The sequence below is a fragment of the Sphaerodactylus townsendi genome, linkage group LG03 (genome assembly GCF_021028975.2).
Source record: "Sphaerodactylus townsendi isolate TG3544 linkage group LG03, MPM_Stown_v2.3, whole genome shotgun sequence".
Lineage (NCBI taxonomy): Eukaryota > Metazoa > Chordata > Lepidosauria > Squamata > Sphaerodactylidae > Sphaerodactylus > Sphaerodactylus townsendi.
The window spans coordinates 76,557,899-76,619,164 of record NC_059427.1 but is presented as its reverse complement, the minus strand read 5'-3'; the positions used below and the strand labels follow the sequence as shown (position 1 = coordinate 76,619,164).

The 61,266-nt window shown below is 40.9% G+C and overlaps 2 protein-coding genes across 4 annotated transcripts; one reads left to right on the top strand and one right to left on the bottom strand.

Moving 5' to 3' along the window:
• Positions 1 to 7,345: 7,345 nt before the first annotated feature.
• Positions 7,346 to 12,677, bottom strand: MED7 (mediator complex subunit 7). 2 transcript variants are annotated; one of them, XM_048491802.1, is made up of 2 exons: positions 11,600 to 12,444; positions 7,346 to 8,759 (listed from the first exon to the last, which is right to left on the bottom strand). In XM_048491802.1, exon 2 carries the CDS (start codon positions 8,740 to 8,742, stop codon positions 8,050 to 8,052), a length of 693 nt encoding a protein of 230 aa, XP_048347759.1. In that variant the 5' UTR covers positions 8,743 to 8,759; positions 11,600 to 12,444; the 3' UTR covers positions 7,346 to 8,049. The 2 variants fall into 2 exon arrangements, with proteins under 2 accessions (XP_048347759.1, XP_048347758.1); XM_048491801.1 differs by lacking the exon at positions 11,600 to 12,444 and adding an exon at positions 12,456 to 12,677 and having other exon boundaries at positions 7,429 to 8,759.
• A 4,902-nt stretch (positions 12,678 to 17,579) lies between these two features.
• Positions 17,580 to 60,552, top strand: ITK (IL2 inducible T cell kinase). 2 transcript variants are annotated; one of them, XM_048490268.1, is made up of 18 exons: positions 17,580 to 17,717; positions 34,319 to 34,420; positions 36,618 to 36,699; positions 37,295 to 37,420; positions 40,241 to 40,304; positions 40,517 to 40,523; positions 40,907 to 41,037; positions 41,716 to 41,781; positions 43,485 to 43,539; positions 46,064 to 46,143; positions 47,056 to 47,192; positions 48,243 to 48,317; positions 49,389 to 49,560; positions 51,396 to 51,612; positions 52,249 to 52,313; positions 55,140 to 55,258; positions 56,456 to 56,613; positions 60,230 to 60,552. In XM_048490268.1, exons 1-18 carry the CDS (start codon positions 17,580 to 17,582, stop codon positions 60,299 to 60,301), a joined length of 1,866 nt encoding a protein of 621 aa, XP_048346225.1. In that variant the 3' UTR covers positions 60,302 to 60,552. The 2 variants fall into 2 exon arrangements, with proteins under 2 accessions (XP_048346225.1, XP_048346224.1); XM_048490267.1 differs by lacking the exon at positions 40,517 to 40,523 and having other exon boundaries at positions 40,241 to 40,281; positions 40,886 to 41,037.
• The last annotated feature ends 714 nt before the right edge of the window (positions 60,553 to 61,266 follow it).

The following is a 61,266-nucleotide window of genomic DNA, read 5'->3' as shown; positions in this document are numbered from 1 at the left end:
TGATATAGGACATCAAGTCAAATACAACAGAAAATAAAAAGAAAGATTCAAGCTTGCTTACTAAAAGATAGTAACAAACAGTTCTCAAATCCATGAACAACGTTCCAGAAGCAAAACTTTACAGGCAAGGCTGGGTTAGAGTATCAAAGATTCAAGCAGCAAAAGTCAAAAGTAAAAGTGACTATTAGCCTAACTGAACTAATTGATGGCCTGAAGCAGTTACTTATCTAATTTGGAACTAGCCAATACAATTACAGAAACCAAAGAAGAGGTGGGGAGAGAGAACTCTGACCCCCACCCTTGGATAACTCCTTAATTGGGACTTTGACTCAGCAATACAAGCTGGTTTTAAGATAATGAATTGAAGCCATTGCAAAAGATAAGGGGTCAGAACAATCTTGCAAGGGATGGTTCCAAACATCCCAATTAAACCACCTGTGAAATCTTAGCAAAACAGCCCCTCATGAGATACAAAAAGACAGGATGTTTCCTAAGATAGCTCTGAACAACAAAATGGAGTCTGTTCTGTTACAGGAAGTATCTTAGCAAAAGTTCTGTTTTTCTATACCCCTACATGCTACACAAAGCAATGTGAAGCTCTGTAAAAATCTGGATACATAGTTTGTCTATGCTATCTGGGATGCAGTGGTTAAGTCTGTAGGATGTATCTGGGAGACCCAGGTTCATGCCACTGAGGCTCTCTGGGTGACCATGTTCCAGTTGTGGGGACGGGCCAGAATGTATAAATTTGTATTTAATTAAGAAACATGGAAGTTGCATGAACCAAAGATCCTAAGAATCAAAATGGGTGCTTCTGTATAGTGTATAGTGACTAGAAGCCTGCATGTTTGCAGCAGGTCAAAGGAATGTTACAAGCTTGTCAGTGACTATGCAGGCAAGCAAAGATAACATCTTTGAGATCTTGTCACCAAGAGACCAACGTGACAGCAGACATATGCATTTTATAACTTTGTTGTTTTGTTAGAACTAGCTACATCAATGTCATTAATTAAATGGAAAAAGTGTTTTTCTATTTATGTTGAATGAACACAGAAATGATAATGAGTGATTCATATTTACTTGTATTTGATCATAATTCTATTGTGTTGGAATCAAAGGTATAATTGTTAGAATCAATGTTTGTAAAATCTTTTAAATGTTTTAACATTTCAAACTGGGGAATCGAAAGAAATGCTGCATAGCTTAAGGACATATCTCTCTCTGGGAGAAAACTAAAAAAACAGGTTTTTCTTTGAAACAAGAAAGACAGCAAGCTAGTTTTATTGCAGCCCTTTGCATATGGGTAGAGGGCATGCGCTAACAGCATGAGCTAAGGAATGTAACACGTAGAATAAGAGGCTGTCTTACTGTGACCAGGAGACAGATCTATCCAATGGGATTTTGAAAGGTACATGCTTGTAGCACGTGAAAGAGGTATGGATTATGTACGTAAATCTTATGATGATGAACTGTGTGACGTCTGTATTCTGTATCTATAAAAACTAAAGTTCTTCCTATGCTGGGCGTGTCTCTCTCGAGAGCCACCCGGGAGGGTTAAACAGTCTGTAACTTTCTAAATTCTGTGTCTATAAAATTGGTTCTTTTTGTATCAAGGGTGTGCCTCTTACCCTTAAGGGGACACCCTGGTCAGATACTTATGCTGTCCAGTAAACTTATCTTCTGTTTCAAAACTGTTTCTTGGGTGTTTTCTAACTTTAAGTTTTTCTTAAACTAATTCAGCTGTGTAGGACCGGAGACGCGGTCCTGGCCCCACACAGTCATAGTCTCTCAAGTCTAACACACCTCACATGGTTGTTGTAAGTGATAGGAACGTGTGTGTGTGTGTGTGTGTGTGTGTGTGTGTGTGTGTAGAAAGGCAAGCCATTTTATTGTGTGTATTGTTATTGGTATTAGAGAAACGTAAGATTTAAGCAAGACACTAGCTCTTGCAAGAAGCAGTAAATTCACTGTAAGGTGAAAGAATGCAAAAATGAAAGCCAAGAGAGATAACGGGGAGAAAAACAGACTTGGTTGATACAGCAATCAAAATCCTGGTATGGGGCAAGGGGAGGTATGACATAAAGAGCATGCCCAAATATGGGAGAAGGTAAAAGTAAGCAAGAGGGGAATGTCAGGAGCGCCCCAGCCAATGATTAAAGAAACAGGGTGTGCACACTCAAGAAGGGTATAAGTAATGTTAGCTCTGAGACTCCTCCCTGAAACTCACAGGAGATCTCCCCAAACTACAGTTTTGAACAAATAAATCTTTGAAACAGAGGAATCTTTTTAGAACTGGCTTATTTAAACCTGCTTTGGGGCAGAACTTTTGCTCTGTGCCTATCATTAGGATAAAATGCAGACGAGAACAGTGTAAACTGCTTTGGATCCCCATTGGAATGGTAAGGCATAACTGAAGTAAGTCAATCAATAAAACAAGTATGAGTGCACACACTTTTTGGTTGGCTTGGTGGTCACCAATACTTTGAATATTTAGTTAGCCTCTGCTTTCCCACTTTGCATTTGCCCTCTTATGCTGACAGTATTTTAAAAATCTGTCAGTCTTGTGGCAAGATATACTGCAAGATTGGGGTGGGGGGGTAATCATGGGAATTCTATTTCCAGCTATTGCTAGTTACTTGGTGACAGTGTTTGTCACCTGTATGCCTGATTATGGTGCATGTTTAACAAAAATATAAGATGGCTGAAATTCCAGTGCATGAGACTGAGAATTCCAAAGCCTCATCATCAGTACTAACAAACTAATAACAAACCCTGTTTGATCAACTGCACATGAAAATTACATTCAATATAGGTGTTGGTGGGAAGTTATTTAAAGGTATTGGTGGTCAGATTAAATTCCACAAACTGACTTGGAAGGGGAAAAAAGGAAGAAGTTTCTTCTTTTGCCCACTGGCAAGGTGATAAATGAATACTGGGATCTGCATGGACAAGGACTGCAACTAGGAGATCAAGTATGGGATAGAAAATGTTAACAAGCATGGATAGAAAATGTCAACAGAGATAAACTTTTCTCTCTTTCTCACAATACTAAAACCAGGGGGCATACTATGAAAATGCGGGGGGGGGGGGGGGGGGAATAAGGACTAATAAAAGGAAACACTTCTTCCCGCAACGCGTGATTGGTGTTTGGAATATGCTGCCACAGGAGGTGGTGATGGCCAGTAACCTGGATAGCTTTAAAAGGGGCTTGGACAGATTTATGGAGGAGAAATTGATCTATGGCTACCAAGGCTACCAATCTTGATCCTCCTTGATCTGAGATTGCAAATGCCTTAGCAGACCAGGTGCTCAGGAGCAGCAGCAGCAGCAGAAAGCCATTGCTTTCACATCCTGCATGTGAGCTCCCAAAGGTATCTGATGGGTCACTGTGAGTACTAGAGTGCTGGACTAGATGGACTCTGATCTGATCCAGCAGGCTCTTTCTTATGTTCTTATGATGTATTAATAGTACAAAATACTGTTGGTAATTGATGTTTCTTGTCCAAGCAAAACAAAACTTGCTTTTGTAACTTGGCAAAACAAAAAAATAAAAGTTCATCCGATTCCTCAGAGTAAATAATAGGGGGAAAACATCCAGAATTTGTTCACATGGTAGTCTTACCATACTTGGCAGCTCCACAGAGATTGCAGAAGAGCTCTGAGGCATTGCTACTAGTTTCAGGATTGATTTGCAGAGCCTGCTGCAGCCACATCCTCATAAGAGGAAATCATGCACTGCTTTCAAGAAGACAGTGACATTTATATTTTTGCTGATCCAGCCATTTTGTTTCCCAGACAAAGGTCAGAGACAGATAAATATACTACCCAGGATATGTGCAGGAGAGTGAAAGGCATGATCAGTGCCTCCCAATTTATTATGGTGTTAGCAACACACTTTCTCAAGCAATTGCTGCTTTCCATTATTTTATCTGAGAATGCCAATAAAGTACATGAATGGTTCACCCCACATGCCTTAACCCATACCCTCTTAGTGGATGGCCACCCACGAAAGACATACAAGCTTCATCAGTTTGAATGTGAGCATTTTATGTGCACAATTTCATCTGCTTGAAATCTTGATGCAGCCAGTGGTCTTGTAGTTCATGAAGAAGCACTGGTTTTGGTCCTGAAGAGTTAACTTGGTTAATTAGGCCAATCCTTAATCTACTTTTTTTTGCACAATCAGTTCCTTTTGGAATAGTCATTGGACACCTGCCGATGCTCTTGGATGAAGCATGTATGATCTGTGTATAGGATGTGTTTATCCAGGCACTGGTGCTCAATTTCATTTGCTAATTGAACGCAGGTCAGCTCTCTCTTACAAACAGCTGTACACACATACAAAAGGGGAAAAACATGAATTAACTGTAATGTAAACAAGGCTTCTAATGATGGTGGGTTGTGGGTACGGTCAGTGGATCAGTTGATGGAGGAAATACTAGAGCTTAGTGCCCAGTAAGTGGTGGTTTGGTGCTCAGTAAGTGGTGACTCATACTGAAAAATTCTTAACAGGAGGGGGAAAAGCTTCTAATCTTTCTGAAAACTATTTAGGAATATAATGTTCTCCATGTACTATTTCTACTCTATTAGCCAAGAGCAGAATGAGGGAACTGTGAGCCAGGAAGTCCCTGATCAATGAGGACCTCACACATATACCTGCTGAATGGCCTCCGGCAAACCACACTCTTTTAGCTTTTAAACCCACTTCTCCCCAATCTCCCAGCAATGTGGGAATACTGACATGCTCTATACAGTTGTTATAGGGACTTTAGCACTTTGAACATGACTTGCTAAATAGATAGTAAACTTAAGCAGCTGTTCCCCAGATTAAAGTAGTTTTTATCACAATCAGAAAGGCTTATTTTTTCCCCTTCAGCTCATCCTCCACTGGTGTATTTAGATTTAAAGAAAAATAAACAAAAAACAATGCCAGATCAAGGTTTCTTGTTATCCCAGCAAAAGAAAATACAAGACAGATTGAACAAAATAAGGCCAGATTGAACAAAAGCAAAGCTGCTGCAACTCCAATGGTTGTGGATTTCTGCGAACCACAAGAATCCACACCTTGCAAAAATTCTGATCTGTATAGATCATTTGTAGGCAGCCTGATTCACATTGCCAATCAAACCTAGCCTGATATAGCCTTTCCTGTGAGCATGTGGCTAGTCCAACACAACATGACTGGGAAGGAGTTAAGTAGGTGATTAGATACCCCAAAGGCACTGCTGATCATGGCCTGTTGATCAAAACAGATGTGCAAAGCAACAAGCTTTGTGCTATTGCAGATAGTTCTTTCGTGAACTGCGAGGATAGAACATTATGCACAGGTTTTGTAATTAAGTATGCAAACGTTGCTGTTGCATGGGAATCTTGAAAACAGTCTGTTGACATCAGTCTGTCCGTCTGTTGACATTAGAGGCAGAGTTCAGTGCATTGTCTGAGACCTGTACAGAGCTCACCTGGTTAAATGCATTGCTATCAGACCTAGGTGAGAATGTTGAGAAACCATTCACTGTCATGGAGGATTCTCAAACATGCATACATTTAGCTGAAACAGAGAACTTAAGTCTAGGACTAAATACATTGGTGTGAAATATGATAGTGTACATGAAATGGTGCAAAATGGCATTATCAAACTGTTCTATACAGAAACTGAAAACGTTGCTGATGTCCTAATGAAACCTGTTCCAAAAGAGAAGCATTACACTTTACTAAGACAGCTGAATGTAACAAATGTTCTTGAAAACATCCAACTGATTTTGGAAAGGGTGTCAGGAGCTGTCAAGTCTTGATGGGCAAAATCTATTTGACGTTTGTACAGCCTTGAAAAATACTGACTTAGCTCTATGTGCCTTGTTAAGCTGATAAGAACCAGTTACCTGATTGGTGTACATTTGTATATAATTGGACAGAGTGCAGTCTGCTGTGTGACACTCAGTTGATGGTAAAGCACTTTGTCAGAGAGAACCAAAAAAATTTAAAAAGCCCTTCTTCTGGAAGACACATCTGTTGTCATGTGCTTTCTTGGTTTGCTGACACAACCAACCACTTTGCTCCTGAGAGACATTTCTGCTGCTGGTCTGACAAAATGTAGCTGCTCTTTTTATATCTAATATAATTCTTTGGAGCCACCCTCCAGCAGTACTTAACACCTTCCATTTCTGTTTTATTTTCCTACAGAAGCTCCCAGTTATGTTGAACACCATCCTGGCTACAAGTCTCACTTCCTTTTATCTCCTCATTTGCCCAGAACTACTTTACTCTTGGTTTAAAAAACCCAAATTTAGTAAAAGTGCAGAGCTTATTGTCTAAGACTTGTCAGTATCATTAAGCATTTTATCGTAAGAGAGCTATTTTAGACATACTTTACTTTTTTATGTAACTTAATTAAGCTGTGGAACAATTCACAATTTTTCTTGATAGAGATGACACATCTGTTTGGGTAGTTACAGCTAAAGATGCAGATAAATAAGACTTACACCATATGTAGCTGTCATTTTTGGAAGGGAAGTCTTGTCTATTGAAGTTTCAAAGTACAGCCAACATATAAGAAAAGTTATCAAATTAAAGGTACTCAGGTTATGCCCAGGATAATCCTAAATCATCTAGCAGTATTTTCAAATATAATTGAACTGCATAAAATTACTTAGGCCCCTTCCGCACACGCAAAATAATGTGTTTTCAAACCACTTTCACAACTGTTTGCAAGTGGGTTTTGCTATTCCGCACAGCTTCAAAGAGCACTGAAAGCAGTTTGAAAGTGCATTATTTTGCATGTGCGGAATGAGCCTTAGATAAAAGCACAAATCCAGTCAGCTAAATTCAAATCTACTATTTGAGTATGGTTTGGTTCTTTCATGATTACACACCAATAGAAGTGTACTTCAAATCAACTTTCTTGTTCAGAGTAGCAGCCCAATTTTTGAGAGGGGGGTTGCTGAAAGGAGTTGTGAAGGTGACACAGCCCTTCACCAGTAGAGATGCCCTCCCCAAGGCACTTACCCCAGCAGAGTTGAGAGTAATCTGCCAGCAGATGGCCATCACGACCTTCTGGGATATGCCGATGCACCAGCAGGGATGTCCGTGTTCGGGAATGGAGCCTACACTAGTCAGCTTCCACCCCTGCATTGCCTCCAGGTACATGGTGGGCCAAGCCATTGAGTCCAACGGAGGCCTTTTTTTGGCAATGGGGAGGTTTTACTTCATATTTTGCCTCCCTGCACCTCCCAAGAGCTCTCTGGAGGTGGCAGTGCAGCACTGCAGCAGCACTGACCCCAGTTGCCAAGGGCTCCAGTTTGGGCTGCCCAAAGTACAGAAGATGTATTTTCACACAACAGAACCATGGTGCAGTCACATGAAAATGGTAGGGTTTATTCAGTAGGATCCAAGCAAGTTGGTGTGGAGGACACACAAAGCATTCAAGACAAATTTATATCAAAACTGAATTATTTTTAAGTTTATTCTTCTGAACAGACAGTCAATATTTGATTTTTTAAAATATAAAAAGGTTATTGTAAACACTCAAACCTTTCTAAGTACAGAAGTGCCTTTGCTGGAAACTAATGTACCCACACTTGGAGGTTAACTGAAATTACAGATGCATAACTGTAATTGTGCATAACTGTATATAAGGACATATAACTTCAGCACTACTGCAGCATATTGTTTTCCTTTGCCTACAACAAAGACAAATCAGCAGAGATTCAAATTTGTTGCTGCATTTCTCACATGCATGAATAAAACAAGTAACAATGGAAGCTCAGCAATGATTAATGATGCTTCAGTGCTAGTGACATAGACTAATTTTTCCCAATAGAGCAATAACCTATTAACACTTTTTTCTTTAAAGACAAATTTAAAAAAACAGTACACACTGAAGAGCTACAAAAATATGTCATTTGGGTTTATTGTCTCTTACAGACTATGTTCAATGATTGCTTATTGCTATAAAAAGGCAACACAGAAGAAAAAAAGCATTCAAACTCTTTAGCATCAGTTTCAGTCTTATTCACAAGATTATGGTGACAAAGGGAATATCAATGCCCCCTTTCATGTCATTTCATCAATAATTATGCACATGGAAGCATCTTTATCCAAAACCTGATCCTTCTTGATGTTAGAACTTGCCCTCGGCTGTTCTTTCTGCCCAGGACAACTGCTGTTGTCCTCTGTGTCCATGGGTTCAGTTTTTATCCTCATCCCTCCATCTGAATGCGGCAAATCATCGGGCAAAGAGGTCAGGCAGTTCTGGATCATTTCACCAACACGCTCTAAATGCTTCTGGAACCTTTCAGCAGTTTCCAGACGCTGACGTTTCTGCACTTCCATCATGACCCTCAGAGTCTCTCTGGCTTGGTGGGGCCGATATTCATTTATCAGATGGTGCACATGAACAAACAGTAGTTTGAGGTCTTCCAGCTTCTCCTCCCGTTTTATGCTTCCAGGACTCCTTATCAGTATATCCAAAAGGTCCAAGAAATTGACCAAGATTGACATGTTGAGTTTCCTCAGTTCTTTCTTATGGTCAAACTGCATGGGATGCAAACGGTCAATGCCTTGGCTTTCCAATGGTCGAATAATGAGGTCATCACACTGGAACTGGTTTCCAAACATCATATAGCTATCTTTAATAGGTGGTGGAGGCTTAGGAGCCAAACCTTTCCGAATATTTTCATCTGTGTATTCTTTAATATACTGCATTGGAGGAGGAGGGAGGGCACTCACTTGCTGAGGTTCACCCATTGCGGCAGCTTAAAGTACTAGGTGAACAAATAAACAAAATGTTAGTTTACAGCCCACATAAACTAACATTATCACTTAGTTATGCAAAACAGCCAATCTGGTTTCCAACAAAAACAGGTCCCATCAACATTCCCTGTAAGACGTGTAGTCACATAGGCGCCACGTGTAGTCACATTGGTGCCATGCAGCTTGGGCAGAGAGAGCTGTCACTGGAAGTTCAGTTCTGCGCAGTGATACGAAAGCCTTAGGAAAACTATTGGGACCCATAGTAATCTTTGCAGAAAGTACATCAGAATATATTCTGTAGTATGCCATAAAATAATTGTGCATAAAGTTCTTGCTATTACTTGTTTATACTTATTTGTACATTTGCACTATTCAGTAGATTAATTTATTTCTTAACTAGCTGCTTTCTATGTTGGCTTCAATATTCAGTTAAATGGAGATTTTTTTTCTCCAAAGCTATAATGAAAATCCGAGATATTGGGAAGAAGATATACGGTTAGGGTTAGCAGTCCGTTTTTTGTTGTGATAAGAACAAGTATTAAGTCTATGTTTATTCACATACTACTTTATTTATCATAAACCTAATAAAATTATAAGAACCTATGAAATAAAGGCTGCAGAAATTTAAAAAGACGGTCATTCAAATACAAAATCCTGAAGACTGAAAAATGAGTCTGATCCCTAAACATCTGGACTATCTCCTTGCTCCAAGCAAGGAAGGTTTGTTAAGGCCTGGATTTACATACACTTTAATTACCAATATTTGAAGTCTCATCTGAAACCCATTTTTTAGAGAAATTATGGAAAGCTATTTCTAACAATCACTATTTGTGCCACCTAGTGTTAAAAAACCAAAGCAACATCTACCTGAGCATTATTAGGTAAAGCAAAACTTTTTAAAGGCACAATTGGTTTCAAAATATGATGTACATATCTTTTAAAAGTTGACTAAGGTTCAAGAGCCGCAGCTTCTGAAATATGTTTACAGTAAAATACATAATTTTTTATTAAAAATCCTGTCTTAAGCAATACACTGTCACCTCAATGCATGTTGCTGTTCCAAACACTCTGCATCCTGTTGCAGCAAACAGGCTGATTCTCCAAGCTGTAAGCATAAGAGCCCACCTCCCTACAGGTACACAGGAGGCCCTTTAAAAGCACACCTCATACAAGTATGTTCTCTATGAACATTTAAAGAGAAAGATGTTCATAAGTTCATAAATAGGTGAGTTCTAAATAAAAACAGAACTGTTCCAGCTTAGGCAATATTCTTGACATGAGCTTTGTCTGTGCATGCAAGCATTTGGGAGGAAAGACAGGCAATGTTTCTAAGTGCTCGCAGGGACTGAGATTGGCCCTAAATGGGATGACATCATCAAATTTGCAAATTTCGGCTTACTCAATTCTGCAGACCTCTGAATAACAGTGAATCATTCATCAGTCCAGCATGTATACTGCATGTAACAGGAAGAACTGGAAGAAGGCAGTATACAAAATTAAACAACCTTGAATCGCTAAAAACTGAACACCTACAATTTTTAAGTGGCAAGAACATTGTGAACATTTCCTTTTCTGTCAACACAAAAACTTTGATTTTTTTGCTAACACTGCTTCTCTGGAAGCTATTATGTTCTGAGAGAGATACAGCAATAATTTCTGTATTCACAATAATAAGCAAACAGGTTGATTTTAGTTTTATTGCCCCAGATATCTATCTGGTGGCACTTTGAAATTCCATCCTAAGCACAGCTTTTCTTTTGGCTAGGGGAACAGTTTTCCACAAGGATGGTCAACAACCAAATTCAAACAATTATGATGTTTGAAACTTTAATTGTTCTGTATTTTCAGCTACATATTGCCATTCTACATAGTCTGAACCTGTGAAGCACCAGTTTTATTGTGAAAGTCACAAAAACCGAAGCAAAAAAACTTGGCTTCTAAGCATTTTGACAGAGCAGGATTTGGCACTACAGGTCATGGTGTACTTAAAATGTTGTCTGAACCATATACTGTAATATCTAGCCTAGCCCTCTGACAAGTTCCCTTAAACTCTGCAAAGCTGTTTTATTTCTGTGAGCTCTTCTGGATAAGTTCTGTCGGCTCTGACATTCATTTTGAATTCTGGGAAGAACTGTTCATTGCTGGGTTAGATTTATATGTATTTTTGATGCGATTTTCTGTTTTTTACTATTGTGTTTTATGGATTTTATGATGAAACTGTTTTCAGCATAGTTCAAAGTACAGTATAAAGTTTTAAAAATGCCAAAGTCCTAGGAGGAAAGTCTTACATAGGTTCCCTAGTAGTTGAATCATTCATTTCCACATTTAGGACTGAACATGGATAATGAAGGTATCTTCATATCAACAGGCAGTGTGGGTATACACAGGTTACTAAAGGAACATTATGAAGAGAAAAAGAGAAAGCCAGGAAAATACTTAGGAAGGGGGTAGAGAAAGAAGAGAACTGGAAGGAAGACAAAAAAAAGGAGTTGATTTCATACTTTACTTCCCAATAACTCATCTTCCTTTTACTTATGTGTTTGCCTAAGAAAGTCTGCCGAACTCCTGAGTTTTACAGAAGATTTTGGGGTACATGCTAACCTGCAGTCAGTTCGTACAAACCACTAGCCATGAATACCAAAATTTATAATTGTAACATGACCTATTACTACATTCTAAATACAATGGCAGGCCTGTTGCAGAAAACAGATTACCATAACTTGTTGTTTAAAACACCTTTGATTGCCTCTGGTGAACTTTTGATTAAGGGTTCCCTGGAACATGATTTGAGCTAAAAGAATGATGTTGGAAGAAAGGGATTGACAAAACAAAGGAGAAGCTTTATACTCACACTGTCTGATCTCCAAGGAAACTGTATTCCTTCCCTCCATTTTATCCTCACAATGACATTGTGAGGTAGATTAGGCTGAGACAACATGTGGGCCTAAATCAGCAAATTTTCTTGGCAGAGTGGAGATTCAAATTTGGGCCCAAGACTACATCCATTACACTACACTGGTTTTAATCTCCTTTTAAAGGCAATTAAACAAGTAAACATATTCTCTACATCTACATCTTCTCACATGTCCTAAATCTACTGAACCCTGAATCATGGCAATTGAGTTCATTTTCCTTTTAGGGCAGTAAATATAAAATGTGCAAATATAAAATACAGTAAATATAAAATGTGGCATAAAAGATTAACTAAGAGAAATACCTACTATCCACCACTCCACAATATGATATCTATTCATTTCTACAGGACTTAAAACCTATAAAATGTGAAATAAAGGTGTTGACAATTTTAAGAAACACCGGGATTCCTCACCCATTACAAATGTTAACGAGCTTAAAACAGCTACAGAATGGCTCAACTTGGGGGGCTTGGATTCAAATTTTACACAACCGACACTTGGATTCAAATTTTACACAACCGACTTATTCACCTTCCATTTATTCACCCAGCTATGTACAAAACGACTATGTACAAAACAAAATAGTGAAAATCCACTCTTTGCCCACAAAGCAGGTACGAAACCTTATGAGGCAATAAAATCTGGTTAACGTTTAAGGTGCCATAAGACTCCCTGCTTCAACAGCCTAACACAGCTACCCTTCCCGAATTAAGAGACTCAGTCCGCCTATGACTAAAACCCCACAAAAACGAGGGGACAGACTAAATAAATGAAACCAACAAACACCCTCACCTCAGCTTTCCGCAGAGCTAAGGCTGCCTCCGTTCCGTCGCACTCCGGCTCCCCAAAACAAAACCACTTCCGGCGCTTTCCACTTAGCCCCTCGCCTCGCTATTGGCTCACACTTCGGAATCATAGATAGTAAGCTGGCATCAGAGGAAGGGTATGTAGTCAAAAGGCAAAGCCAAGGCCTTTCGTCCGTTTTTGATTGGCTGCTCGTGCTGCCAATTAGAACTTCTTGTCACACCTCTACCGCCACGGTTTTTCGCATCACAGAAAAGACTGACCGAGCACGTCCGCGCATGCGCCATTGTTTGCATAATATTGATTCGTCGATCTGCGCAATTGTAGAACGCTGTGACTTTTCAGGCATCTTTCAAAGCGGGCGCAGCCTCGCGATAGCTTGTGCGCGTGTGTTAAAGTCCCGTTAAGGCAGTTTAGACCAGGGGTCGGTAACCTTTTCCCCTCAAAGAGCCATTTGGCTCACCCCCCCCCCCACACTCGCTCGCACGCCCCTCCTCTGCTCCCCCGCCCACTTGCTCGCTTGCGCCCCCCCCTCCCGCTCACCCCCGCCCCCTGCAGGGCAGGCGTAGATGGGTCCGGCGGCTCGGCCTGGCCGGCCGCCGGAAGAACAGGAGACAAAGCCCGCGGCGCGGCCTGGCCGGCTGCGGGCGAATGATGCGCCCGCCCTGCTGCTTGCAGGGCGGGTTGAAGACGGGCCCGGCGGCTTGGCCTGGCCGGCCGCCGGGCGACTGATGCGCCCACCCTGCTCTGCCCTCCCTCACATCCAACCACCACTTACCCACTTCCTCACCCCTTTTCGCCACAGCTCTCTTTTACTAAAAGCGAGCTGGAGTTTGCCTTTTTCTTCTAAGAAAATCCGCGGGGTGGGGGCGAGCCAACACTACTGGCTCTGCTTCTTTTGCACATGGCCCTTTAAGAACCCAGGAGCTGGCCTCGATCTGAACGCCTCACCACCCTGCCTCTGCTGTCTGCCTGGGATAGCCTCCTTGTCCCAATCCTGCCTTACCCAAGCCAGGACTGTGCATGTCAACCAGCCTCATGGACAGCGGGATTCACACTCTGGACAGTTCCGTTTTGGAATGGAAAGGGTTACCTTATACTAAAAAAACAAGACACCACCATATAACAATGTGAATTGAAAAGGGAAAGAGGGATTCCATTTGACCACCCCAAAAGGCTATGCTGGGGATCATTGGATCTGCATGGACATCTGTGTGGGTTGTGGACTGTGATGAGAAGGATAATTGCCACAGCAACGCGTGGCCGGGCCCTGCTAGTTTTATATAAGAGACATGGAGGGGGGACCATGCAACAAGATCAAGAGGAAGTGCAGGATAAAATGTGATTAGTAATGCTAAGCTAATTGGAAGCAGCAACAGGTAGGCCCACGTTTTGGCCTGCCTGTTTATAGATATATTATTTCCTTTATCTCCTGATGGGAGACTCAAAGCAGCTTGAAACATTTCTCATCTTTTTTATTTTCATAACAACCATGTCAAGTAGATTGACAATATCAGCTTGATTTAGTATTCCATGTAGAGCATCATGTCACTATAAAAGCTCCACTGAAAAAGCTCCATCATGTTTCAACGCATATAGCTCTTTCTCAGGGAAGTATTTGCTGCGAATGTGGCTACATGAAAAATCATATGGGTACTATTGCCGTTAATTAAAAGTCCAGGATAGCCTGATCTCCTCAGATAAGCAGGATCAGCCCTGGTTAGTATTTGAATGGGCAACCTCCAAGGAACACCAGAGTCATGACAGGAAAGCAGGCAACAGCAAACCAACTGTGAACATCTCATGCCTTGAAAACTGGGGTTGCTATAAGGCAGCTGAAACTCAAACGGAACACAAAAAATCCCCAAGAAGGTAACATTTATGTTGTCCCCACCCCCCACCCCTCCCACATAACAGAGACCAGTACAGATCTTGGTTTCAAAGGGATACTCTGTTCGCTCTATGGGGGCAATTCAGACTGCTGGAGGGATTTAAACTTTTTCTCCTTTCCACGCTGTATGAAGCCAATGCCACACCGTCCCCAGCCACCACAGCCCACCACACCACAGTCATACTGGAGGTGTGTTTGAAATGTGTTTGAAATGCTTTAATACAGTAGTTGAATTGACAGACAAGCTTAGAGTAATCATATGTAAACAACAAATATAGGTATGACCTATATCCTAGAGAATTATTCATTGACTGTATGCTTGAAGGTTTTTTTCTGTATGGGTTAGGTAATGAACAATCAATGTTTATTCTTGCTCAGCTTTTTATTAGATGTTTTCAAAAATGTCTGAAGACTTTATATTAAGGATGACTTCCCATTTCTTACTTAGAACATTTATATTATTTACAAAATGTTTAGATTATGATTTATAACACATTCTTCTCCCCTCACAAAGGCCACCAAGGCAGCTATTGATTTTAAATAAATGTGATAAACTCACATTTTAAACAATTAAAATCAGCTCCACACACACTGACACATATAACCAAAACAATTAAAAACAGTTAAAATACATACAAGGCATCAGCGACTAAAAAACTCGGGCCGTTTCCACACGGGCATAAAATGACGGCCTGGAGATGGTAAAAACGCCGTCTCCAGGCCGCCATTCGCACAGGGGCGCAGCTGCAGCGCAGCCGCGCCGCCCGCCCGCCCTGAAGCCGGCGTATTCCCAGAGCGCTGGGAAGCGCTCTTTCTGGGTATACGCCGCCGTGAAGCCGCTGCCGAGCGAACGGCAGCGGCTTCACTAATCGCCTCCCCACTGAATTTTGTCCTTGGCCTTCGTATGCCGCCGCCTGGGGATTCCGCCCCCCCGCCCTAAGCAGGTGCGCGGCAGGGGCATGTCCCCAGGCCTCGGCGACGTGCCAGAGGCCCAGGGACAAGCCGGGTCGGTCGGGCGCCGGCGCTCCACGGCGCCGGCTGCCCGGATGCTTCCAGGACTGTCCATGCGGACGGTCCCAGCGTCTTCGGATCGGCGCGCAATGCGCCGACCTCGCCGTTTCCGCCGCCGTGCGGAAACGGCCTGGGATAACTGAGGAAATGCGAAAGGAAACAGAAAATAACAACAGAAGATGGGCGGGTGTAGGAAGATGAGAAAGCTGGTTCCCCAAATATAGAAAGTGAGGTGATCTGTCTTGGATTCCAACCAAACAAATGCTCCCATATTTTTAGATCAGGGTGTCTGAGGAGCCACTATTTACTGTGGATTCTGAGATGAATCTGGAAATTCATACTGAGTATCCATTTTGTGAGTGGTGTAGTTGTAGAGTGTTGGTCTAAGATTGGAGAGACTAGAGCTGAAATCCCAACTTAGCCATGAAGCACTCTCTGTGACCTTGTCACACATAGTTGTGCGAAAAAGTGAAGGGGAGGAAGTCTTTCACAGACAAATTGAATATTTACTCAAATGGTCTCAGTGAAGCTGTTCATGACATCTTTCCTGTCTTATAGTCCTCTTTCTTTGACTGAGATTCAGACATTTTTGTGACTTTTTTTAAAAAAATGAATTGTTTATTTTTTGGGGGGGGGAATATAAATAATTTCATGTTGAAGTAATTTAATATTGATTACTAAGTATGGGCCTGGACCAGGTTCAGTCCTGTACCCCTCCAGAGAAATTGAGAAGTCTGTGCCTAGGTTGCCACCTGGCTAAACTCAGAAGGTGGGGACATCCAAAGTATGACCTTCAAAGATAACTATAGCAGTTGAGCAGGTTCATAAAGGAGTAAGGGGTCCTTCAGAGATGTTGGTACCCAACCATATAGAACCATGGTGGCGAACCTTTGGCACTCCAGGTGTTAGGGACTACAATTCCCATCAGCCCCTGCCAACATGGCCAATTGTAGGGGCTGATGGGAATTGTAGTCCCTAACACCTGGAGTGCCAAAGGTTCGCCACCACTGAATTATAGAACATCAAGAACCACACCTTGAATTGCAGCTGGGAACCAGTGTAGACTGGAGTGATATGGTCCCTACAGTGCACATCCATTTAACATCCTGGCTGCATCATTCTATACCAACTGAAGTTTCTGAGCACTTCTCAGGAGTGGCTCCATGTAGAACGTATTGCAGTAATCTAATCTAGATATATCAGGGCATGTTCCACTGTGGCCAGATCTTTTCTACCCAGGAAAGGCTGCAGCTGGTTAAGCAGTTGAAGGTGGTGAAAAGCACTTCTAACCACAGCTGCCTCCTCCCCATCCAGCTGCAGACCTGGGTCCAAGTGTATCCTCAGACTATAGTACTGTTCCTTCAAGGGGAGTGCAACCCTATTAGAATGGATGACACCTGAAATCCTGGCTCAGAGCTTCTGCCCGTCAGTAGAACTTCTGTCTTGTCAGAATTAAGCTTTAGTTTACTAGCCTTCATCCATTCCAAAACTGTCCCCAGACACTAGTGCTGGGTTTCTGCAGCCTCCCTGGAATCAGCTGAAAGCATGAGATAGATCTGAGTGTCACTGGCACATTGATGACAACCCAGATTTCTAAATGACCTCACCCAGCAGTCTCATGTAGAAATTAGAGCATAGGGGGGAGGATGGAATCTTGCAGGAGAACATAGGCCAAAGGCCGAGGGTCTGAGTAGCAGTTCCCCAGCACTACCTTCTGAAATTTACTCTCCCAATAGGACCAGAACCACCAGAGAACAAAGCCTTCAAATCCCAGCCCAGATAGGTAGGTCAAAAGAATACCATGACCAATTGTACTGAATGCCACTGACAAGTTCAGGAGAATCAACAGAACTGTACTTCCTCTGTCCTTTTCTTGGTGCAAGTCTTCCAGCAGGGTTGGACCAAGACTATTTCAGTTCCATAACCATGCCTAAACACAGATTGGAAGGGATCTAAATGTAGTATCATAATGTAGGATGCACTATGCATATGACAATGTTCAAAAGGATGTGGTTACTGTTTTTGACATCAGAAAGGAAGCTGAATATCATTGCCTAGATGAGAGATGGAAAGATAAAGCACCTACGCTGCTTTTGAATCCATTTTTGTAAAACTCAGTCTCTTTGTTTTCACTTTCCTGAATTCATGTGTGGTGGTCAGGTACCATGCAGTGCCTTTTTGTCCTGGAAGATTTCATTACCTACTAAACAATGAATAATTGCATTCTTCTTGAAGAAGAGCTGATCAAAAGATCTCAGCAAAAGAGAAGGACCTCCCCTTCCAACTTTAAAGTACGAGTCTTCGTTTTAACCAAGTCAAGGCTGGCATATTTTGAACATCGTTCTGGGGTATGTGTGCCATCTCTGGTATATTTATACTTCATACCAAAGGATGAAATTGGAAACAATGAAATTTATAAATCCTTTGAGATCAAGCAGAGTTCTACTGGTTTGGCAGAGGCAAGGTCCAAACTTATTTATGTTTTAATTGACTTAATTGGTGTGTTTAATTAGTGTGATGATCTATCATCACAACAATCTTATGAAGTGGATTGGAGATCTTTCCTAATGTTATATTAAGATGTGTATCTGAGCGGAACACTGTGTCAAAAGTAACACAGGGTCTTGTATGTATGCACAATAGTGCTTGTTTCTTTATAAGAACACTGGCTAAAATCAGTCACAACTAGAATCCTGCGTTTGTTACCAACGATTGTTTTATGTTTGTTAATGTCAAGCGAGAAGGCAATTTGAGATCTGTATGAGAATGGTTGATTGGCTTAGCATGATTCATTTGAGGATTTATGGATGTCACTGGAAATCATGTTTTGTTGTCTTTTGACCCCACTATCTATATTTTACATGATTATATGCTTGCCAACTGATGAAGCAGAAGCTTGTCTATAAAAGCTCATGCTGTAGTTAATCTATTTTTAAGGTACCACAAGTATCTTTTACTTTGCCAGAACAACTAACATCAGTCTGGAATTTACAAGAATCCTGGTAGTTATCCTAGAGACAATCCTTTAATTACAGAGCTGAGAGTGGTTTATCTTCTGTGGCTTTGAACAAAAGGGAAATGAGCCAAGTCCCACAGAGCCAAATAGAAGTCTACCTACTGTGCAAACACAACCACCCCATTCCTTGAGTGCTAAAATAATCTGCTTCTTGAATCTCAATCTGACAAAAAAAATAATTTTCAGAGAGCCCTGTTGTTCTAGGGATTAGAAAGTCCTCATTTGGGTTTATCTGCATTATTCTATTTTGCTCAGTTCCATAATAGTGAAATAAGCAGGCTCTCACCTATTTTTGCAGTTCCCATCTAGGAAGCACCAGTTTATCCCATATTTATATAACTATCATTGTTAACTGAAATATCCTTTTAAAAATGTGTTTACTGGCATTGAAATGTGCCCAGTGTTCTGATTTAGTAGTTGTTTCCGTACTTCAGTTTGAATACTGTATGGGTTGATATTTAAAAAGTGATTTTAAATTTGTGGGGCTGGGAAAGTTTACCTTGTTATTACTGTATAATATGTCTTTCAAAAATGTCAAAAAATGTTGCAGGCAGCCAGGACAGCTCTGTTTAGAATCAAGCTACTAGGATTACAGTAGCCCCCTCTTCTCCTGGGCATTGGCCATTGCCCTTTACATCTCCATCTGGAGTCAGACAGAAAAAAATTACAGTGGCTCCTTACTAGTTCCCTTTGCCCATTCTCTCTGTGGTGCCTGCTCACATAATGATAATCCATCACACTTAAAGACTTTTATAGCATAACACAGCATTGTGGTAAAGATAAGCTCAAAATGGTCTTGAGTAGAGCAAAACACACACAAACACAGGAAAATGATGTTCCACACCAGTTGACTAACTAGCAAAACACTGAGCTATCCCTAGTGAGTCCCAGCCATGTGAGCTAATACCAGATAGTGTCTCTTCCCCTAAAGCAGAGAGTTAATCCCAACTTCTCTCTTCCTCCTTGTTTCTGATTGCGCTTCAGGAAATGCCCAGAGACATTGCCTTTGTGTCTGCTGCGAACTCCCAAACAAAAGCAGCTGCTTGGAATCTCCCGACACTTTGTGACTGACACTTTGGCCACAATTTTGTGGTGACATCCCACTAGATTTTTGAAAAATCCAAAATTGCTTACAGGCTCAACAAAGTTGGAGACCTCTGCCATATGGCCATTTCTATATAAGTTGTCTGCCCCATATTTGGTGCTACTGGGAAGCCTGCTTCTCCACAGCATTGTGGGGCATTTATGTACTTCTTAGGTTTTTCCCCAGCTCTTCTCAGATCTTTCTCAAACCTGCTTTGCTCTGAAGTGTTGGGAAAGATTGCAGTAAAGCCTGGATAGCTGCTTTGTGAATGGTAAAATTTCTGTGGTAGCCATTCTCTCCACCAGGAGCTTTTCATTTTTAAAACACCACTAGAATGTATGCAACAGGTTTGCTGAATTTCCAGCATTCATTTACAAAAGCAAGTCCCTACATCTTCATTATGGAGACATAAGGGGGAAAGCACATTTCCACCACAGAAGCGGCTAGAGACTTTTAAAAAAATGAAAGCTGGGCATTCAGAGAACCTATTACACCAACTGTTATAATGTTGTAACAATTGTGGTGTCAATTTTGTAAAAAATAAAAAAAATAAAAAATTGCAAAAGTCCCAGTGGTTTGGGGACTTGGCCACTTTCAGGCAACTGGGGCAGGGAATCTGTGAGAAAATCCCACATGTGGAAGCCCCATTGTTAGTGTTCTTCATTGGCAGCTGCAGCAGTGATGAGGAAACCACACAAGGTGGAACCCATCTATGTGTCTACTTTTTCCCTGAACAACATATATAAACTCATTCAGGGTATTATACTAGCTTTTAATTTCCCAGTAACCACTTAACTATTTTGTTAACATTGGCTTTATTGCAGAATTTAAATTTCTAAAATAAAGATGGATAACTGGTCTATTGAGTAAAATTAACACGTATATTTGCAAAGAAATGTGGATAGAGTTTCAGTCCTAGGCTGCAATTCCATGGCTATGGTGGACAAAAATTCTACTTGTTCAGAAAGCACTGTGTGTGTGAAGAGCTACCAAGTTGCAGCAAACCCACAGAAGCTCCATGAAGGGTTTTTTTTTTTTGGCAAGTCAGAAGCAGAGGTGGTTTGCCATTGCCTTTTTCTATAGAGTCTTTCTTGGCGGTCTCCCTTCAAGTACTAACACTGCTTAGCTTCCAAGATGTTATGAGACTGAGCTATCCATGCCACCATGCCATGCCACCTGAGATTGCAAATGCCTTAGCAGACCAGGTGCTCAGGAGCAGCCGCAGCAGAAGGCCATTGCTTTCACATCCTGCATGTGAGCTTCCAAAGGCACCTGGTGGGCCACTGCGAGTAGCAGAGTGATGGACTAGATGGACTCTGGTCTGATCCAGCAGACTTGTTCTTATGTTCTTCCCACCCTTTGAAAGCCACATTGTAGTTTAATGATGTAGGTTGAAAGCTTTGAAAGCCACATTGTTAGCTTCTGTCTCCACACTTAAGACAGGTTTGCTCAGCAAGCAACGTTGGCCTAAAATTTATGTGATCTTTCTGATTTAAAGAATATCTTCTCTAACAATAACATAAAATCCTTACAGAATTGAAAGTTGCCTACCAATTTATTTGTTATAAGTACCTCTGTTCTCTGGCTTATGGCATGTCTGAAGGCATGGCCCACATTCTTTCAAACTCGAATTCATGTTCATGAGTAAGTTCATTTGTTACAAGTACAGCACTGTATTCTGTCAACACAATGCAGAAGACAAGTTTCAAAGTCCCGATCAATAATATCGCTCTTTTAAAGCAACTTTCTATCGCTCTTTTAAAGCAACGGACATGAATTTGAGTTTGAAAGAATATGGGCCATGCCTTCTGACGTGCCATAAGCCAGAGGACAGAGGTGCTGATCTTGGTTTCTGATTGTCAAGGATCAGGTTCTTAGTGCCAGTGTAACAGCTTGTCTTCACCAAGCCAGGAAGATATGAATAAATCATGCAGAGCAGATGGTAATCTAATTAATTATTATAATTTATACAGGTGTTAAATTAAGTGTTTTTGGCACAAAGCTGAATTACCTTGATGGAAATTTTTGAAAAATCAATTTATGATGAAATCCTTAAGTGCATATGCATTTGTTACGTTAAGATTGTTAGTGTGTGGAGAGGTCTGTAAGGAATCATTTTCTGGGAGTCTGTACTAGCTTTCAGTTAACTTCCTCCATTTTTCTTCATAACAACTTTGTAAAGTAGGTTAGGCTGAAAGAGAACAGTTCATCCAAAATTACCCAGTAAGTTTCATGACTGAGCCAGAATTCAAACTTGGGTCTCTTCAGTCCTAGTGTATCACTCTAACCACTGTACTACACTGGTCCTCTAAATGTGAGTTAATTTCTTAATATCTGTATATGATTTTAATACATGAGGCTGTATCAAAAGTTCTTCTTTCATTGATGAAATGCCACTTCCACTCACAAACGTAAGAAAGCAATTGTTGCTGATTCTTTCCTCCCTCTGCAGTCCCTGAAGTTGTACCTTATGCTGTTTTGAATGGCTTCTGATCTCCCAAGATTCTTTTTGGGGGGAAATATAAGAGATTGCAGTGGGTAGGGGGAGGCAGGAAATATCCACTCTGTAACCAGTATGTATCCACAATCCTTTTTACCCAAGTTGTGAACAATTCTTTGACCCAACCTCTTCATTTTTGAGATCCTAAAAATATGCTAATATGTACGTGTTTTTAAGTGACTTTATTTGATTTTATATTATATTATTTTGAAAGTGCAGGGTATACATAGCTCTGGTTATAAGTCCTAATTAGACTAAGAAAGCAGATGTAAGTGCTCTTTTAAAACACCAACCAACCAACCAACATTGAATGCCCAGTTTTTACTGAGGCCATCTGACTGACTTTAAAAGGGCTTGAATTATTGAGGCAGTTGGCCTCACAGGAGAGCCTTCACTTATGAACAGGCTCTTGTTGAATTTGGTCAGACAACTGGCATATGCATCATTAGCACACTTACGTCAGTATTTGCGAGATCAGACTCCTAACAAAAAAAAGAGCTTTGTCTCTAGCAGTAATTTACATGATATAATAAGAAAACCTATTATAGGACACTGGTAGACTTATGTGAGAAGACAAGCCTGAAAACACATATCTATAATGAGTGCTTTACTTCATGATAAGACAGCTCCTGATTGTGCACTGTATAATGAATTTCAGAAGACATAGATCCCTATTGTTGCTAGATTTTCTGGGATTCATGTTTCCCCTGATGTATATATAAACCTTTCATTAATGGCAATTATGTACTAAACATTAGAAGAGAATGGGCTTTCTGTGTCAGGAACAAGAATTGCAGTTTTAAAAACAGGGGAGGAAATTTGCTGTTTAAAATGATTGTAGGATAGCTAGTATTGAGTACTGACAACACAGTTCTCCTAAGACAGCCTGTTTTTTCTCCTTTAAAATAGAATATATGAAGGCAACATAAACATACCTAAATCAGCTTCAGTGGTGTCATGGTATTCCAATGGAATAAGGAAACTATTTGGAAATATTTGTGGGGCGGTGGGGCGTTGAGGTAAAGGCACCAAATTTGTACTTAGCTGCTGGTGACTCTCATTACAAGACTCTCCTAGTTTGGTGAAGATTGGGTCAAGGGCAGTGGTGGGATTCAGCAGGTTTGCACCACTTCAGCAGAACCAGTTGTTAAAATGGTGCTTGTAAACAACCAGTTGTTAAATTATTTGAATCCCACCACCGGAACTGGTTGTTAAATTATTTGAATCCCACCACTGGTCAAGGGGTCCAATTTTATGGGGTCTGATTTTTTTCTCAATTATGAACAATGGAGAATGGATGGTGGCACACTCTTTGGGGGCCAATAAAACTGGACCCCTGACCCAATCTTTAGAACATCTGGGGATTCTGCTAAGGAGATTTGCCTGAAGCTAGGCTGATTATATTTTAAAAACCGCCACTACCATCCCCAGAACCTCACAAAGGTTTCCCACAAGGTATGATAGACTTGAACATTTTTGAATATACAAAAAAAGGCCAAAAATATCGATATGGGATTCAGCTTTTTTCAGATTTTTTAATACAAAAATGGGTCTATGAAACCAGAATCTGAAAAAATACTGGACATTTTTTTGGTGCATACCCCTAGTGTGGTATAAAGCTTTTAAAAAGAAACCTATCTGTTGTAGTATGCCCCCCCCCCCCCCATATCCTGTCCTGGCATTCTAGACATTTCATATGACCAGACTTGGCCACTTCGAAGGAAAGCCACATAAACATAGAAAGCCAGACATTCTCCATTATTTCAGAACACAATGTCCAAGCAGACACATGAAGTCATCAAAAGCATTGTTGTTGATGATCATAAATCTAACATTCATATTGTGATGTGGCAAAAGATTGGGTTACACTCACATCATCATAAAATCCTTCAGATAGCTACATAACACACCAAACAGTAACAGGAAAATTTACTAACAGCTGTGCCATGTAAATACAGAAAAGTCTACATAAGTGTAACATTGACAAGTGTACAATCCAAAGGGGGAAGGGGCGGCACAAATGAATGACTGGAAGCAATGTGGGGATGGACTGACACAGGTGCCCACTCTGCCAGCGTAAGGGGTAAATATGCCAGCGTGGAGCATAAATACGCCAGTAGCGGGTCTCACACAGCTCAGCTGCACCCAAACAAGGAAGCTCCTGTTTTGCTGGCACAGCTCTGGCACAGGAGTCTATACCAGCATGGGTTGGGCCCTCAGAGGCATTCCTGCAGTGGAGCCAATTTAAGTCAGCTTCCAACAGGATTTCAACCTGCAAACATTCCCTATAACAGCAGCCAACCTACGCCACTAAAATGTGTGGCATAAGTCAGTCTTCCCTATGGTGTTACCAGACAGCCAAAGGTTCTCTGCTTTTCCCCTAAGTCAGAGCAGGAGTGAGGAGAAACTGCGACCAGGGGGCGTGCACGCCCTGCACCCCCGCCCCACCCCGGAATGCCCCTGCCACGCCCCCTCTGTGGCCTGGCCATGGCTCCGCCCAGGGCATCACGCCCCCCCACCCCATTGGTGCTACAACACTGCCCCTAGTTATGGTAGAGGAAAGGTTGGGAAGAAAGAAGGAAAGAAACCATACAAATGCAGGTTCTAAGAAGAATTAGCACAAGCATAAGGGGAAAGCTGTGAGGCTGATGATAGGTTTGCAGTAGAAGGAAACTTCTGAACACCAACAGGAGAACAGATTCAGAAATTCTGGGAAATTTGGGGGTGGAGCCTGTGGACAGTGGCTGTGGAAGGGCTGTGACATCAGCATGATAAGAGATGTTCTTACTACAAAAGAAGAAGAAGAGTTTGGATTTATACTCCACCTTTCTCTCCTATAAGGAGACTCAAGGTGGCTTACAAGGTGGCCTTTCCCATCCTCTCCCCACAACAGACACCTTGTGAGGTTGGTGGGACTGAGAGTTCCAAAGAACAGTGACTAGCCCAAGGTCACCCAGCAGGAATGTAGGAGTGCAGAAACACATCTGGTTCACCAGATAAGCCTCTGCACTCAGTTGGAGGAGTGGGGAATCAAACCCTGTTCTCCAGATTAGAATCCACCTGCTCTTAACCACTACACCATGCTGGCTCTCAAAAGAGAATATAGAGTGCACATTGTGTAGCACAATCCTAATTCCGATAAATGTGTTAGGATCACAGTTTTACAATAAACAGAACAAATATTTTTAAGTTGAAATACTAGCCAAGGTTACTTATGTCTCATGTTTTCATTGCAGTTGTATTTTTTGTGTATATAATTCACTGCCGTTAATGTGTGCCTGTAACCTGCAGCTGTGGTATGTTTTTGTTTTGGGTTGGTTTGCCTTGTTAACGCCAACCTGTATTTTCACAGAGCACAGGCCCCATGTGAGTTTCGTAATGCTGAAACCACTGAGTGAGGGAGACCAAAAGCCCCTTTGGTGCTCTTACACTTTATCTTCTGCTCTGCACTGTTTGAAGCACATCAGATGGCTGAGAAAAGAACAGGCCAGGTTGTAACTGCTACACATCTATTCAGAAGCCAGCCTTACTAGAGTCTGGCATTTTTGCACAGCCAAAATAAAATGCTTTGCGGAAGGAAATAAAACCTTTCCTCCAAAGTTCCCCCCCACAACATTTTGAAAACATTTTATTGCAGCCTCAAAACATTTTATACAGATTGTCTAAACTAGCATTTTTTTCCCTGAAACATTTTCAAAATATTTCTTCCTTACCTGTGTGGAGAAACAGGAAGCATTTTATTTCTCCTACTCGTAAAGCTCCATGCTCCCCTCCAACTCTGCTACTTTAATTTCTCTGACCATTCACCATTTTTTGCTGCTTCAGAGATTCTCTGGAGTCCACCATTTTCTGAAGTTTTCTATGGATGTTTTCTCATCTGGCTGGCTGCCATTTCCATCATTGATGTACACTAAGAAATTCATTATTACCTGCCAGTTACGCAAGTGTGCCCTTTTTTCCTTTTTTAAATTGTGTGTGCTGTGGATTTGATAATAGGTAGATTCAATGTCTGAGTTGGCAAGGCTTCAGATATTGGCCATTTCCGCACGAATGCGGAAACAGCCGGGTCGGCGTTCTTGATGCCGACCCGACGACGCTAGGACCGTCCGCACGGACGGTCCTAGAAAGAGCCGGGCAGCCGGCGCCGCGGAGCGCCGGCGCCCGGCCGACCCGGCATGTCCCCGAGCCTCCGGCGTGTCGCCGAGGCCTGGGGACACGCCCCCCTGGCCTTGCGCGCCTGCTCCAGCAGGGCAGGGGGCGTGTCCCCAGGCCTCGGCAACGCGCCGGAGGCCCAGGGACAAGGTAAGTGCCGGGAGTTAGGAGGGGGGGAGGCATCTTGAAGCCGCTGCAGTTCGCTCGGCAGCGGCTTCGAGGCGGCGTTTCCCCAACAAGAGCACTTTCGAGCGCTCTGGGGGAACGCCGGCTTTGCGGCGGTCGGGCGGTGCGAGGGCGGCGCGGCTGCGATGCAGCTGCGCCCCCTGTGCGAATGGCGGCCTGGGGACGGTGTTTTTGCCATCTCCAGGCCGCCATTAAATGCCCGTGTGGAAACGGCCATTGAGTCTTTGTAGCATCAAAGTCATGCACAGAAGCGGAGCAAGGGGAAACTGCGAATGGGTGTGTGTGCACTTTGTACCCCTGTCTTGGCGCCGCCCATCCCTGCCCCGGACCACCTCCACCATGGCCCGGCCAGGTCTCTACCACAGCTCTGCCCAGGGTATCGTGCCCCCTGTCCCCTGAGTGCTACGCATGTGTGGTTTTTTTTAAAAGAGCCATTTTTGCCTGAAATATTTTATTTTTTACTGGCTATGTGGACAAAACCCAAAAGAACCCAAAACCCAAAAGATGTATTTTCAAAATGTTTGCAAAACATTTGGCAAATGTTTCAAACGTTTTGTACAGAAAGAGTCTCTGACAGATTTGCTTCTGAGTTAACATGCATAAGTTAGGGCTGCTATTTAAAACTTTGGAGTAAGCACTATTGGACAAAGCAGGTTTTACTTTTATGCCCAATATGGGGTGTAGATCTGAGTACTTTGGGTACTTTGCAGCCTGATACCAAGAATTGCTGCTTTAGTAAATTAATATTTATCCTAGTAATGCAGGTTGAGCACTGAACCAGAACAGTGTGATAAAGCACACACTGTTTAAGTTTGGCGTGTCTTTTTTCCCATTGCCAACGCCTTTATCTCAGACTACTAACAGTACCATGGCAAAATTCATGGTGACTTGAAGATTATGCTTTTTTTGGAGTCTCAAGACAGCATCTGCAAAGAGAACCTCAGTCGTCCATATTTCCCACTGCTAAGATGACTGTGGTTCAAAATATTCAGTAACATTCAAATGAGTGCATTCTTGAGAAGGAAAAGCAAACCACAGAAGTGATCAGAACTGAGCATCAATTGTGGAGGCTGCTATTTGGCCTCAGGAAGCACAGAGTGGTTTCCGCTCTGTGTCCTAGTAACAGCAATTGAATTATTCAATGCATTAGTTCCACCCTTCTTTCAAGGAGCTGCATGAGGCGTGCATGGGTCTGTCCACAGCAGCACAACCCGATGTTGTAGGATAGTCTGAATTTAGCATTTTAAAGGCTTGAGCTGGGATTCTTTCTAATTTTTCCCTTTGGGGTATTATAATTATGTGGGGCTGTTAACTTTAGTCATTTGTGCTGAGCTGTCTGTTGATCTTGATGTTGGCTTTGTGATTATGATTTATGGCTTCATGAGTTGATAAAAGTACGTATTTAAACAGCTTAAAATAAAATTCTAATAAAGCATGTCTCCTAGGTGGGCATGAGTTCCAGAACAACTTTAATTTCAAATCAAGCTCTGCTCCATAATAAGTAGTTTGAAAATTGAAGACAAAAGAAGGGGGGGAAATAAAAATAAACAGCTGTGAATTTAATTATAATGTAGATAGGCAGGCACTACCAAATAGAGAGCTGGGTATGTTTTGCTTCCACTTGTCTGATTTGTTTTTTTAGCTAAAAGACAAATCCCTGAGGTTGACTGAGCATGTTAAACAAACCATTTTTTTTTCAAAATGACACCATTTAGAGCATAACCAGGCTTCACAAATCCAGACTAATTTTAGTTTCCCAACTAGTTTAAGGATAATAAATGATTTGCAAATCTCCCTTCCACATCTTCAGGCTATTTTTAAACAAAAATCTAACATTTTGCCATCTATAATATTTTTTCCATATTAATAAATGGAATGAAACATTAAGGTAAATTTTCCATAGATAGTTTAGTTCAAATGGCTTAATTCTGAGGAGTCTTGTATTGGTTAAAATATGCATTATGAAGGGACCTGGGGATCCAGTTCATCTCCAGACTACAGAGATTAGTTTCCCAGGTGGACCCTAGTCCCTAGGGTATTATAACCCACTGAGGTCCCTTTCCCCCCACCCCCTGGCTCTATGCAGAAATCTTCAGGAGTTTCCTAGCCTGGATCTGGTCACCCTACCTTCCCTACCCTCTGTCAATGACCAGGGGGACCTGGAAGTTCTAGCCTGTATCATATGCATATGTAATAAATTTATGTACCATATGCATATAGATTTATAATATTTTATTTTACATTTCAGTTTTAATTTATATCCCGCTCTATCCCTGAAGGGCTCAGGACGGCTAACAACATAATTAAACAAAATACATCTATTAGCCAGCACCTAACTGGCTCCCATCCAACTTGCTATTCTGGTTCCTGGGGAAGACATGACATTGGGTTCAGCAAACATGCTGCCCAGTGGTATGATCCACCCACTATGTTGTGCCTCTGTTTCCTTTTCCAATAATCAATAAACCAGGCTGTGGTCAAAATTGTACACCCCATAGCTGCTGTCCTGTGTATTTGATTTGTGGGCTGGTGTCTGCCATCTTACCCTCAACCAACAAATCACTTCACTTATTTTTTGTGGTGTTTGGCATTTAGGGGTATCAATCTGAATCTAGTGTTTTCGCTCGTATTGGCTACAACATTGAAGGAAAGTTTATAATGTGTTTTGTGGATAGTCAGTGCCCAGCCCTCTGCTTCGCCTAGTCTTGATGAAACTTTGCCCAACGCATTATATTTTTGGAGTGGGACGTGATGGATTCCAGGACTTAGCTGCTTTGAAACAGAGCTAAGCTCCAGCACACAAGGAGTTGGCAGCTAAAGACAGAGGCGGAGCTACCAGGAGACGGAGGTGTGCATTGCACCAGGCACATGCCTGGGGGGCAGAAAATCGCCCCCACCTCCCCCGTGGAGCCCCCCATGCACTGCAGCTTCCCCACCCCTCATCCCCCCACACTAACCTTAGTTCAGCCTGAAAGTGCAGGCTGGAAAAATGGCCTGTTCACTTGAGGCTGAAAACAGCCTGGTGGGAACTACACTTCCCAAGAGACCTTGCGAGCCCCAAGGTCTCCTGGGAAGTGCAGTTCCCAACAGGCCATTTTCAACCTCAAGTGAACAGGCTGCTTTTTCCAGCCTGCACTAAGGTGTGAGGGGGGTGGGCGTGGAAAATGCAGAGTGTGCACTAGGCATAGCATGGTGCAGCTACACCTCTGGCTAAAGAGTCAGATTTTAGTCAGTGCTATGAGAACTGAGAGGGAGTTCTGAGGGAGAGTGAGCTAAGGAACGGTGGTATAAGAAAATTGCTCCAATTTTTTTGGTGTAAAATTTACTCTTTGTGAGGGGACAAGTTCAGGCAGAAAAGTATGGTCTGTTCTGAGTTCCCAGTAATATACTAAAGCACACTGGAATTTTTTTTAATCTCTGGGGGAAATCCACTAAGTAACAATAAGCAGGAAAGGCTTATTAAGGACAATGACATTTCACAGAGAAGGAAGTGGGTTTTATTCTATAGGGACACAGAAACCTTAGTGTGCTGGGCATATCTGGGTTCAGATTGTCCCAGGCAGTGTGAAGGAATTCTGCTAAAACCATCTGTTACCTTAAAGTAAAATAGTTCTCTCAGAAAAGAGAACAGAGAAGAATGGTATTAACAAAAGCTTTTCAAACACCTGACTGGTTTATGTAATTTTTCTGGAATTTTTCTGGAATTTCTTGTTGGATCCAGGAGGGCTAGAGGTTTTGTCCCTTGGTCTCTATCTGGTTGGGTTGTAAAAGGGCTGGTGGCAGTGGTACCATGAGGTGTGAGGATTCATGCTTCAGAGTGTTGAAAAGCTTTTAAAACACCTGACTGGTTTGTGTAATTTTAAAGACCTAATAAAACAAACATTTTCTGAATAACTGAACAAACTGGCTAACCCATCAGCTTACTTGTATATAGTGGTGCCACTGGAACAATCTAGAACTGAACACACTTAAAACCATAGAAATGGTGGTAGATTTCAGGAGAAACCCTCCCATCCTACCTCCTCTCACAATGCTAGACAACACAGTATCAACAGTAGAGACCTTTAAATTTCTAGGCTCCATCATATCTCATGATCTAAAATGGTCACCTAACATCAAAAATGTCATCAAAAAAGCACAACAAAGAATGTTCTTTCTGCGCCAACTCAGGAAGCTCAAACTGCCCAAGGAGCTGCTGATACAGTTCTACAGAGGAATCATTGAGTCTGTCATCTGCACCTCTATAACTGTGTGGTTTGGTTCTGCAACCCAACAAGATCGACACAGACTTCAGAGAATAATCAGAACTGCAGAAAAAACAATTGCTGCTAACCTGCCTTCCATTGAGGACCTGTATACTGCACTGGTCAAAAAAAGGGCTGTGAAAATATTTACTGACCCCTCGCATCCTGGTCATAAACTGTTTCAACTCTTACCCTCTAAACGTCGCTACAGACCACTGCACACCAAGACAACTAGACATAAGAACAGTTTTTTCCCGAATGCCATCACTCTGTTAAACAAATAATTTCCTCGATAATGTTAAACTATTTATTATATATTTATTATATAATTACTGCACTACTTTTTTCATCATTCCTATTACCCATCTCCTCCCACTTATGACTGTATGACTATAGCCTGTGCTGACATTTCATTTCATTTCATTTCATTTTATTTTATGATTTTACATTTTATGGTTTCGTTACTATTGATTGTTTCCTGATTGCTTATTAGATCTATATGACAATCATTAAGTGTTGTACTTTATGATTCTTGACAAATGTATTTTTCTTTTATTACATTGAGAGCATATGCACCGGAGACAAATTCCTTGTGTGTCCAATCACACTTGGCCAATAAAGATTCTATTCTAGATTCTATTCTATTCTATTCTATTCTAGTGCCTCAATACCAACTTGCCTGCTTTATTTTCATGTTATTTTTGGTTCGTCAAATATCTTTGTTATTTTGTTAAATAAATCTTATTCTAGTTCATCTTTTTAACAAAGCTTCTTGTGCCTAACTGATTTTTCTGACTAGGAAAGATGGTTTTCATTTTATTTTAAACAATTAACTCTCGCTGACTTACTGGGAGGTACCTGGAAATCTGAGCTGAAGAAGCCCATTTATATTTGTTTTTAATACAAGGATGGGAAAACAGCAAATGTACAACAAAATACAACCCTCACACACAACATTTTTATATACAGGCTTTAGACTGGTAGTTCAAGAGTCTGCAGAGTTAAGCAAATAAAATTTTGGAGGGAAAAATCTCAGGGCACTTGTAGGCAGAGGGTACGTCAATCTGAATCCAGTGCTTTAGCTGGATTGGTTACATCTGCCAGTGTAATTGTTTTTTGGAATTTCTTGTTAGATCCGAGAGGGCTAGAGGTTTTGTCCCTTGGTCTCTATCTGGTTGGGTAGTAAAAGGGCTGGTGGCAGTGGTACCATGGGGTGCGAGGATTCATGCTTCAGAGTATTGATTTTATTTCACCTAATCCTCCCTCTGAAACAGAACCTAGGTTTCAAGGTCCCTTGAAATTTTTACATTCAAATTTACATATGGTTTAATAATAAAGTTCTAAGCAGTGGTAGATAGGGTTTAAAAGTTCTCTATGGCCACCAGCAGGGGATGTGGAGGTGGGGGTTGCCAGATATGGGCTGAGGAACTCTGGGAAATTTAAAGATGCACCTACAGAGGACGGAGACTTCAATGAGGTACAATGAAATAGCTTCTACCCTCCGGAGTATCTATTTTCTCCAGGATAATTGATCTCTGTAGTCTGAAGATGAGTTGTAATTCTGGGGGATTTCCAGGTCCCACTAGGAGACTGGTAGATTAAAGTGTAAGAACCATTGGTCTCTTCCACCCTAGCAATAGACCCTATGTTTAGCCTCTACTTATAATGTAGGCAGGGCTCATATAATTGAATATTCCTAAAATGAGAATTGGCCCTAAAATGGAAGTGTAACAGAGTTTTCATCCAGCAAGCAAGATGGGTGGTGCGGCACCCCTTGCAGGGTGCATGGTATTGCAGGAATACAAGCTACTATTTCATACAATCAGATTTTTCAGTTAAATGACAGATATTTTACTGGCATCTCTATCATTTACAGTCTGATCTTATATACGTAGCAGTGAGTGTCACAAAATTAAATGGAACCTACCTCCAAATTAGTATGCTAGGACTGTAATCATGGAGCCAAACTAGACATGATGTTGTTAAACATGTCAGATCCAGGTTCCCTAGATCCAACTCATTTTCTTAGTAGCCACACATAAGTTGCAGAGAGCATTTAAACCATCACAAGATTCAACTCTGAATGGTGCAGGGGAAGGAGGGACATTCACTATTTTCCTAAACAGAATTAGCTCTGACTCCTGGTGGCATTTGCCTCCCTTTGGAGCTGCACGTCAGTTCTGGGAAACCTGGATCTAAATTACTTTAAAATGTCACATCTAGTTTGGCCTTCAGATTGCTTTGATTTTCTTAAAACCCTGGAACTTCATTGTGTTCCAAAAGTCGTTAGATTGGATTCTGTAGATATATAGTTACGACTCTCTTCCAAAGTCCTTTGTAGCCCAATTTTAAGAATATAAATGTTTGTTTTTGGTGTTTTTATGTCCTGACTTGGATGGGATTCTTCTGTGCACCTGAAAGCCTTGTAGACTCTACTAAATTACTGGATCAATCGGTAGAATGTACAACCAATTGTACCTGGGATATGAGACTCATATCCTCCTGATGGAAATAGAGATGAATCCAAAACTTGAATGTAATACACCATGCCCTTGTTTCAAGCAGGTGTTGACCTGATTCAAGGCACAGTACAGCCTAGGGGACTGAATGAGGCTGGCCAAAGATTTTATAAAGAAAGCAGGACTGAACTCATTCAATGTCTTGCTTCCAGGCTCCTATCCAGAGTGGTACGCCATACAGGAGCTGTTGGCTCTCCTTGGCATTAAAGGCCTTCAATGCTGCTGGTATATACTCATGCCCCCTAGGAACTTTGAGGAATCCGTAATGCATGTCTTGTACCATTGCCCACTGTGTAATCAAGTAAGGGCAAAGATATTACTCCCTCTACTTGAGAGCACTGAATGTCCAATTGAGCAGTAAAATACTTTTTTTTGCTGAACAATGAAAATTGACATATCCTGGAGGCAATGGACAAGTTTCTTTGCTATGTTATTTCAATTAGTTCCAAATGCTTGCAATCACCATTTTACCTATGCCTTTGTTTATATTATTTTTTTCTCAATCTGTTATTTTATCTGTGATTTATTATGCTGTTAAAGGTTATTTACTACTACTACTACTGGATCAAGAATCTGACTGGTTCTTAAGGGACTAAGTTCCTTGAATATCTGACAACCTAGATATCATGTAGAAGAGAGAGATTTCGTCCAATATGCTAGTTCTCAACATTTTAGGATTCAATCAGATGACCTTATTCTGCAATCTTAGATGTGACCCATAAACAGATTTACCTTCTTATCTGTTTTGAGCACTATTCCAAAACCCCAAGATACAAGATTTGTGTAGGCTGAGGGATGAGAACTGTCTAATTTCACCTCTAGAAGACCCAAAACAGGAAACGATTTTGTCCCTGAAGAACAAAAACTGTGAGCTTAAAAGAGTTGAGCATATGTTTTTGTCCTTCATACATACCATTTTTTAATGGGCTCTGCTTTTTTTTCAGCATTCCCTCTGATTCACTGATGCCTCGTAAAAGTCTGCGAGGGGTTGTGAGATTGTTATACTGCTTGAGAAATAAACCCATTGTATATTGCCTTGGGGATTTCTTTCACTTTGTGCTGAAAATCATACTCCACGTGTCATTTTCTAATAGGGACTTATCCAGCTTTGCATTGTTGATTTGTTTTTCAGATACCAAGGTATAACCAAGGTTTGGTAAATGTAGTTTCAACTGTAAAACAAGCAATGTCCATGTAATCCTCAACAAATCTGAATTTGCTAATGAAGTTTTTTTTTTAATCTTCTAGAAAAAAAGAATTCTAAAGGGCTCGGTTGAACTGCCTAAGATCAAATGTGTAGAAATTGTGAAAAGTGACATAATTCCATGCCAGTATAAATACCCATTCCAGGTAAGTAAAGATATGATAATAACAGCAAACTTTCTAAGCCAATATGTTAAACGCTGAGAATCTACCACTTTCATCTCAACACCAGCATATTGTTTAGAATAACTGAAAGTAGATTCAGCTCTGTAAGGTAAACTAGCATCTCTTTTTTAAGACATAGTGGTCAAATTTGCACTTGAAGCATGTGTCCCTGCTGAATTAAATAATGTCACCACCTGTGAGCCTTATTTGATAGTAAATTCATGTAAAATTTTGGTGTTTTTCAAAAATTGAATTATTATCAATGTATCAGATTTTTAAAAGGTGTTCACTTAAAGATGAGAACTATGCCCCTGCCAGTCTCTGTGATCTCTCTCTGATTGCATTTTGCAGCTGTATTTCAGGTTTGTGTCACAGAGGGATGTATGATCCATATAATTTCATAAATCATTCTGCTAGCGCAGGAATGGAAGGGGGCAGTCAGGGTGGGAACCTCAATGGGAAGATTCCCATGGGGCCAGTGGCCTGGAATGTCATTGGGGGACAGGAACAAGCTAATCCAACTGAGCCTTTAATTCTAACTATGCCTCAGGTCACGGTGTTGCACAGATTGAACTGGGGCTGCAGTGATAATGATGATAAGTGAAGGCTTCCCAATGGTTCAGCTTACTCCAGTGCTGTTTTAATAGCCTGGTCTGCTCCTGGCATCATAAGACATTCAGGTTGTTTAAGTTCAAGGAGTTTCTTAGTTCACAGCTACACTGTGGAGCCATGGAATTCATGTTTGCCACCAACATCTAAAGCAGCAGAAGGAAGGATTTTGGGGATGCTGTAACTTCTCCCCACCCACTCTTCTCTTCTTCCATACTCCCCCCTTCTGCAATACTTTCTAACCAGTTTGGGTCCCGAATAGAAAAGGCTGCTAGGGAAACCACCCTTCCCCTCTACTTCTGTTCGCATTGACAATAAATACAAATTTGGAAATCCTGTGTTAAGTAACCGATCTGTAATTCCTCTCTCAATTGATGGTGCTAACAACAAGGAAGACCCTGTAGTCATGCTTGTGATTAATTGTTTAATTGTATTTAAAAAGCACCCTCATTACCCTATACTCACCTTTGGCAATGATGAGAACTCATAATTCCTAGGAAATCTAGTGATGTTAGCAACAGGAGAATAGCTTTATAAAATGGTGCCCAGAGGTACCACACCCCTCCCCCACAGCTGCGCCCTGCCTCTGAACTCCATGTGGAGATCGGGAGTGGTGCCAACTGACTCACCCCACCCCAATCTCCATGTGGAGATTGCAGGTGGAATAAGCCCATTTGATGCTAGCCTCAGTTCACCCAGGTCCAGCTTTAAACTGCAGGCTTCCAGGATCAGACTGAGCATGGGGGCTCAACAGTATAAAACTAGAGCAGATCAGCCACTGTGCTCAGTCTGATCCTGGCCTAAGCAAAGCTTGGATTGAGCTTTAACCTGCAGGCTGGAAATCTGGACCGAGGCAAGCTGAGCCACCATAAAATGGGCCCCTGATCTCATGTAGCAAGCAGGGCAAACCATCTGATCCCACTCCTGAACTCCATATGTAGCGGGGTGAGGCAAGCCTGATTTGCCAGCATTCAACTGCATCCCTGCCCAGAACCCCTGAAACACGCTTCAGACACATGTTCAGCTGTTCACATTTTTGATGTAATATGAGAATTACTGTAACTTGTGGACAAGGATAAAGTGTGGCCATTTTCATTAGTCTGGCTAGCTAACTGTTGCTCCATAAACACATGTCCACTCATCAGCACATGTCTGCAGAAAAGGGAGTGAGAGATTATGATGTTTCAACCATTGGCCTACTGTCATACATCTGAGTTGCATATTAACTTGATATTTTATGATGACTTTGGTTTATTGTAAGCTACTCTACTCATTTTCTAATAGACATGTTTCCTAAAGGCATAAATGAGCAGGACTCTGCACTGCCAAGTCAATGCCTGATGCTTTGGTGCCATTCAGAGAGCTTTTCTACAAGTTAGCAGAAGCATTTCACTAGTTTAAAGCAAGAAACTCTTTGTATCTGTGCCCTACTTGTACATTTTTTTTCTAGATATGGAATGTAGGATACTTTGGTCATTAGTGGGACTACCATGCATGAGAAAATCTGTCCAGGAAATGATTAACTTGTATTTAGCTAGGATTTATTGTAAAACACATTTTCTTCCCATAGGTTTATCATGACAGCTACCTGTTGTATGTATTTACACCCAACCAAGAGAGCCAGGAGAGATGGGTGTTGACTTTGAAAGAAGGTAACTGATTCACATCAGTATGTTCCAAGATCAGAGAAAAACAAAGAGTCTGTTGCACCTTAAAAGCTAATTAACATATCATCATAAGCCAAAGTCTACTTTGACTGAATTCATACATAGTGTGGTCCTTAAAGCACTTCTGAAACTGTCTCCCATTGTTGATGTGTGGTGAGGAAGCAGCTTTAAATGTGCTTGTCTCCGATTTTGTGATTAGTTGATAGCTGTGTGAGGGTGCAGTCCTAATCAGTCATGTCCTCTTATGCTTGTTGATTTCAATGTACTAAGAAGGCAGAAACTCTGTTCAGGAATAAAGGCCCCTTCTGCACATACAGAATAATGTACTTCCAATCCACTTTCAGTGTTGTTTGAAGCTGGATTTTACTGTGCGGAATAGCAAAATCCACTTTCTGAATTGTGGCTGAGAGGTCATATATTTTAATCCTTTCCTTGTTAAAAAAATTCTTCCATTAGCATGTCTGTAAAATAGAATTGCCATAATTTCTTTATCAGATGACATTATCTATAAAGATCATTGACCAACACCATAAAGGAAGTACTGATGGTATTTGACTTGGTTTCTATCCTTCTGTTTCAGAAACTAAAAACAATAATTTGGTGACAAAATATCACCCAGATTTCTGGATAGACGGGAGATGGAGATGTTGTAATCAAGGAGAAAAGCTGGCGACAGGCTGTACGGTGTATGCTGCAGCCAGGAACGGTATGAATCTGATTCAAGAGTTCTAATCTCTTCTGAATCTGTACTGAATGATGCTCTTAGTATTCTGGCTTGAAAAAATTCACATGAAAATGAATATTTTACAAAAATCTATTGTTAAATTTTCGGCATCAACAATCAAAGTTTATTGCAACATTATTTGGAATATTGCTGCCGTACATCCTGCTGTATATTTTCCAAATATTTTCTCCTGCTGATATCACTTGATATCACTTTGAAGAGACTGAGATCATGTGAATCTGAAGCAGCCTGGAATACCTTGTAGTTAATGAGATAAAGCTACATAGTGACTGGAATACCTTGTAGTTAATGAGATAAAGCTACATAGTGTTGTTAATGTCCAGTTGAATGTTTCCATGAGGAAGGGGAGTGAACAAAGCAAATGATCTTCCTGCATGTACAAGGTTTGCCAACCGACTACTATTGGAATGATTTTGGAATGCCTTGCAGCACTGGTTTTCTGTCTAAAATAAAGGATGGGTAGTTTTCTGACATTCCACCTATTTTTATCCAGGCTTTTTGTATAAATATTGTTTGTTTTGTAAATACTTTGTAAATGTTACTTTGAGCATACATATGTATTTGCTCTCGTGTTCAATAGAAGGATGTAGGGATCTATAGCATTGTAACCCTCTAAGGTCCCTGTTCTCCCCAGGCTCCAATCCCAACTCTCCAGGAGTTTCCCAACTTAGATCAGGCAACTGTACTTGTGGCCTGGGGGTGGGGTCGGGGGGGGGAGCAGGACCTGGCAACCCTAGAGGCAAGGTTACTAAATCCAGATTGGGAAACTCCTGGAGATTTGGGAGCAGAGTCTGGGGAGAACAACCTCAGTAAAGTCCACTGCCATACAGTCCTCCCTCCAAAGCATCCATTTTTCCCCAGAATAACTGATATCTGAAATCTGGAGATGAGCGGCAATTCTGGGGGATCACAAAGTCGTACCTAGAGGCTGGCATTCCAAGGGTCCTTATCCTGTACATTCCCCTTGAATGTGGTGAATGAGAAAGATTGTGTTTGGTTTCCCTTGTATGTGGGAGAGTGTAAGAGAGGATGTTTCTGTATGTTATTTGAGCAGCGTTCTGTGCTTGGCTCACCTCTTTGAATTATCTACTCTGTGGCAAAGGTTTTGAAATCTCTCTCAAGGGTTAATTGATTATCCTGGGAACTAGAGACTGGTCTTTTCTGCACAAATAGCTGAAATTCTCTGCACCTTCTATACTCCCACCTAGGAAGTGTATTACCCCCCCAAAAAAATTAGCCCCCCAAAACTGAACAAACTCTGCTCAATTGCTCTAAAAAATTTCAAAAACAGCCAAGAGGCAATGAGTGACTCACAAAATGGTTCCAGTGAGAAAGTGCAGAGAAGGCACAGAGGGCCAGGAAACATCTTGAAGGGACCACACAAGCAAATGAAGCTATTTTAAAAACATTTCAGCCAGAGAATTGTATTGAAAGGGAATCCATTTAAAATGTTTTGAGGCTCCAAATGAAACATTTTGGACGCAAAAACAATGTGAAACTCCACAGAGGAAATGGTTTTTTTCCCTGTCTCAAAACGTAAGGTGTCTGTGCGAAAGGATATCAGTCAGCCCAAGTGCTATAATATAAAGATCCTCTGAAGATGCCAGCCACAGATGCAGGCGAAACGTCAGGAGAGAATGCTGCTAGAACACGGCCATACAGCCCGGAAACCACACAGCACCCAAGCTATAATATAATGAATTTCATAGATTGATTCTACAGCTCAAATTATGACTCCTTCATAATTTGCTGTAAATCTTAATAGATAGTCTAGAAATCTAGTTTAGCTAGTTTGCACTGTGTGTGCTCTAACCCAGTAATTTGGACACACTTGTACACTGTTATGATAGAGTGCTTCACTAATGTATCGTGGTTCGAACTTTGACCCCACCAGGTTTTGTCTTAGGCCCAGCTTAGGAGCTAAAAGTTTGTCTTCCAGGAGTTGGCAACTACCCTCTATGCCCTTCTGTAGAAAAGGATCATAACCTATATGAGAGCCAGCATGGTGTAGTGGTTACGAACAGGCAAACTCTAATCTGGAGAACCGGGTTTGTTTCCCCACTCCTCCACATGAGTGGTGGATTTTTATCTGCTGGACTGGATTTGTGTCCTCACTTCTCCGCAAGAAACCTGCTGAGTGTCCTTGGGCTAGTCACAGTTTTTGGTACTCTCTCAGTCCCACCTACCTCACAAGGTGTCTGTTGTGGGGAGAGGAAAGGAAGGAATTTGTAAGCTGCTTTGAGACTCCTTACAGGAGAGAAAGGCGGAGTATAAATGCAAACTCTTCCTCTATATATTTATCTCCCCAAATACACTGTAGGAATAGTGTTGTCATTTTAAAGAAAGGCAGTTAGATTCCTAAATGTTGCAGGTCCAATTCCAAATTGCCCAGCTGGGAAAATGACCTAAATATTTGTGTGTTGGAATGTCTGAATAGGAGTTTTATGAAGAGAATTTGCAGACTTTTTTGGAATGGGCCCAAGTGAGCATTTGAGGTAAAGGAGAGCTGATTACATGAAGCACGATTGTTTGTATTCGTGGATAATGATATTTAACTCAGATCTATCTTTTACACTCCCATCCTGTTTTTCACAATATCTGGTCTAGTGGAGATGTATGATAAAGGTTCCTGGCATGACCAGAGACTACAGCAACCAGTTCTCAATGAGAACAGAGCCACCATGTGGTTAGTTGAATCCACCCAAATTTCTAGCTCATATCCGCCCTAAATCCTGTCTTCTGTGGCCTAGATATGTGACTTCCTTCCTTTTTTTCCTTTAGCCTTCAGGAAACCTCTTCCTCCAACTCCAGAGGATAACCAGGTAAGCTCAGGAAAATGGTTCATGTACAAATAAACAAAATAGGAGGGTTGCAGCTTTCTTGAAACTTCATGTCAGATTTTGCACTCCAAATTAAATTGAATGCCTTCACTGCATAATGATTATGCATTATGCACAATGCAATGATTAAAGTGCTCTAGAGATATCTGAATATTTTTAAAAAAGAAAATTAAACCACTCGTCTTTGGCGGAAGAAGGAGTGGGTTGATTACCATAGTCCAGATGTAGAAAAGTGGGCTGGAAGTGGATGAGAATGGAGAAAACAAAACAAAAACTGACAGAAACATTATGCATAAGGAAAAAGGTGACTGAAAATCAGCCTCCAGAAAAAGACTGAAGAAAAAGTGGTGGTGGTGGTGGTGGTGGTGGTGGTGGTGGTGGTGGTGGTGGTGGTGGTGGTGGTGGTGGTGGTGGGGAACAAAGTGAAAACTAAAGGCACAATAATGTAAGTAGAAATCAGGGGCTCAATCGAAGTAGCATGGGGCCAGAAACAATGTGAGAGAAAACCCATGCAGAAAAGCTCTAGTGCCATAATATGCTGACTCTGTTCAATGTGTCTGATCAGTTTATTTGTTCTTTTGTACAGAACTTACTTCTAAAATCCAAGGAATCTTTGGTAATAGCTATTTATGACTACCAAGCTCAGAATTCCCAGGAACTGACAATCCAGTGTAATGAAGAATACTATGTTATTGACAGTTCTGAGGGTTACTGGTGGTTGGTTCAGGATAGGAATGGGTAAGGATCCTTTAAAAAGTTTCACCTACTATCTTTGAGAATCCACTCTGCTTTTAATTATGAATGTAACAATGTATTAGAGAGCCAAATGCTGGTATATTAAAAGATATATTGGAAGCCAGATGGTGGTATGTTTCCTCCAATTTAGTAGTTTTTACACGTTTTTATTAGCTATGCCTTCTCCAGAACAATTCCTGGACTATGGTATAATTCATCTTTATTATAGACACTGCAGTATGGCCCATAAGCCACTTGTTCAAACTGTATAACAGCCAAATCTCAGAAATGGATTAATCATTATTAATTTATATCCCTTGCCTTTAGAGAATGATGTTGAAGCACGATGAGAACATTCTTGATAGCATGATAGGAAAAATATACATTTTCTATATTAGCCTGATTTATTTGTCCTCTCTCTCCAGCTGTGACAATCAGGAGGAATCTTGAAATTATAAGTTAAAATGATCAGAATTGGTACAGATGCCTCATCATCATTATTTTGCCAATACAACTACTGATATTTGCTATTAAAAACAAGAATAGGCTATACCATAAGACACATAGTATAGCTACTTGTAGAGAAAGTATAATATAGATAATTTTAATCATGTCTACCTTTGCTAGAAAATGCTTATGTTTTTTATAAACTCATGCCAAAAATATATTGTGTTTGAAAAGGCATACAGGATATGTACCGAACAGCTATGTGGTGGAAAAACCAGCAGAAAATCTGCAAACATATGAGTAAGTATATTTTGTTTCTTTAGTTGTTCTACTACTCCATGGAAGACTTGATTCTTATTGCGGTGTCATTGAATTCAGTAGCTGTTGTCCATCAAATGTAGAAGTAAATAGATTCAAGTTTTTTTAAGAAGAGAGGGAATAAATTAATAAGTATGAATCTAATCAAGCCTGTAGATATAACTTTTATGGGGGGGGGATACATTGGAGGATAGAGTTGCCCACTTCTCTCACACCTTGAGTCACATTCAGGTAGACCCCTGTAATATCACAGCTGAGGCCTAGTGATATCACACTGAATAGTAGTGTTAATGGTAGTATTTCCATACATAATTAGTAGTATGTGGTTGTTTCTGCATGGCACAATCATAGCTGGTTACAACTGTTTTCTTACAATCTGGGTATTTTTTATCCTGGTTTTTCCATTTGCATAGCTACCTGTTTTGTGAAGGAATCCAGTGAAGGGTATCTCTGAAAGGAGCTTGTTTCCCATCAGGCCAGGTCTTTTGTATTTACATTGCAAGCATATCTGATCATGCCTAGTGTCCCATGTTCTGATTGGCTGTTATTTTTGAGTGGCAGCTTGAATTAACGTCAGGTGGGAGATCAGGCAGCTGGGTGGGAAAAATAAACTGTTTCTGCTCCCGATTGGTGTCTGCACAGTAGTAGGCTCTAGCAGGCTCACCCTGAGATTTTTGAAAAGAATCACCAAATTGGCAATTTTTGAATACCCTGGTATGAGGGAAATATCACAGGGCAAACCCACTTTAGGACCAGGAACTGTGTGAACCTCTGGGCTGCACAGGGATATTTCTCTTGCTCAACCCAGGATATTGAAACCATGCGGAAACGACCTACAGCAATTTTCCTGTGTTCTATGTGTCTATGTTCACAATCATATGGTTTCCTCATAATGAATAACAGTTCTTTCAGTAATGGCACATCTTTTCTTGAAAATGAACTCAATTTTTTTAAACAAAAAATTTAAATGTCCCTTGAAATACAAAACAGATGTCAAGCCTAGAATAAAAATTTGTGGGGTGACTCAAAGGATCAGATGGGCAGTGACTGGAGAATGAACTTTTTCAGAAGGTTAATCCCATTTGTGATATATCCTCCCTAGACAGATTCGTGAAGTACTTGCATTGTTCTGACTTTGGCATCAGGTTCACATCTTTAGGGCTTTATGTGTGTCTGCTAGCTTTCCCTTGAATTTTTGGTGACTTTCTTATTTGATAGCACATGCTACTTGCGTGGTATAGCCAGCGTGGTGTAGTGGTTAAGAACATTGGACTCTTATCTGGAGAACTAGGTCTGATACCCCACTCCTCCATATGAACTCTTGGACTCTTATGTAATGAACTGGGTTTGTTTCCTCACTCCTCCACATGAAGCCCTCTGGCTGACCTTGCACTACTCACAGTTCTCTCAGAACTCTCTCAGCCCCACCTACCTCACAAGGTGTTAGTTGTGGGGAGAGGAAGGAAATGAGTTTGTAAGCCACTTTGAGACTCCTTATGGTTGAGAAAAGCAGAGTATAAATCTTCCTTTTCTTCTGTTTTCACCTATTGCTTTGTATTCGTTTTCTTTTAATGTTATCGTATGTTGCCTTGGAGAGTTTGAATAAGTAGAAAAACAGGCTGAACGTTCTTTAAAATAATAAATACAATTTCATCAAACTCCAAAAACCTTTGGTATCATTGCAGGTGGTACAACAAGAATATCAGCCGAACCAGGGCTGAAACATTACTCAGGGAAGAGGTAAGATGACAGCTGTCTTCTAATTTACATGAATACAATATTTGCTACTTCAGTTACTCTGGACATGTGGGAGTATGTAGCCCAACCTGGAGCTGGTGCCTTGATTGGAAACTGATCTGTGTTGTTGGGTGATCCATTATGATTCCAGGAGAGCAGCAGCAGCAGCAGCTGCTGCTGCTGCTGCTGCTGCTGCTGCTGCTGCTGCTGCTGCTGCTGCTGCTGCTGCTGCTGCTGCTGCTGCTGCTGCTGCTGCTGCTGCTGCTGCTGCTGCTGCTCTGGGGGAGAGGAGGAAGAAGCAAGTGAAAAGTCAGGAGGTTGATGAGAGCAGAAAAAGAGAGTGATGCGGCAGGGGCAGAAAAAAGAGAAAGTCACGGTCATAAAGGAGAGGGAGAGTAAGAAAAGGAGTGGCAGGAGAGAGATAGAGTGAAAGGCTGAGAGACATAAGGGGAGCAGGGAGGAAGCAACAGTAAGAAGAATGGGATAGTTGCACCCATAAGTTCCTGAGTACTCACTTGTTAGTCCTAAATCTTGCCCTACAGGTAACCCTACATTTTCAGGTGTATACCTAAATATGGAAAATATGTGAAAAGTATGTCTGTAAATGCCTGTATCATAGGCATACCATTTGTCAGGGAGCCTACGCTGGCTGACACACTTGCCCTGCTGCAAACATCATGCTACAGCCCTGTTAACATGTGGATTGTCTCTCTTAATATCAGAGTGCTGTAAAAGCTATAAAACTTCCCAAGTTTTAATGGTAATCTTAATTCACAATATTTCACACTTCCACTATATTTTCCAGCAATAATATGCAGATTCTTCTTCACTTGGAAATGTAATTGTAAATTTTGGTCTTGTTCAAAGAATTACTTTGTAATCAGTGTCTGAATCAGACCCCAAATACTGGGCACATCAATGCTTTCATAATAGGAATTGTGGTGCCAAGGAAGGCACAATGTTGCCTAGGCAAACATATGGCACTTTGTATACCACATGCCATATGTATGGCACCCTGACCCATGATTCTGAGCACACAGCAGTAGCAACTGATGGCTGGCTACCTAGTGTGGTCAAATAAAAGCACAAAAATTTTAAGTGCACCTAGTTTTCAACTGCAAACATATTGGCAATTTATGAATATAGGGGATCAACCTAAGAGGGAAAGCTGGCACTACAAGCTGGAGGGCTGGGTTTTGAGAGTGCTTTTTTGCAAAGTTTGTCAAATCACTATTTTCAAAGGTGTTTAATATTATTTTGGGACATCTAGACACAAGGTAATATTTGATTCATATTATTTATTTAATCATTATTTATATCTCACTTTTCTGCCTGGTTGGGGACCCAAAGGGGCTTTTCACATTGTTCTCCCCGCCTTCACTGAATCTTCACAATGACACCAACTATATGAGGGTAAGTTAGGCTGAGAGACTGTGATGAGCTTAAGGTTTTTATGGCTGAGGGGGAAATTTGAACCTGGCTATTCCAGTGAGGTAGAGAGTGCTGGACTTGCATTGCCTAGAAGAGCAGGATTTAGATCCCTGCTCTGCCATGAAGGTCATTGAGCCAGTAACCAATGTACCCTCAGTGGCAAACCACCACAAAACAGTGCCTGGGGCTTGCCCCAGGTGCCACATCCAACCCCCAGCCAAACACCCTGAATACTCCAGCCTCACCTGCCACTGCCACTACCAAACTCCCCCCACCCCCACCACTGCTGATGAATCCCTCCACTGCCAAACTCCCCTTGCTTCCCTGCCACTGAACTCTTCCCTCCAACACCCCCCCACACAAAAATCCACCCAGCAAGTCTTTTCCTCCTTGAACAGCATCAGCTGGCAATACACTAGGGGCAGAGTTAAGGCTAGGGATGGTGCGCTCCTTCATGGGTTTTAACCTCACCCTCAATGTGTTGCTGGATGGCGCCACTCAGAGGAGGAAAAAGTTTGTTGGGGGTTTTTTGAGGGGAGCAGCAAGTGAGGTGGCAGTGCGGGAGTTCAGCAGTGTGGGGCAGGGAGAGTTCAGTGATGGGGGTTGGCCAAGGGCTGGGGCTGGGGGGAGAGGGTCAGGTGGCCAAAATGCACCCCCCCTCACACACATGACCCAGGCGAATGGTGGTTGTCTGCCCCTCTGGAACCCCTGGATATTACAGTGTATATCCTAAACAACTTCTCATGGTTGTTGAGAGAATGAAAGAGGAAAAAACACATGTATGCTGTTTTTAGTTCCTTGGAGAACAGCTGGTATCAAGATGTGGCAATTCTGTTCTTGTCCAGATCAGAGAGAATTTGAGTGTTTAATGAAATAAAGTATTTAAAAGAGTGAATCTTTCCCTTCTTTCTGCAATGAGTATCTCCTGAGCTTCTTCCTCTTCTGAAGAATATTTTGTATTGTAACTCATGGCTTACTCTACAACATTCACCACATGAATGTGAAATGATTTTATACTTTAAAATACTCTTTGTAGAGACAAAGCTACATTATTGCTGCATTTATTCTGAGAGATTCCTTTACTTTCTGTTTTCAGGCTAAGGAAGGGGCCTTCATGGTGAGAGATTCAAGACACCCAGGCACATATACAGTCTCTGTCTTCACAAAAGCTCTGAGGTAACTCCAGACTTGGTGTTCAGACAGTTATTTTATCATTTTTTCAAGAAGACATAACCTTAATGTTTTCAAGAGGACATAACCTTAATGTTATGTAATTGTATACTCCCATGCTTTTTACCATATATATGAAGCCGCTGGAGGAAGTTATAAGGTGGTGGTGATGAACCTATGGCACTCCAGATGTTCATGGACTACAATTCCCATCAGCCGAATTGTAGTCCATGAACATCTGGAGTGCCATAGGTTCGTCACCTCTGTTATAAGGAGATTTGGAGTCAAGTACAATCAGTATACTGAGGACACTGGACTTTTTCATTTGAATGAGAAAGGGCTTCATCAGAAGGGCTGCATCGGCTGATTTTAGGGCATAGGCAGGTTATGGAGAAGGTGTTATTTTAAGTGCCTGAGGCCCAAGCCATTTAGGGCTTTATAAGTCAAAGATAACACCTTGATTTGGGCTCAGTAGTGAACTCCAGCCAGTGCAGTTCTTCTAAGACTGGTGGGATGTACATCCGGCTATCAGTATCCATTAACAGTTTTGCTACCACGTTCTGTACTAGCTGCAGCTTCTGAACCATCTTCAAGGACAGCCCATTGCATACTGTCAGTTGAAAAAGAGGGGAACAGAATACCATGCTTTTGAAAAAATATCAAACCATTTCTGAAGTGTGTGATTCTAATGGTGTTATGTATGATAACAGAAATAGCAGAAGAAAGTAAGATGTCTTGATTATTCTTCAGGTCGGTAGAGGCTGTTGAGGCCATCAATGTTGCTTCACTGGCCTCAGTCGTATGATTGACAAGATACCTCCAGTGTGCACTCCCAAATTCTATTCCTGCATGGTAATTTGCATCTGCCTTTCCTTGAGCTTTAGTGGTCTCCAAACAAATTTGATTATTTTTTTTTAGCAATGAGAACAATCCAGTTATAAAGCATTATCACATCAAAGAGACCTGTGACAGCCCCAAGAGGTACTATCTGGCAGAGAAGTATGTCTTTGACTCTATCCCAGAAATGGTCAACTATCACCACCACAATGCAGGAGGTAAGTAGTAGCAGGGAAAGGTTTAAAAAAAATAGAGGAGGGGAGACACATTTGTAATGAGTGAACATTTCTTTGCAAATAAAAGTGTCTCAAAATTGATAGCCAATCACAATTTATCGTTATTACTTACTTTTCTGATAAAATGAACAGTTCATGGAATCATGGAATATAATTAGTGTAAGTTTAGCTGAACTTCTGTCTGTGAAAAAAGTCCTTCCTTTAAAATTATATGTGAATGATTGCCTAGGCTCTCCGTTGGATTCTTTATTTACCTGTACTCCAAAATATTGAATGCAAGGTTTCAAGTTCCCTAGAACTCTTCATCCATCATGTGAAATTCAATAACAAGAAGATTCATGTGGACAGAAAATATATGCTTTAATAAAATATATGCTGCTTTATTTGCAGTTTATCAGTGAAGATCTCTATAATGTTGGGACAAGCAGAAAAAAAGATGGTAGTCCTTACATTATCAGGGAAAATAATTTTAGATGAGACTGTAGATTGAATAGAAAGGCTCCATGTAAGTGTAGCATAAATCCTCACTACCTGAATGTTCTTGTGAAAATCTCATGTTTAAACAGGAAGAATTTCAGGAAAATTAGCATGCTGCTTATATAGGTTTACATCAACCTGGAGAATCATCAGCCTCATTTGGAATGTATAGAAGTAAAAGCCCAATTATAACTGATGTGTTGGTAGTGAAAACTCTGCTGTATTTGACACTGACCAAAATATGGCTGTTTTTTCCCCTTTCAAGTCACTGTATGAAATCTGGCCTCACCTGGCTGCTACATCTCTGTGGCCGCTCCGCACACGCAAAATAATGCATTTTCAAACCACTTTCACAACTGTTTGCAAGTGGATTTTGCCATTCCGCACAGCTTCAAAGAGAATTGAAAGCAGTTTGAAAGTGCATTATTCTGCATGTGCGGAATGAGCCTGTGTTTCTTATGTTTTCTCTACCATAGGCTTCCTAGAATTCATTCCATCAGTTCTCTTTGCCACCTCTTTCCCTCACCCCATCTTTTATTGATCTTGCTAATACAGGTCTTGTAACTCGTTTGCGGTATGCTGTTTCTTCCTGGAGGGAAAAGACCCCTGTCACTGCTGGTCTAAGTTGTGGTAAGTCATGTTTAAATAGATTTAGTTATACTTATTATTCAATTACATCTCATAGAGAAAAATAAGTCAAGTAGTCTAAGGGATGAAGTAATTAAATAATTATTTACATGGATCTGTTCCTATGGAGATTTATGGCGTAGTCTTGAAAACAAATGAATAGTGTTCTTAAGGCGCAGGAGAGAACTGTAGTGTTGGAAGAGAGCAAAAAGCCTACACCAGCATCCAGTCATTCACAGGCTACCCTATACAATTCATACCTTGTTTTGTGTTCCATAAATAACTTTAGAGACTGACAATGCAGTAAGAGAACACAACACTGTTTAGAATTGCATTGGAATAGCAATTCTGTAGTTCTAGATTACTTGAACAAACAAGTTGTGATTAATGTTATAAGCTAGATATTTTGACCGTGGAAAAATTCCTTTCCAAACCCTGAATAAGTCCTTGGTATGACCAACTCAAGAAACAGGAGGTAGTCTCCTGTAAACAACTTTAGAGACTGACAATGCAGTTGTAAATTCAGTTACATTTTTCTAAATCCACTAGAAGGATGCAACTCTGTTTAGGACTGCACTGCAATATTCATTCTGTAGTTCTAGATTACTTGAACAGACAAGTAGCAATCCGATTCTGGGAAATTTTTATTTTCAAAACCTGAAGAAGTCCTTTTGGAACCCAACACTGTTGTTGTAACCAACTTAAGAAATAGGAAGTAGTCTTAGTGAACTAACATAAATCTAATCTCAAAACATGTTAAATCTCAGGATTTCCAAAAGGATAACAAGTAACAACTTTAAAGATTTGGGATAACAAGTAACAAGGATAACAAGTAACAACTCTTAACCATTACTATTATGCTACCAGTAGGACCTCCAAAGGCAAAGTGTTGAAGTACTCTCTGAAGCTAACCTTATTCTTGTTGGTATAAATAGCTAAAGAAATAAAACCATTCAAGAGCCTAAACATTCATTGTAACTATTCGAACTAAAGATAAGCCCACTGTTGTACTCTTTCTTTCTTATTAAAAGGAATAGTCAGGAATTAACATGTTTTTCTGTTTCACTTTCCTAGGAAAATGGATGATAAACCGTGAGGAACTGACTTTTGAGCAGGAAATTGGTGTAGGTGAATTTGGGGTAGTACATCTTGGCTGCTGGCTTCAGCAGGTGAAAGTGGCCATAAAGACCATCCGTACAGGAGCAATGTCACAAGAGGACTTTATTGAAGAAGCTCAAGTCCTGATGTAAGTGACACAAAAGTCCACTAAGGTGAACAGCATTTTTTCATGTCTTCAGAGAGCAATGCTGAGTGAACCGAATGTTGTCTGACTTTTAGGTACCATTTTCTTGAGCATGGAGTTGTTCAGTTGCATTGCTTTTGAACTCTGAGCATTAATCCAGCTACTATAAACTTTTTTTGGAAATTTCTGTTACCAGAATCATAATGGTCTTCTAGTGTTTTGCTTTCTCTACTATAGTGGGTATTGCTTCAAGGACTTCATAGGAAGCTGTTTGTGTTGCCTAATGCCTCCAGTGGAACAAGCATTTATTAGAAAAACAAGACTTGTCCTTTGTACTTCATTTTTGTTCATGTGCATATGTATGCATAAATGAATTTCAAAAAGCCAGGTTGGCAGCAGATCTGTACTCTGCCCTTTTAAAATATTAGATAACACAAAAATACATGGATGAAGTATCTACAGCCAGCACACAGAGACTCTCTTTGTTTGGCTCAAGGACTTTTTAAACTCTCAAGAACCTCTGTTCTTGTTTTACACAGTATTTTTCTAGCCATCATGGTTGGGAGGAAACAATTGAAAAATGACATAATGACTTCCTAAAGGATTAGAGTCCAGAAGCAAAGGAACAATTCAGCATTTAAAAATAATTTTCAATGTATGGAATTAATATAAAGAGGCTGTCCTAGGTGGTTGAAAGTTACAACTAATTTTATACTATTGAAATACTTAGATTAGCTGTCAAACTCATGCTAAGAATCTAATATGGCCTTGATGCTAACAAGGTCCTAAAAGAATGCAGGGAAATGTTTGGTACCCATTTCAGTGACAATATGTCAACTAAAATCATAACTAAATCTTTTGTATATCTATGTCAGGGGTCTGCAACTTGCGGCTCTCCAGGTGTTCATGGACTACAAATCCTACCAGCCCCTGCCAGCATGGCCAATTGACCATACTGGCAGGGGCTGATGAGAATTGTAGTCCATGAACATCTGGAGAACCGCAGGTTGCAGACCCCTGATCTATGTGGACACAATTCCCTAAGATATAGTAAATTATACATTTTCCCAAAGTCCCAGAAAAGCTGATACTGCATTTTACTTGGTAAGATTTGTACAAAAGCACTTCTTCTATTCAGAGATCATCTTCAGCCAAAGAAAAGAGTAATCCTGTGTTGGATCGCATGGAAAAGTTCAGCAGGAGGGGGATTTCATTGATTCTCCCCCTGCTGTTGCAGCCTTTCAGATACTCCCTGCATGTATTTACATTGCAAGCGTATCTGAGCATGCCCAATGACCCACATTCTGGTTGGCTGTTGTTTTTGAGTGGCAGCTTGAATGAACATCAGGCAAGGAGATCAGGCGGCTGGGCGGGAAAAATAAACTGGTTCTGTTCCCATGGTGTTTGCATGCTAGCAGGCTCACGCCAGGATTTTGGAAAAGAACTGCCAAATTGGCGATTTTTTGATACTCCGGGAGGAGGGAAATATCATGGGGCAAACCTGCTTGGGGACTGGGAACCATGCGAATTCTTGTACGGAACGGGCTATTTCTCTTGCTCAACCCAGGATATTTAGACCATGCGGAAACGGGCAGGGATATTTTACTTACCTAAAAAATGGAGTTGATTTTACTCTTCAAGAGTCATACAAAGTACAGAGAGGATATAATTTGAAATGGCATAAGAATATAAACACCATTTCACTGGCTTTCTTCTTTCACATTCATTTTCTTGTTCTTTCCTTAACTTTCCTGCTGAGTAAACCCATATGTCAATTTATGCAAAAGACTGTACATGTAATGCTGATCCCAGACTGACCTATCCTTTTGTGTTGGCAGGAAACTGTCTCATCCCAAATTAGTCCAGCTACATGGTGTGTGCATTCAACAAGATCCCATGTGCCTTGTATTTGAGTACATGGAATATGGCTGTTTGTGTGATTACCTAAAGAAGCAGAGAGGGAAATTCTCAAAGGAAGATCTTTTGGGAATGTGCCAAGATGTATGTGAAGGAATGGCTTATCTGGAACAAATGTCAGTCATCCATAGAGATTTGGTACGTCTAGCTCTCTTGACATAGAAAACACTGAGAAGGAATAAAGGGGAAATATGACCTCATATAATTTTAATTTCTAATAATGAAAACTACACCAGTGTAACTTCTCAGGTGATTTCAATGGGGAGGATTTTCTTTCCGTTAATTTCAAGAATATTCAGATGTTTTCTATATTTTCACTACCATTGTTTTCCCTGTCTACATCCACTGCTTTAGAATACCCCCTTCCTTTCTAGTTAGTTCTTTTTCATAATACAAGAACAATGACAACCAATCGAAGATCATATACTGAATGGGATTAAATCATGATCCTGTGTAGTGAAGAAGACTTGGCTATGCAGTTACATCAGGGAGGACAAATAGATTCAATTGAGAGTAAGAGCAAAACTTTCTTGAACTGGGAATCATGCAGGAAAAATTACTACATGGTCATCAGATTTGGTATGTGGTAATGTCACTGAAAACAAATAAAACTAGGTGATAAAGGCAGACAGGGCCATGTAAATGTAAATGTTTACAGACATTTCTGGAAAATGTTTAGATAGCTGTGTGTGTACTTGTAATTTTGGACACTGAAAAACTATTCCAGAAGGCTGAGTCTTATTCATAATCTTTTTTCCCCTCATGTTTTCATAGGCTGCTCGGAATTGTCTGGTAGGAGAATGTCATGTTGTCAAAATATCTGATTTTGGAATGTCACGGTAATTTAAACTCTGTGCATAACTAATCATTTACTCCACTGGTGGAATTCCACTTATGTTGATCCTCCTTTCAAATGCATCCAGCATCAAATTTATTGTGGCAATAAAACCAACATTTGATCTGGAGCTTATAACTTCTCCATTCTTGCTATGATTTCATCTAATTCCTGATTCTGCCTCTCTTTTTTATTGTATAGTTTGAAATTTCAGTACATTTATACAATATATTCATTCTTGTTGACATATTCCAAACCATACTTTCCCCCCTTCCCCTCCCCCACAATTTTCTTTCCCATTTACTTAAGTAAGCAGCAGTAAGTTCATTCTTTGTACTCTCTTCTCCCATATTTCTTCTTTGACTCCAATGTCTTTCATTCAGTCCACAAATTGTGTCCATATCTTCAAAATGTCTCTCTGTTTCTCTTGCCATAAATTATTTCTTGCCATTATTTCAAAAATGTCCAGTTCATGCACGTAGGTAAGGGGGGGGGGGTTCTCGGGTTTGAAACCCCCCATTCATGTCCGAAGCTCCGCCCACCCGTTTGTGGGTTTTTAAAACATTTTAGTACTTTTTCGGTTTTTGGCCTGCAGGGGGCACATTGTTTGGGCTAGCAGCACCAAACTTTCAGGGATTGTTTGGGGAACTATCCTGATGATACTACCAAGGTTTGGTGAGGTTTGGTTCAGGGGGTCCAAAGTTATGGACTCCCAAAGGGGGTGCCCCATTCTCCATTGTTTCCAATGGGAGCTAATAGAAGATGGGGGCTACACCTTTGAGGGTCCATACCTTTGGACCCCCTGAACCAAACTTCACCAAACCTGGGTGGTATCATTAGGAGAGACTCCTAAAGATACCCTGAAAGTTTGGTGCTTCTAGCTTAACAATTGCACCCCTGACAGCAGGCACCCCCCAAATTTCCCCAGATTATCGCTTTTAAATCCAACCCTCTTCAGCATGGATTTTGGGAAAGGAGAATCTGAGGTCCCTCAGTTTAGAAGCTATTAGAAGAAGAGTTTGGATTTATATCCTCCCTCTTTCTCTCCCTGTAGGAGACCCCCCTCCAAAGGGGGGTTAAGCCAATCTCCTTGCCCTTGTGCTCCTCAACAACAAACACCCTGTGAGGTGGGTGTGGGCTGAGCCAGAGCTGCTAAAAGCTGTGACTAGCCCAAGGTCACCTGTAGCTGGCATGTGTGGGAGTGCACAGGCTAATGTGAATTCCCCCGATAAGTCTTCACAGTTCAAGTGGCAGAGTAGTGAAACCTGGTTCCTCCAGATTAGAATGCACCTGCTCTTAACCACTACGCCACATTGAAAGTAATGCTGTTTCAGGGTGGGGGATAATCCACCCCAAAACAGCATCACTTTCAATGTTGTTTAACTAGGGTCCCCAGATTCTCCCTTTAAGGTGGATTTAAAAGGAGAATTTGGGCTCTCTAGTTTAAACTTCATTGAAAGTGATGCTGTTTGGGGGTGGATTCCAGCGTCGCAGCAGCTGCCCGGGGGGCAGGGGGCGCAAAACTCAGATTTTGCACCAGGCTCCATTTTCCCTCTATGCCTCTGCCCAGAGGGGAGGGGCAGGGCAGGTTAGGGGAGTCTGCTCTCCCCGACCTCGGAGAGCTGCTTTTATAAGCACTAGGCCAGGGGCGGGGCTTGGGGAGGTGTGGCCATGCCCTAGGGGCAGGTGGGGGTGTGGCCCCACCCCCGAACCCCCCCATAAAAAATATTTACCTACGTCCCTGGTCCAGTTGTATTTGTTCCCATATATACTCAAGCCATTTCAAAATAGTCAATTTCTTCTTATCTTTCCATCCCAATGCTATTACTGCATGTGCAGTTCCTATCATCCTTTTATACATTAAACCATATTTTAATCTATTTTATTCTCCTCAATTATTCCTGTAAACAGCAAACCTTTGTTTAAATCTATTTTAATCTTCACAAGTTTCTCTATATACAATAGTATTTTTCCCAAATTTTCTTACCTCTTTGCATTCAATCCACATATGAGTGTAATATGCCCCCAGTTCTCCACAGTGCCAACATTTTGGACTAAGTCCTCTAATCATATGAGCTAGTTGTATTGGAGTTCTATACCATTTTCTTCTGCCTCTTGATGGGTAGAGAGTGACAATACCATAAGAGGTGATATGAGAAAGGCATCTGTTTCCAAAATTCACACATCAGTAGTTTACATGATCATTACAGGTCAAACATGTTTTGAAAGTTTAGGCTGAATTACAACAGAACAAAAACATGCTGTGCATTCTGTGAACAGAGAAAATAATTAGATTGCCATCAGTTCCCAGGGGGGTTGTAAATCACTGCCTACCTGGGATAAAATGAGACTTTTCCACGTCAGGAAAATGGCATGAGTGGAAATGCTGAAGCCCCTTCTCCATATGCACCACAATCAGGCACCATGTGCTGAGAAATTGAGGAGAGCCTGCAACTTGCATAACCTGTGTGCTCTGTAAGGTGCAAAGGGGAACAGGGGATGACTTTATGGAGTATTAGGGGGAGCAAAAGGTAAACTCTGCCAGACAGGCTGATGGAAGAATCCTTGTTTTCTCCAGACAGAATGCCTTGATTGTGGTTTAACCACAACATTCTGTCTTAACACAGGACATCACTATTACTGTTATACCACTGCTAATAGCTCATATTAAGGGTCATCAAATCAATGGCATAAAAATAATCCACTAACTGAGATAATGAACTTCCTGCTCGCTGTGTTTGTTGATTTACAGCCTTTCTTTGTAGCCTTTGCAACATGACACAAGAATTATTATGATGCTTGCTGCACTAACCACAATTGTCTGTTCCAGGTATGTTCTTGATGATCAGTATACAAGTTCTATGGGCACCAAATTTGCCATCAAATGGGCAGCACCAGAGGTTTTCTCCTATAGCCGGTACAGCACCAAATCTGATGTCTGGTCATTTGGTAAGAGCCTTATAAGCAGGAAATTCCCATTCATACCATCACTTGGACTTCTCATTCCTGAAAATCCCTTTCTGACTTGATATGGGAATCCTACTTGGATAGAAGGCCTATCTTTAGTATAAGAATATTTTCAAACATTGAAAGCTAGTTCAGGAATGCAGATGATTTTATGCTGTATAATTTGAATAATGTTTCATATGGACAGGTGGATGTTTGCAAACACTAGCACTGTCTTTAACTCAAAGCAGTATTTGTAGAAGAGAATTCCTGTGTCTTATCAAGATTTCATGCCTCTGATGCTTTCCTCTTCTCTACTTTCTAACATTTTCTAGTCGATTATCAATCCACTCTATTGTGGCCCAGATAAAAACATCCTGAACATGTAAACTATCCTGAATCTATTAGCAATCAGCTTGTGGACAATTGAATAGTTTAGTTTTATTGATAGGCAGGCTATCTGCTTTGAATTCTGTGTGTTCTGTATGAATTCTGTATGAAGATGTTTCGTTGTCCAAGAACCAGCACAGTTTAGCCAAATTGAAAAGGAGAGTGATATACAGAAAGTGCAACTATTTGCACTGCATTCAGTAGGTTGCAATTAATATTTCTGCCTGGGAAAAATATTGGCTTTGGCAGAGCCAAAATGAAACATTTCCATTTGGCATGCTCATTTTGAAATAGAGGTTGGGATGTTAGTCTCCAGTCATACAAAATAATAAAACTTTGGACTGAAAAACTAAACTGTTTTATTCAGCCTGGATTCAGCTCTGGTAGGTAATATTAAATCTTTTTTCCTAGACATTTCCCGTTTAGCAGACAGATCTTGATTCCAGTGAAGACATAACAGTAGGGCTGCAATAACACACACCTTAAAGTAAACCCCTTTTGAATAAAGTGGAACTTATTTCTCTATTAAATGGAACCTCATGACAAAGTGTTTAAATAATTCAGATATCGTTTCTTAGCAATAAAACTGGATACAAATACTTCCATCTCTCACATTTGCAGAGGAAAATAGATCCATCAAGAGGCTGGTAGGGATAGGATATCTCATCTCCTTTATTTTCATTTGAAAAATGAGTCTCTTGTAGGTATCATGGGGCCTCAAAACATCCATAGGGATAGATGGATTAGGAACATTAACATTGACTGGGTGCTATGCTATCTAGAAATTATATTTTGTTTGTTTTGTTCCAGGAGTGTTAATGTGGGAGGTGTTCAGTGAAGGCAAAACACCTTATGAGAATCGAAGCAATGCTGAAGTGGTGGAAGAAATCAGCACTGGTCTCCGCTTGTATAAGCCCAGACAGGCCTCCGGTACTATTTACAAGCTCATGAGAAATTGCTGGAGTGAGGTCAGTGCTATAGCAGGTGCTGCTTAGCTAAGGAAAGACTGAGAGTCAGAAAGCAACCTCATAAAACAGGATCTAAAACAGCTTTATCAGGGAAATGTAGAATAAACAGCAAGCAAAATCCAAATTTAGAGTATTTTTTAAAATGAAGATTTAGTATTACACTGTGGTCTTCAGACCCAAAAAATTAGGATACCCTGCCTTAGTGATTTTGCAGGTCAGCTACATGTTCCACAGGAGATCTTTAACATTAACATTAATTATTAATTGCTGTGACTGAGGGGGAGTGAGATTTGGATCAAGTCTAAGACATTTGTGGGAAATCCTTTCCCTTTGTGCAGTTTCACCACAGTAATTCCCCTCAAATTGCTAGTATCTGCTCAAGACAGATAGAGTTTGGGTACTGGTCTTTGTTTCCTTTTCAGAGCTAATAGCAGCCAGAGTGGAGTAATTCTGTCATGGAAAAGTTCAATCGAAAAGGGTTCAAACCCCCTATTCAAGCTTCATAGATCTGATCTAAATCTGGTCCCTCTAAGGTGATGTCAAAGACTCGTTCAGGCCTTTGGCATGATAGCAATTCCAAGCCCTGGGTTCTGAACAAGTACTCAAAACACAAAACAGAATTTTCATTTTTTTAATTAAAAGAAAGGTTGTAAAATAAAAGCTTTTAAAAGCGTGCTGTGAATACAAAATCACAGGTGCATTTTCAGATACGCTATAAAACAATGAAGTACACTTATTAAAAGAAATACTTGTTAGGAAACATAATAGAACTGAGCAAAGTTCTTCAAGCAAAATAGATGTGAAGTAGACAAAAGAAAGATGACTGCTTACTCTGATGAGATTAATTTGTGGCATAATCTGGCCTCACCCAATAACTATCAATTAACCAATCAGGTATCAAGTTAATGAGAACTCTCTGGAAGGTGAGTAGGTTACCCCACCCCTTTGAAATGTTCAATTAGGGCTTCAGATGACTGGTTGGATCCAGCTGAACATAATAAGGATGATCCCATGCCCCTAATGAGAAATTTTACCTTGGTGAATGGTAAGCCAATCTGTTAATTGCAAAACCTGCTTCTGAGCTATGTGAAAAATTCCCCTCAAACAACATTTTAGTACGCTTTTCCAGCAATCAAAATGGAATCTCTTTGGACATAGCAATATACAACAAAATAGTTATTCTCTCCACAGGTGGCTTGTTAAAGTTAAAGTAAACTTCAGGAGATCAGGGTATCATCTGGAAACTGTCCTTATGGGACCCCCCAAGTTTGGTGCAGTTTGGTTTAGGGGGTCCAAAGTTATGGACCCTCAAAGGGGGTGCCCCATCCCACTTTTGAGGGTTCAATAACTTTGGACCCCTGAACAAAACTGCACCAAACTTGGGGGGTCCCATAAGGACAGTTTCCAGATGATACCCTGAAATTTTGGTGCCAATACATCCAAAAATGCGCCCCCTGCAGGAACATCCCAGAAATTTGCCCAAGAAACTTTGTTCAGCATTGGGTTTTCTGTATTGCTGTCAATGGGGGTTGCAGGCTGGGGGGGGCACATTTCTGAAGGCACAGTCTCAAAACTTTCATGGTCTCATCAAGAGACTTCCCTAATGATACCCCCCAGGTTTGGTGCAGTTTGGTTCAGGGGGGCCAAAGTTATGGACCCTCAAAACTGTGAATAGTCTGCTAAAAAACACACCACCTACTTATTTCCCTGATGGCGCAGGAAAAAAGACACCTAGTGACCCTAAAACGTGTCATTGCCTCTTTAAAAATCCTGTCAACTTCAATTTTCAGTCAGCAAATCTATTCCATTGCTGTGTTGGGTTTGTTGGAGCATGGGTTGCTATTTTGGGAGACATTCTCAGTTGATCTGCAACCTGGAACTTGATCAGAAATCTTCGTTACTAGATATCTGTAATCTCCTCCCAGGAGTCCACTGGGCAGAAAGGCAGTGTGATAATGAAGTAAATGAATATGTAAATAAACTTGGACATCTACCCACTCAATTCTATAAGGACTATATGTACCTTCCGTGGGCAAATGCTTATGTTACCTTATCTCTTACGTTCTAAAAATGGTTCGGCTTTGGTCAAAATCATTACCAGAATGAATGTATAAAACATAATGCATCATATTTTTTCATAAGAACAAGCCAGCTGGATCAGAGTCCATCTAGTCCAGCTCTCTGCTACTCACAGTGGCCCACCAGGTGCCTTTGGGATCTCACATGTAGGATGTGAAAGCAATGGCCTTCTGCGACTGTTGCTCCTGAGCACCTGGTCTGTTAAGGCATTTGCAATCTCAGATCAAGGAGGATCAAGATTGGTAGCTATAGATCGACTTCTCCTCCATAAATCTGTCCGACCCTTTTTAAAGCTATCCAGGTTAGTGACCATCACCACCTCCTGTGGCAGCATATTCCAAACACCAATCACATGTTGCATGAAAAAATGTTTCCTTTTATTAGTCCTTATTCTTCCCCCCAGCATTTTCAATGTATGCCCCCTGGTTCTAGTATTGTGAGAAAGAGAGAAAAATTTATCTCTGTCAACATTTTCTACCCCATGCATAATTTTATAGACTTCAATCATATTTCACATCTGGTTAAACAATAAGATAATGTCCTCTCTCTCTGGAGCCAGCTTATCAGTCAAATCTTATTTGGATGGCTTAAAAATAGTTTCCAGTCAATGGGAAAGACAACCTAAAGATGACTTTATGCAATTTTTGGGATGACTTTGGTCTATCCTTCGTCCACAATGAAGCTTTATTCTGAAAGTAACTCCATGTGTTCAGATTGTTTTTGAAAATACATGTTTTAAAATATATTCCCTGATAGGACAGTGTCCTGTATTCTACTACTCTGCTTAGCAAAGTTTGACGCCTTCCTCCAGCCTTCAACTTACAACTCCTCCACAAAAGAAAGAGCCAATCAAGCTGGCGTCTTAGACTGAAGGAAGGCTCCAAACTTTGCTTAGCAAAATGATAGGTTACAGCTCACATACTTGTTTCATAGGATGGGTTCCCATTCACAGATTTCATCTGCTTTGTTAATCCATGGTTACTTTTTCTATCAAATTGATCACTGACTAGACAAAAAGGGGAAAATTTGGTCCCAGAGAAAGGAAAGCTAACTTTTTGGCAATAGGAGACTGAAGGTCAAAGTTGGCTGAAACAAAGATCACAACTTTTTAAAAAGTTTAATTGCAGTGCTGCATGGCCCTGATCTGGATTGCTGCTACTCAGGGAAAAGAGAGGCAGGTTTAATCTTTCCATTCCTGCACAATTTGTCTATCAGACCATCCTCCCACTCTCTTTTTATTTTCCATCATTAATAGAAGCACAGCGGGGGTAGTTTCAACTGGAAAAATTATATAAAGGATTAAGCTCCCTTTCCATTCTGTGTGCAGTCTCAGCCTGAATCTCAACATCTCATCTGTTTGACCCTGATATGACTCTTTTCATAAATGAGCTCTCCTCAGTTGTTTACACAACCATGCCTACAATATACTGTTTTGGTTTGTTTTAAGAGGTTTTCAGTGTTGCTTTGTAGTTGCTAGCAGCCTTCACAAAGTAGTATTTAATGTGGCTCTCCCCCCAACCACCCTTTTCCCTTTCAGAAGCAGAACAACAGACCATCGTTTTCTTCCCTGCTGTACCAGCTCAGTGAAGTCTCTGACTCTGATCTGTAGCCAATATTTTAAAGAGCTTTTTAGCTCCTGAAACTGAGAACATATGAAAAACATGCCTATTCTTATGCATGTGTCAGCCAGACTTTTCCATCATATGATTTTTTTTGGAGACGGACAGCCTGGGACAGAAATTCTTACAGGAATTGTTCTCACAGCTGCCGATTGAAAAAACGGATAGTGCCAAATTCTTTCAAGGTTGTGTGAGAGTTTGACAGACTACTCCATGAAGATCCTCGAGCATTTTCTTCCTATTGCACAGAAAGAAAAGTAATGCAAGCAGTAAGGATGAAGTGTTTAGCGATTCCTTATTGAAAAGTCTTCCTGATGAAGAACTGAAACATGACCCACACCATTCAAACCTGCTTGAAGCTGAAATAAAATATTCAACCAACATTTTTAACAGCACATCTGAAACACAATCTTCTTAAAAGGAAATCACACAAATTAACAGATTAGATGGGCCCCCACAGGGACGGTGGGACTCTAAACTGCATCTTGCACCCTGGGAAGGCCAGGAATAGTCTGTCTTTTGTTAGTTCTGAAGTGTGATATTCATAGATATGGCAATGAAAAAGAATTGCATTGTATGGATGGCGGCAGCACTACAATGTTTAAAAAATAGGTTTTCAGACATAAGGAGAAAAATGTAACTCATTTTAACTGATATTTAATTGTGAACTCTGAATTAAAATCCCTCTTACCTTTTTATGTTGCCATCGAATGGCAAACGTGAATGATTAAACAATTCTTTACATGGTTAGATGCTGGTCAATAATTACCTGAATTCAAATCATTGGGTTGAAATGTATACTTCATAGAACTTAAAAAAAACCCTATTGTACTTCTTAATTAATCTAGAGTAAGATTTAGGCAAGAATCCAATCTGTGTAGAAATTGATGCCAACGGGAAGATCTGGAAAATACACCCAAATTTTTAATTGTTCAGTCAGTTTATTTTGTCTGTT

Excerpts from the sequence above, each read along its gene's own strand:
- ITK (XM_048490268.1), top strand. The coding sequence starts at position 17,580 with ATGAATAATTGCATTCTTCTTGAAGAAGAGCTGATCAAAAGATCTCAG. Across the intron at positions 47,193-48,242 it reads TCACCACCACAATGCAGGAG|GTCTTGTAACTCGTTTGCGG; the intron begins GTAAGTAGTAGC and ends TTGCTAATACAG. Across the intron at positions 55,259-56,455 it reads ATCTGATGTCTGGTCATTTG|GAGTGTTAATGTGGGAGGTG; the intron begins GTAAGAGCCTTA and ends GTTTTGTTCCAG.
- MED7 (XM_048491801.1), bottom strand. The coding sequence starts at position 8,742 with ATGGGTGAACCTCAGCAAGTGAGTGCCCTCCCTCCTCCTCCAATGCAG.